The following is a 60,948-nucleotide window of genomic DNA, read 5'->3' on the forward strand; positions in this document are numbered from 1 at the left end:
GTGAAAAATTGGCTTAAAGCTCAACATTCAGAAAACTAAGATCATGGCATCTGGTCCCACCACTTTATGGGAAATAGATGGGGAAACAGTGGAAACAGTGTCAGACTTTGTTTTTGGGGCTCCAAAATCACTGCAGATGGTGACTGCAGCAGTGAAATTAAAAGGCGCTTACTCCTTGGAAGGAAAGCTATGACCAGCCTAGATAGCGTATTGAAAAGCAGAGATATTACTTTGCCAACAAAGGTCCGTCTAGTCAAGGCTATGGTTTTTCCTGTGGTCATGTATGGATGGGAGAGTTGGACTGTGAAGAAGGCTGAGCGCTGAAGAATTGATGCTTTTGAACTGTGGTGTTGGAGAAGACTCTTGAGAGTCCCTTGGACTGCAAGGAGATCCAACCAGTCCATTCTGAAGGAGATTAGCCCTGGGTGTTCTTTGGAAGGAATGATGCTAAAGCTGAAACTCCAATACTTTGGCCACCTCATGCAAAGAGTTGACTCATTGGAAAAGACTCTGATGCTGGGAGGGATTGGGGGCAGGAGGAAAAGGGGGCGACAGAGGATGAGATGGCTGGATGGCATCACCGACTCAATGGACATGAGTCTGAGTGAACTCCGGGAGTTGGTGATGGACAGGGAGGCCTGGCGTGCTGCGATTCATGGGGTCGCAAAGAGTCAGACACGACTGAGTGACTAAACTGAACTGAACTGAGAGGCTGGACAAGAAATTCAGGCGAGGCTTTATAGGGGTCCCTAATGCAGCAAGGGAGAGCTAGAACAGAGACATTTCCCTTGCTTGGTCCCCGAGGTGGGGTGAGCTGGTTCCTTATACAGGATAAGGGTGGGAGTGTGTCCAGGGATTGCCGGGGTCCAGCCCCGGCTGATCCAGGGAGTTCAGAGCAGGGACGGCGTTGGCGAGGATCAGGATACAATAGCTTCAATTAGATATTAATTAGAGATATAAAGAGTAATAGAATGAGGATAGCTCAGTAGGAAAATTCAGTGGAGAAAAGAGGCTGAGTAGCTTGGTTTATGCAAGAGACCAATAAAACTTCAAGACAAGAAGTTTGCACCACTTACGTAGGCCGCAGGCATCCTTCCGTTCTCCCAAAGGAGAGGAGACACTGAGGCTTCCCCGATCGGATCTTAGAAACCCAGGCATAATTAGTAAGCATGGCGGGTTCCATGCTCCAGATGGAGACTCAGCCAGAATTTGAGAGAGAGAGAAACATGGGGAGACCAGTCTTTTGAGGAACTGATCCCAATTCTTTATTTTCCGTGGTCTACTTTTATACACTGAGATGTTATGCAAAAGTCACGTGGGGTCAGCAGTCCTGACTTTTATCAAAGTCAGGTGCTTCATACAAATGTATACAGAGGTCTTAGGGGTGTTACATCATCTTCTGGCCAGGGGGCCTGCTGACAATTTATGACCCTCTCCTTGTGACAGCGGTCAGTCAACCAGGACACTTATTTCTCCAGGGGTGATTATTCTCAAAACAGACGCCACGCAAATAAAGTTACATTCCTATAGGGTGAGGGTATAGTGGGTTTTAGTTAAGGAAAGAATTTACTTAGCCTAAGGTCTAACGTGATTTATATCAAAGGTTAATACTTATTTCTTCTATATATTCATTAATGTGTGTGAGGGCAGGGGATGTGGAGACTTAGCAACAAACATTGGCTCAACAAATGAAAAACCCTTCACCAATACAATTTCTAATCAGCCCACTATACTTATACTAATGGTTTTCTAACTTTTCTAAGGAACCTGTTTTTAGAAGGTTTAAAGCATCTCATGCCTTTCACAGTTGGGAGGCTGTAAGCAATCACATGTGGCCGGACAAGCCTGTCAGGCAGGCTAGAGAACCTTCAGAGGAGTTTGTAGGTTAAAACACTCTTGTCACACCCAGGAGTTTTTATTAACTGGAGTTCTAAGTTAACTCCTTCTCCGAAAGAGGTGGTGGGGGACAGCCCCCAGTAAAGTCAGAGGTGTAGGTAAGAGCACAAAATAGTAAAGTAGGCAGCCTCTGGTTATGGGGGTAGATGCTCGAGGATTTTCAGGGGGACTCCTGAGGCTCAATCCCGCCTTTGCGTATGTCGAGCCTCCTTCCTCATGACCTTTGCCATGGGCGGAGTGCCTCACTCTGGCCCCCAACAAGGGATGGCTTAGGTGTTTTGCCCATTCCTTTGGGGGGGCATTGCTCCTGACACCCTGTTTTTGTCCTGGACTTTTCAGAACTGGCAGTTGGGTTTTTTGCTCTTTTTGTATCTTCTTGTCTGAAATTTGCACCAACTGCACATGCACGCAACTATTTTTAGTCCCTTTTACTTTCTTTGTATTTTGTAGCTAGTGGAGATGTAGTCTGTTCTGATGCAAGCATTGCAGCACTGCAGCAAAGGGTCCTGAGTCCCAGGCTGTCTCATGCTCAGGACTGGTGGTTGGGTAAGACGGGAAATCATTGAAGACACAGCTCATAAATACATGAACCATTTCATTCTAAATGAAAACCTGATTGCGCATTGATTTACCAGTTTTCGTGTAAGCAGAGTCTTTTCTTTGAACTTGAGCTGGCTAATTATCTCTTATCCAAGCTAACCCATTACTCATTCTCTATTCTGAAAAAACAAATAGAAGAGAAAACTTGGCTTATTTAAATAGTTTTCTTCATAGATTAATCAACATTCTTCACAGAAAATGTGAAGGCTACTACAAAGAATGAAGGAAATACAAAGGAAACCCAGGAGTCCATTGCTCATTTGCAATAATGACTAATTATTAGTAGGGCATGTGTGCATACTGTAGTGTCTGACTCTTTGCAACCCCACGATTGTAGCCCGCCAGGCTCCTCTGTCCATGGGATTATCCCAGCAGGAATACTGGCGTGGGTTGTCGTTTTCTCCTCCAGGGGACCTTTCTGCTTAGGGATCAAACCCGAGTCTCATGCGGCTTCTGCATTGGCAGGCGAATTCTTTACCACTGAGCCACCTGGGAGACCCGGTTATTAGTAGTAATAATTTGGTATTCTGCCTTCCAGATTTTTTCCTGCTGTGTTATACATATGATTTAGTGCCCAGGTTTTTCCCCACCTGACATTCTCTCCACAGTGTTCTCTCTCTCTTAGTGAACTCTTTGGAGCATCACTATTCACCTGTTTAATCAGTCTCCTAGTCTGAAAATTTTTTGCTTGTTTCTTATTTCCCTAATCCAAGGGTGGGAGGCTTCTCCTGTCCTTTTGATTGTTTTCGGAAATAACAAGCAAAAAGTAAAGGGTATTTTTTTAGGTTCTTGATTTGCTTCACTGAAATATCCCCAAATCCAATTTTCGGAGGCAGGTTTGAGAGCCTGTCAACCCTCTGTATCTAGAGAAGACACAGAAGCTCTCATCTGCCGGCCTCCCTCCTTCAGTGTGTGACGAGCCCTCTAAACATCTGCAAACCAGATTGTTTTATTGTTGTCTTAACTCCAAGGATTCCTGAGGAATCAGGGCCAGGCAGCCAGGAGCTGGAGACGGTGGACAGCGTGGTGTCTCACTTTTATAAGAGTAATCCCTAATTGAGTGCCCGTGTGGGTGCCAAATCACTTCAGTTGTATCCAACTCTTTGGGACCCCATGAGCTATAGCCTGCTAGGCTCCTCTGTCCATGGGACTCTTCAGGCAAGAATACTGGAGTGGGTTGCCATGCCCTCCTCCAGGGACTCTTCCTGACCCTGGTATCGAACCTGGGGTTCCTACGTTGCAGGACCACTGAGCCACCAGGAAAGCCCAATTGAGTGCCTACGAATCATCAATCCCATGTCAGCAATAAGGAAACCAAGGCTCCTAGAGGTCCAGGGACCGAGCAGTGAGAAGAGGCACGGAACTGTGGTCCTGCGTCTCCCTCCTGGCCAGGCTTTGAGTGGAGTGTGCTGGAGGGTGAGCAGCTTGGGCGTGGCCTCCCCCTGGCCCAGGCCTCCCATGGGCCAGGCGGAGCATCTCCCAGGCTCTTCCTTCTGCTTCCCGAACTGTGACATACACTGGGACTAGGTGAACTCATGCATGTCAGAAATGCTCCTCCATCCCAATTCAGAGTTGGAAATTCCCAGCTGCTTTAGCACTAGGAATGATGAGCCCTGGTGGCCTGCAACCGCAAGCAGTGTCTGTGGGAGTGTCGGGGCCCTGGACCAGGACACAGCCCCCTAGTGCCATGAGCTGCAAACTTCAGTTCCTCTGCAGGGTTAGAGAAGGGAGATACCAGTCCCCTCAGCGCCCTGCTACTTCTCCCCTGCCCCCCGCTAGGAGAAGGCTGCCTAGTGAGGGTAGAGAAAGTGCAGACGTTGGGTGGTCTAAGGCCAAACCTTGCTTCTCAGCTGGGTGGCTTTTGGGGAATTAGTAACCTCTCTGCCCAGGTGGCTCAGTGGGAAAGAATCCACCTGCCAATGCAAGAAACTCGGGTTCGATTGCTGGGTTGGGAAGATCTCCTGGAGAAGGAAATGGCAACCCACTCCAGGATTCTTGCCTAGAAAACTCCATGAACAGAGGAGCCTGGCTGGATCACAAAAGTCGGACACGACTTAGAGACTAAACAGCAACACCGACCTCTCTGAAGTTCGTTTTCACGCTGAAGTTGGATGGTGTCACACCCAGAGTAACACTACTATAGTGTTCTTGGAGAATTAAGGGAGATCAAGTCTGTGAATCTTCTGACAGTGGGCAATTCCAGTACCTTCATATCATACAATTTAAGATATGTGTCTCTGTACACACTGCTGTATTTAAAATGGACACCCAACAAGGATCTACCGTATAGCACATGGAACTCTGCTGGATGTCATGGGGCAGCCTGGATGGGAGGGGAGTGTGGGGGAGAACGGATACATGCGTAGAGGACTGAGTTCCTTTCCTGAAACTATCACCATGTTGTTAATCAGCTATACTCCAATACAAACTAAAAAGCTAAAAAATAATAATACATATGTCTCAAACCGGAAAGGCTGAGGGGCAGGGAAGCCATGGGGTTAGGTGGGACGACCACATGTAGTCCCTAGGGCTAAATTCACAGAATTTAAGGAAGCTTGGTCCAAATACACCAAAAACACTGCCCAGACTTTGTTTGAATTCTCCCAGTGACAGGAAGCTCGCTACTGCTAATAGCAATACAATTCAGCAAACATTCAAAAGCAGTTATGCAACTAGAACTTCAAATTCAGAGAAGCAAAAACTCTGTTCTGTGCTTGAGTGACTGACAATGTGACAATCAAGACATGTGTAAAGAGAAAGAAAATTGCAGTGTGTGTGTGTGTGTGTGTGTGTGTGTGTGTGTGTGTGTGTATGTGTGTACGTAGTGAAGTGAAAGCCGCTCAGTCGTGTCTGACTCCTTGCGATCCCACGGACTACACAGTCTGTGTAGGACTGTGTAGTCCATGGGATTCTCCAGACCAGAATACTGGTGTGGGTTGCCATTTCCTTCTCCAGGGGATCTTCCCCACCCAGGGATCAAACCTGTGTCTCTTGTGTCTCCTGCATTGCAAGCGGATTCTTTACCACTGAGCCATCTGGGAAGCCACTGTTAATGTAGAGTTGGATCCCCAAAAAAATCTCTAAATGGCAAAATTTTTCTAGCTTGAAAATTCCATGGTCCTGACACATCTGGGGTACTTGGAAGTTTACAAAGTACTTTTGCATCTAAATCCCTGAGTTCAAATCCTACCCCATCCCTGTCCACTTACTAGCTGATAAACTTGGCCAAGGCCATTTACCTAAACTTGCACAAGCCCCTCTCTGGAATCCGAGCCTGTTTCATTGTTTATTCAGATGAGGACAAGGCTGTGAGCCCCACCCTCCTTACAGAACTGAGGGAGGCACTTCTGCACTGCGTCTCAGGCCAGGCTCTGAGGCTGAATTCTGCTGAGGCTCAGTTTAGCAATGTCTGTCTAGAGCTGTTGCAAAGACTGAGCTGGTTGATATTTGTTAAGTGTTCAGAACAGAGCTGGCATACAGCAGATGGTACATGCATTGCTGCCAACATCATTGTCATCATCATTATTCATCCTTCTACAATACTTCCTGATCACCAGCCCCGGGCCCTACGTACAGGGGTTTCTCTGTAAGGTACTTAAAAATGTGGGCCAACAAAATTAAGGTTGTAGGCACTTTTCACATTGTGGCCAGTCTTCACAAACCCTTTTCAGGAGAAGTTATACCTACTGGGGCTTCCCTTACGAGTCAGTGGTAAAGAATCTGCCTGCCCATGAAACCCACTCCAGTATTCTCACCTGGGAAATCCCATGGACAGAGGAGCCTGGTGGGGGTGGGCTAGTCCATGGGGTTGCAAAAGAATCAGACAAGACTGAGCATTGTTGTTTACGACGACAGGCCCATTTTACCAAAAGGCTATATTGCCTGCCCCAGGTCATCCAGCCAGACAAAAACCAAGACACGTCCCAGGTCTGCCCGGCTCCCATGCCAGGCATGATGTGAGTACCTAAGCAAGGGACAGGGGCCTGACATTTCCCGTCCTCTCTGCTTCTCCATTCTTGGGGGATGCCAGGCCCATTCCGTTGCAGATCACCCTTTCGTTCTTTTCTAAAGAAGGTATAACACGAACAGAACCCGGAGCTCTGGAATTCTGAAGGTTGACTCCCTGGATTCCAAGGGGATCAGCCTCCTGCTGTGGAATCGGGCAGAGGGTAGCAGTCACATGGCTGGGGAAGGCTTTTTTGTTTGAAGTATAATTGATTTACAATGTTGTGCTGCTTTCTGCTGTACAGCAAAGTGATTTAGTTATACATATATATACATTCTTTTTCATATTATTTTCCATTGTGGGTTTTTTTTTGCTATAAAAATACAATTTATTAATAAGTTTTTCTTAGAAATAAACAGATCTCCTAATAGAAAGGAAATATTTTCAATTTTTATGAGCTTTATTGCCCAAACCATGTGTGGTGCCCATGAAAATCCACAGCTAAGATTTCTGTCTGGGGAAAGCACAATTGACTGCAGGTCCCACCTACTGATGGTGGTGGATTCCCCACCATCCTCATGCCAAGTCCATACTTTTCCCAGGTAGCTCTCAGCTGGTAACTGAACGTGGTAATGGTAATTTACTATGGCAGGCCCATTATGGTGAGACAGGAACTCCTCCAACAGGAGACTTAGCCTCATGACTCCCCACCATCCTAGCAGCAGGAATAGGCTCTTTCAAAACTACCCTTCTTAATCCTCTTTCTCCTTCCACAGGAGTCAGATCAGCATCAGGATCTGAAGTCTTTTCTCCTGCCTTTTCCTGCCTCTTCCCCTGTTATCTCTCTTTCATGTCTAATTCCATCTTGGCATCTCTTCTGGAAGGCATGACCTGATACAGAGTTGCTCTTAATAGCTCTGATTTTGAATTTCTGTATTTCTAAAATACAGAAAAAAAAAAAAAACCCAAACTTTATTTTGCTGAGTGTGTAGGATTTCAGTTTGACTTCACAAAAAAGACACTTTGAAAGCATTATTCAAACACATGTATATTTTTTATTTATTTATTTTTTATCTTGGAAATTTTTATTTTTTTAATTTAATTTTATTTTTAAACTTTACAAAATTGCATTAGTTTTGCCAAATATCGAAATGAATCCGCCACAGGTATACATGTGTTCCCCATCCTGAACCCTCCCTCCTCCCTCCCCATACCATCCCTCTGGGTCGTCCCAGTGCACCAGCCCCAAGCATCCAGTATCGTGCATCGAACCTGGACTGGCAACTCGTTTCATACATGATATTATACATGTTTCAATGCCATTCTCCCAAATCTTCCTACCCTCTCCCTCTCCCACAGAGTCCATAAGACTGTTCTATACATCAGTGTCTCTTTTGCTGTCTCGTATACAGGGTTATTGTTAGCATCTTTCTAAATTCCATATATATGCGTTAGTATACTGTATTGGTGTTTTTCTTTCTGGCTTACTTCACTCTGTATAATAGGCTCCAGTTTCATCCACCTCATTAGAACTGATTCAAATGTATTCTTTTTAATGGCTGAGTAATACTCCATTGTATATATGTACCACAGCTTTCTTATCCATTCATCTGCTGATGGACATCTAGGTTACTTCCATGTCCTGGCTGTTATAAACAGTGCTGCAATGAACACTGGGGTACACGTGTCTCTTTCCCTTCTGGTTTCCTCAGTGCATATGCCCAGCAGTGGGATTGCTGGATCATAAGGCAGTTCTATTTCCAATTTTTTAAGGAATCTCCATACTGTTCTCCATAGTGGCTGTACTAGTTTGCATTCCCACCAACAGTGTAAGAGGGTTCCCTTTTCTCCACACCCTCTCCAGCATTTATTGCTTGTAGACTTTTGGATCGCAGCCATTTTGACTGGTGTGAAATGGTACCTCATAGTGGTTTTGATTTGCATTTCTCTGATAAAGAGTGATGTTGAGCATCTTTTCATGTGTTTGTTAGCCATCTGTATGTCTTCTTTGGAGAAATGTCTATTTAGTTCTTTGGCCCATTTTTTGATTGGGTCATTTATTTTTCTGGAGTTGAGCTGTAGGAGTTGCTTGTATATTTTTGAGATTAGTTGTTTGTCAGTTGCTTCATTTGCTATTATTTTCTCCCATTCTAAAGGCTGCCTTTTCACCTTGCTAATAGTTTCCTTTGATGTGCAGAAGCTTTTAAGTTTAATTAGGCCCCATTTGTTTATTTTTGCTTTTATTTCCAATATTCTGGGAGGTGGGTCATAGAGGATCCTGCTGTGATGTATGTCAGAGAGTGTTTTGCCTATGTTCTCCTCTAGGAGTTTTATAGTTTCTGGTCTTACATTGAGATCTTTAATCCATTTTGAGTTTATTTTTATGTATGGTGTTAGAAAGTGCTCTAGTTTCATTCTTTTACAAGTGGTTGACCAGATTTCCCAGCACCACTTGTTAAAGAGATTGTCTTTAATCCATTGTATATTCTTGCCTCCTTTGTCAAAGATACGGTGTCCATATGTGCGTGGATTTGTCTCTGGGCTTTCTATTTTGTTCCATTGATCTATATTTCTGTCTTTGTGCCAGCACCATACTGTCTTGATAACTGTGGCTTTGTAGTAGAGCCTGAAGTCAGGTAGGTTGATTCCTCCAGTTCCATTCTTCTTTCTCAAGATAGCTTTGGCTATTCGAGGTTTTTTTGTATTTCCATACAAATTGTGAAATTATTTGTTCTAGCTCTGTGAAGAATACCGTTGGTAGCTTGATAGGGATTGCACTGAATCTATAAATTGCTTTGGGTAATATACTCATTTTCACTATATTGATTCTTCTGATCCATGAACATGGTATATTTCTCCATCTATTAGTGTCCTCTTTGATTTTTTTCACCAGTGTTTTATAGTTTTCTATATATAGGTCTTTAGTTCCTTTAGGTAGATATATTCCTAAGTATTTTATTCTTTCCATTGCAATGGTGAATGGAATTGTTTCCTTAATTTCTCTTTCTGTTTTCTCATTATTAGTGTATAGGAATGCAAGGGATTTCTGTGTGTTGATTTTATATCCTGCAACTTTACTATAATCATTGATTAGTTCTAGTAATTTTCTGGTGGAGTCCTTAGGGTTTTCTATGTAGTGGATCATGTCATCTGCAAATAGTTAGAGTTTTACTTCTTCTTTTCCAATTTGGATTCCTTTTATTTCTTTTTCTGCTCTGATTGCTGTGGCCAAAACTTCCAAAACTATGTTGAATAGTAATGGTGAAAGTGGGCACCCTTGTCTTGTTCCTGACTTTAGAGGAAATGCTTTCAATTTTTCACCATTGAGGATAATGTTTGCTGTGGGTTTGTCATATATAGCTTTTATTATGTTGAGGTATGTTCCTTCTATTCCTGCTTTCTGGAGGGTTTTTTATCATAAATGGATGTTGAATTTTGTCAAAGGCTTTCTCTGCATCTATTGAGATAATCATATGGTTTTTATTTTTCAATGTGTTAATGTGGTATATTACATTGATTGATTTGTGGATATTGAAGAATCCTTGCATCCCTGGGATAAAGCCCACTTGGTCATGGTGTATGATCTTTTTAATGTGTTGTTGGATTCTGATTGTTAGAATTTTGTTAAGGATTTTTGAATCTATGTTCATCAGTGATATTGGCCTGTAGTTTTCTTTTTTTGTGGGATCTTTGTCAGGTTTTGGTATTAGGGTGATGGTGGCCTCATAGAATGAGTTTGGAAGTTTACCTTCCTCTGCAATTTTCTGGAAGAGTTTGAGCAGAATAGGTGTTAGCTCTTCTCTAAATTTTTGGTAGAATTCAGCTGTGAAGCCGTCTGGACCTGGGCTTTTGTTTGCTGGAAGATTTTTTATTACAGTTTCAATTTCCATGCTTGTGATGGGTCTGTTAAGATTTTCTATTTCTTCCTGGTCCAGTTTTGGAAAGTTGTACTTTTCTAAGAATTTGTCCATTTCTTCCATGTTGTCCATTTTATTGGCATATAATTGTTGATAGTAGTCTCTTATGATCCTTTGTATTTCTGTGTTGTCTGTTGATCTCTCCATCTTCATTTCTAATTTTATTGATTTGATTCTTCTCCCTTTGTTTCTTGATGAGTCTGGCTAATGGTTTGTCAATTTTATTTATCCTTTCAAAGAACCAGCTTTTGGCTTTGTTGATTTTTGCTATGGTCTCTTTTGTTTCTTTTGCATTTATTTCTGCTCTAATTTTTAAGATTTCTTTCCTTCTACTAATCCTGGGGTTCTTCATTTCTTCCTTTTCTAGTTGCTTTAGGTGTAGAGTTAGGTTATTTATTTGACTTTTTTCTTGTTTCTTGAGGTATGCCTGTATTGCTATGAACTTTCCCCTTAGGACTGCTTTTACCATGTCCCACAGGTTTTGGGTTGTTGTGTTTTCATATTCATTTGTTTCTATGCAAATTTTGATTTCTTTTTTGATTTCTTCTGGGATTTGTTGGTTATTCAGCAGCGTGTTGTTCAGCCTCCATATGTTGGAATTTTTAATAGTTTTTCTCCTGTAATTGAGATCTAATCTTACTGCATTATGGTCAGAAAAGATGCTTGGAATGATTTCTATTTTTTTGAATTTACCAAGGCTAGATTTATGGTCCAGGATGTGATCTATCCTGGAGAAGGTTCCATGTACGCTTGAGAAAAAGGTGAAATTCATTGTTTTGGGATGAAATGTCCTATAGATATCAATTAGGTCTAACTGGTCTATTGTATCATTTAAAGTTTGTGTTTCCTTGTTAATTTTCTGTTTAGTTGATCTATCCATAGGTGTGAGTGGGGTATTAAAGTCTCCCACTATTATTGTGTTATTGTTAATTTCTCCTTTCATACTTGTTAGCATTTGTCTTACATATTGTGGTGCTCCCGTGTTGGGTGCATATATATTTATAATTGTTATATCTTCTTCTTGGATTGATCCTTTGATCATTATGTAGTGACCATCTTTGTCTCTTTTCACAGCCTTTGTTTTAAAATCTATTTTGTCTGATATGAGTATTGCTACTCCTGCTTTCTTTTGGTCCCTATTTGCATGGAAAATCTTTTTCCAGCCCTTCACTTTCAGTCTGTATGTGTCCCCTGTTTTGAGGTGGGTCTCTTGTAGACAACATATGTAGGGGTCTTGTTTTTGTATCCATTTAGCCAGTCTTTGTCTTTTGGTTGGGGTATTCAACCCATTTACGTTTAAGGTAATTACTAATAAGTATGATCCCATTGCCATTTACTTTATTGTTTTGGGTTCGAATTTATACATTGTTTTTGTGTTTCCTGTCCAGAGAATATCCTTTAGTATTTGTTGGAGAGCTGGTTTGGTGGTGCAGAATTCTCTCAGCTTTTGCTTGTCTGAAAAGCTTTTGATTTCTCCTTCATACTTGAATGAGATCCTTGCTGGGTACAATAATCTCATTTTAAGTATGTCTTGCCATTCCCTCCTGGCTTGAAGAGTTTCTATTGAAAGATCAGCTGTTATCCTTATGGGAATTCCCTTGTGTGTTATTTGTTGTTTTTCCCTTGCTGCTTTTAATATTTGTTCTTTGTGTTTGATCTTTGTTAATTTGATTAATATGTGTCTTGGGGTGTTTTGCCTTGGGTTTATCCTGTTTGGGACTCTCTGGGTTTCTTGGACTTGGGTGATTATTTCCTTCCCCATTTTAGGGAAGTTTTCAACTATTATCTCCTCAAGTATTTTCTCATGGTCTTTCTTTTTGTCTTCTTCTTCTGGGACCCCTATGATTCGAATGTTGTAGTGTTTAATATTGTCCTGGAGGTCTCTGAGATTGTCCTCATTTCTTTTAATTCATTTTTCTTTTTTCCTCTCTGATTCATTTATTTCTACCATTCTATCTTCTAATTCACTAATCCTATCTTCTGCCTCTGTTATTCTACTATTTGTTGCCTCCAGAGTGTTTTTCATTTCATTTATTGCATTATTCATTATATATTGACTCTTTTTTATTTCTTCTAGGTCCTTGTTAAACCTTTCTTGCATCTTCTCAATCCTGTCTCCAGGCTATTTATCTGTGATTCTATTTTGATTTCAAGATTTTGGATCAATTTCACTATCATTATTCGGAATTCTTTATCAGGTAGATTCCCTATCTCTTCCTCTTTTGTTTGGTTTGGTGGTCATTTATCCTGTTCCTTTATCTGCTGGGTATTCCTCTGTCTCTTCATCTTGTTTAAAGTGCTGATTTTGGGGTGTCCTTTCTGTATTCTGGCAGTTTGTGGAGTTCTCTTTATTGTGGCGTTTCCTCGCTGTGTGTGGGTTTGTACAGGTGGCTTGTCAAGGTTTCCTGGTTAGGAAAGCTTGTGTCGGTGTTCTGGTAGGTGGAGCTGTATTTCTTCTCTCTGGAGTGCAATGAAGTGTCCAGTAATGAGTTATGAGATGTCTATATTTTTGGGGCGACTTTGGGCAGCCTGTATCTTGAAGCTCAGGGCTGTGTTCCTTTGTTGCTGGAGAATTTGCTTGGTATGTCTTGCCCTGGAACTTGTTGGCCTTTGTGTGGTGCTTGGTTTCAGTGTAGGTATGGAGGCGTTTGATGAGCTCCTGTCAATTAATGTTCCTTGGAGTCAGGAGTTCCCTGGAGTCAGGGTTTGAACTTAAGCCTCCTGCTTCCAGTTATTGGTCTTATTTTTACAGTAGTTTCAAAACTTCTTCTTCTATACAGCACCATTGATAAAACATCTACGTTAAAGATGAACAGTTTCTCTACTGTGAGGGTCACCCAGAGAGGTTCACAGTGTTACATGGAGAAGAGAAGAGGGAGGAGGGAGTTAGAGGTGACCCGAATGAGATGAGGTGGAATCAATAGTGGAGAGAATGGGCTAGCCAGTAATCACTTCCTTATGTGCACTCCACAACTGGACCGCTCAGAGATGTTCACGGAGTTATACAGAGAAGAGAAGGAGGAGGAAGGAGACAGAGGTGGCCAGAAGGATAAAAGGGGGGAATGAAAAGGAGGGAGACAGATCCAGCCAGTAATCAGTTCCCTAAGTGTTCTCCACCGTCTGGAACACACAGAAATTCACAGAGTTGGGTAGAGTAGAGAGGGGTTAGGGAGGAGACACTGGCGACCTGGTGGAGAAAAAGGAGAGTCCAAAGGGAGAGAGAGCAGTCAAGCCAGTAATCTCGCTCCCTAGTGAAAAATGGGTACTGAAGATTGGGTTCTTAAAGGTACAGAATTGGTAACAAATACATAAAAGCAAAAATTAAAAATCTAGAGTAGAGTTTGGAATTTCAAAAATACGATGTTAAAGAAAAGAAGAAGGAAAAGAAAGAGAGAAAAAATGAACAAACAAAAACAAACAAGGTCATGAAAATTATAAAGAAAATATAGGTACAAAATTGATAACTAATACTAAAAAGCAAAAGTTAAAAATCTAGAGTAGAGTTTGGAATTTCAAAAACACAATGTTAAAAAAAGAAGAAGAAAAAGAAAGAGAGAAAAAAAAACAAAGTCGCAAAAATTTTAAAGAAAATACAGGTACAAAATTGATATCAAATACCAAAAAGCATAAATTAAAAATCTAGAGTAGAGTTTGGAATTTCAGATATACAATGTTATATAAAAGAAGAAGAGAAAGAAACAGAGAAGAAAAAGAAAGTCACAGAAATTGTAAAAAAAACTATATGTACAAAATTGATAACAAATACCAAAAAGCTAAAATTAAAAATCTAGAGTAGAGTTTGGAATTTCAAAAATACAATGTTAAAGAAAAGAAGGAAAAAAAAAGGTCAAAAAATTATAAAAAATATATATACGAAGTTTGCTGAAGAAAAAAAAATAGGGTTTTTTTTTTTTTGCAAAGTAATAGGTTATAAAAGTGAAAATTAAAGGAATAACAGAGGACTTAAAATTTTTTTTAATTAAAAAAAAAAGAAGAAAGAAAGAATGATCATAAAAATAGTAAAAATATATCTAGGACTTTCTCTGGTTTTGTTGTGAGTATTGTGTATTCAGTTCATTTTTGGCTAGTTCCTTGGTCCGACTTATATCTCAAGATCCATAGGCCCCTTCCTATGTAGTTGTTTAATCTATTGTCTGTAGCTTCCAAGGCGGTTCCCTCTGTTATAGCTTCTTCTGTTTGTTGGTCTCTTCAGTGTCTGGTTTCTGCCCTGACACAAAGGGGATGGTGGAGGACACTTTTTTTTTTTTTTTTGGCTCACTTGTTCAGTCGCGCTGTAAGGAGGGAGGGAGGGATGCTGCAAACAAGTAACACTGGCGTGTGCTCACAGTGCCTCAGCCACACTGGGTCTGCCCCCGCTCACGGCGCGTGTAGCCTCCCTGCCCACACCGCTCAGGCTCTAGGTTGCTCTGCCGGGAACCATCCGTGGCTGGCCCTGGGCTGCCTGCACCTCCCAGGTCCAAGCCACTCAGGTTCAGGCACTCGGGTAGTCCTCAGAGGCGCAGATTCGATTGGGCCTGCGTTTTGTGCCCTTCCCAGGTCCCAGCAGCTCAGGTGATGAGGTGTTTGGCGAGCGCAATTGCTGCGACTTATTGCCTCCCCACCGCTCCGTTATATAGGTGTACAACCGGCGCACCTTCTCAGGCAGATGTTGACCGTCCAGACCCCCAAGAAGTTTTAGTTAGCAAAGGAGCCTGCTTACAGTTTTATAGATAATGTCTCTCTGGGGCTGCAGTTGCCCCCTTCCGGCTCTGGCTGCCTGTCACCGGAGGGGGAAGGTCTGCAGCCGGCTATCTCTGTTCAGTCCTTTGTTCCGTGCGCGGGCCTGGTGGTGTCTTAGGTTAGTGCTGGCTTTTCGCGTGGTAGATATTCCACAGTCTGGTTTGCTAGCCCAAATTATTTCACTCAGATAGCGCTCAGGGTATTCAGGCCAGGTCCTTACTCTAAGCGATGCAGCCCATGCCGTGCCTCCCTGCCCAGCCCCCGCTTGCTAATGGCGTGTGCAGGCATCTGCGCTGCTTCTCCGCTAGGGGAGTTACCGTAGGGCTCGCAATCTGCGGGTTTTAATTGTTTATTTATTTTTTCTCCCTGTTATGTTGCTCTCTGTGCTTCCAAAGCTCAGCACAGATTTGGCAGTGAGAAGGTTTCCTGGTGTTTGGAAACTTCTCTCTTTTTAAGACTCCCTTCCCGAGACGGAACTCCATCCCTCCCTCTTTTGTCTCTTTTTTTGTCTTTTATATCTTTTCCTACCTCCTTTCGAAGACTTGGGTTGTTTTTCTGGGTGCCTGATGTCCTCTGCCGGCATTCAGAAGTTGTTTTGTCTCCACTGTGTTTTTATCACAGGATTTTGAATACAGTTCCCTATGCTATACAGTAGGACCTTGTTATTTATCCATTCTATATATACCGGTTTGCATCCGTTAATCCCAAACTCTCACGCCATCCATTCCCCAGCTCCATTCCCCCTTGGCAACCACAAGTCTATTCTATGACTGTGAGTCTGTTTCAAAGATAAATTCATTTGTGTCATGTTTCAGGTTCTACATATAAGTGATATCATCTGGTATTTTGTCTTTCTCTTTCTGACTTAGTTCATTCACTTAGTATGATAATCTCCAGGTCCATCCATGGACTGCAAATGGCATCATTTCATTCTTTTTCATGACTGAGTAATATTCCATTGTGTATATGCACCACATCTTCTTTATCCATTCGTCTGTTGATGGACATTTAGGTTGCTTCCATGTCTTGGTTATTGTGCATAATGCTACTTCATGAACATGGGGTGCATCAATTTTTTGAATTATAGTTTTTTCCAGATATGTGCCCTGGAGTGGGATTGCTGGATCACATGATAATTTTATTTTTTAGTTTTCTGAGGAAACTCCATACTGTTCTTCATAGTGGCTACACCAACTTACATTTCCACCAACAGTGTAGGAGGGTTCACTTTTCTCCACACCTTCCTCAGCATTTGTTACTTGCAGACTCCTTAATGAATGACGGCCATTCTGACTGGCATAAGGCAATACCCCTGTAGTTGACCTGACTGTGGCTTTGACTTGGGCAGGCCTGATGGGGTGGGGCAGGTACCCTGAACCTGGGAAGCTTGGAGGCTTCAGGGAGCCTGGCAGGAAGATACTTCTGCTTCACCATGCCCAGCGAAGGGCAACTTGCTAAGACTGACTCATTCTGCCCATCTCTATAAGAGTTTTTGGATGCCAGTGAGTAAGGAGATGAACCCTGAAAAAGCAGTGCACTGACGCTATTGCCTCTGCTTGCATGCTTCTCAGAACGGGGAGCTCACTGCTCCCCCACAGCAGCTCATTTCCCCTCTAGGGACGTGATTCTACAGATGTCTCCAGAACCATGTAGTACAAGCTCTCATTCTCCCAATGAGAAAATGAAGTCCCAGAGTTGTCAAGGTCACCCCTGGTACCCAGTGATGGAGGCAGGACAAGAACCTAGGCTCGATGCCCAAAGCCGTGGACCCTTCTACCTCTTTGCTATAGAGTCTCAGACAAGGGAGGGAGCCCTGATAGCTGAGAGGTCAAGGAAGGCCTCTCAGAGGAGGTGACATTCAGTGGTCCTTGAAGAAGGGCACTGGGATGTGGCTTGATGTCCACATTTTTTGCCTACCCAGCAAGCCTGTGCCTTTCCTGCTGTATCGCACACTGAGCGCAGCAAACATGAGGAATAAAAGTTTGTTGAATGAATGAATAAATGGGCAGAAAGGCCACTCCCGGGAGGTAAATGGGTGTGGGTCCCTTCACAGCCAAGGGCATCTGGCGGAGACCCTGTGCAGGAAGGGATGAAACACCACCTGCCTCACGTTTGGCGTCCACCACTCATTCTTGGGCAGGACCCAAACCTCTTCGTGCCACGAAGGGTTGTTTTTTCTCTGCGGTTGGCTCAGTCTCCACAGTATTTTCCTCCCACGTGTTTATAAACCGGGCTGGATGGGAAGACTGGTCACAACACACAAACTTGCGTGTGGCTGAAGCCCCAGGCCAGCTGTCCCCTCCTCCTGCCCCAGCAAGGCCAGGGCCACCCCTGGGGCCACCAGGACCTTCAGGGAGCTGGGGCGTCTACTGGAAAATGAGGATCTTCAGGTCACCAAGTCTGAGCGGTTCCTGAACAAAGGCTTTTCTGGAAAACACACTCCCTCTGGACCTTACATAGTTTTGGCTTTTATTCTTTTGCAAAGATTTCTATTTCCTCCCTTTATAAATTATTTACATGCTCGTGATGAAAAACCCCAGAACATACAGGAAAGTGAAAAACAGACATCTTTCTTTTTAAAAAATCTTTTTGTTGAAGTATAGTTGATTTACAATATTGTGTTAGTTTCTGGTATATAGCAAAATTATACACACACATATATATACACACACATATATACATATATATTCCTGTATGCTTGCTAAGTCACTTCAGTCATGTCCAACTCTTTTCGACCGTATGAACTGCAGCCCTCCAGGCTCCTCTGTCCATGAGATTCTCCAGGCAAGAATACTGGAATGGGTTGCCACACCCTGCTCCAGGGAATCTTCCTGACCCAGGGATCAAACCCACATCTGTTACATCTCCTGCACTGGCAGACGGGTTCCTTATCACTAGCACCACCTGGGAAGCCCTTGCAGGATCACGCTGCTGCTGCTGCTAAGTCACTTCAGTCGTGTCCAACTCTGTGCGACCCCATAGATGGCAGCCCACGAGGCTCCCCCGTCACTGGGATTCTCCAGGCAAGAACACCGGAGTGGGTTGCCATTTCCTTCTCCAATGCATGAAAGTGAAAAGTGAAAAGGAAGTCACTCAGTCATGTCCGACTCTCCGCGACCCCATGGACTACAGCCTACCAGGCTCCTCCGTCCATGGGATTTTCCAGGCAAGAGTACTGGAGTGGGGTGCCATTGCCTTCTCTGTTGTAGAATCATATGGTAGCTCTATTCTTCATGTTTTGAGGAACCTCCATACTGTCATCCATAGTGGCTACACCAACTTACATTCCCACCAACAGTGGAGAAAGGTTCTCTTTCCTCCACACCCACATTTTTATAATAGTCATTCCAACGGGTGTGAGGTGATACCTCAATGTAGCTTTGATTTGTATTCCTCTAATGATTAGTGACGGTCAGCATCTTTTCACATGCTTGTCGGCCATCTGTATGTCCTCTTTGGAGAGATGTATATTTAAGGTCCTCTGTCCATTTTTTGATTGGGTTGTAGGGGTTTTTTGGTCGTTGAGTTGTGTGAGCTGTTTGTACATATTGGAAATTCAGCCCTTGTGGGTTGAATCGTTTTGCAAATATCTTCTTCCAGAAGAACATCTTTCTAATGACGCAAAGGCAGCTGCTCTTATAGTTTCGGTGCGTGTCCCCAGCACACCTTTGCAGGGGCTGGGAGTGTGAGGCTTGGGTTTTTGAACATGTTCACAGTCAGGCCTTAGCACACAGCCCTGTCTTCTGCACAGGATGAGGGCAGTTGTGGGATGACTTAGAAAAAGCAAAACAAACAGGGGGCTTAGGTACCATGATTCCAGGACCGGGGTTCAGTGTTGTGCTCTGGCGCTAAGCGGCTGTGTGTCCTGGGAGAACGTCTGCTGTCTCCGCCCTCTGTGTCCACTTCTGTAACACGAAGGGGTCTGATGAAAGAGTGTCCAGGAGCCCTTCCCACCCTAGTATTCCAGAATCCTGTCAGGCTAACCCGGGATTCTGGAATTATCCTGGAGCAGAGGGAAGAAGGAAGAACATGCCGGGTACAGGAACCCAGCTTTCCAATAAGATGGCCCCTCGGGCTCTGTTCCCACTGGCCCCAGACCTGTGAGCACATCCCAGTGCCTGGTCACCTCTGGCCTGGACAGACCCCTGACAGGTCACCCCAGCAGGAGACGGGCCGGGCCGTGGCTCTGCCTGAACACTGGCGTTTACTCGCTATGTGACTTTTGGCATCTCACCTCTCTGAGCCTCAGTTTCCCCCTGTGTCATGAGGACCTGGTGGTAAGTTGAACATTTTCTTTTTAAGTAGAACTCCTTTCTCCAAAAAAATTGTTTGCAGAAACCTAACATAGAGCAGAGAGGAAGGAAACCCTGACACATACAGCTCCTTTAAAGTGTGTTAACCGTTGTCCTAAGCACTTTATGTTCATGACCCTGTCTCTCCTGACAGCAACCCTGCAGGGTGGGTGCTGTTAGCTCTCCATTTGACAGATGGAGACGCTGAGGTCCTGAGGGGGTTGGTTATCCACAGCTAGTAAGTGTTGGAGTTGGGATTCTGAGGTGATTGGATCTCAGTAGTGAAAGTCCAGGTCCCTGACTTTCCAACCCACTGGGGACATCCCCCGGCACCCAGCCCATGCTCTCCCGCACACACACACACACACACACTGAGGTTTGCCCTCTGCAGCTCCTCTCAAGGTCTAAACCACAAGTGACTGATGAGATTGAGACATTGAGGTTTCCTGTCCCCCCAAAACCCACATCACTGATGCTGAGCAGGGCCTGGGAGGCCCACAGGGGCCTGCTTGGCATCATCACCAACAGGTCCCAAGACCCAGGGCCCATGGGCTACCAGTTTCCAACCTGTGCTGATCTCCTAGCCATGCTCACGCGGCCAGCAGAGCCCTGGTTTGAATTGTCCACCTACAGCCACCTGCACAGACCTTCTTCCCTTGAAGAATGAAGGCACAGTGCCCCCTTCAGACCAGGGGCAGCCAGGCCTGAAAGCCCATATGACCCCTCAACTATTCACAGGGGGTGCCTTGCATCAGGAACTTTAAGGAGGGCATGAGGCCTTCCCAGGCAAGAAAAATGCCTTGGCATTTGGACTCAGGTAGACCTGGGTTTGAATCCTGGCTCTGCCTATGGCTAGCTGTGTGATCCTGAACCATCTCAGGTTATTTAGCTAAGTCTCTGCCTTCCTGTCTGGTATATGGGAATATACCATATATTTATATTCCCATATACATACCATATATGGGAATATACCATATATGGGTATATACCCATATACCATGTATGGTATATGGGTGTATGGGAATATACATCAACCACACAGTGTGGTCTTTAGGATGTAGCAGGCAGAGCACACAGTAAGTTCTTCCACTTCCCTTTGCCTCTACTCTGAAGATGTGTCTGCTGGGGAGGAAGAGAAAAGTAAGGATCACCCTGCCTTCTATCTGTCAGTGAACAATCATTTATTGAGCACCAAGTAGGAGTCAGAGGAAGGAAGACACAACACAAGCATTTCTGACAGACCTGCACTAAACAACGTGGTGGAGAAGGAGGAGGGCGAGAGGAGGGAAGAGAACGCCGCTGCTCGAAGGTGTTCAACTGAGAAAAAGAGCCAGCAAAAAAGAGACTGGAGTGCGGGGCTTGAGGCATGTGCTTGGTCGCATCTGACTCTTTGCGACCCCATGGACTAGTTAACCCCCAGGCTCCTCTGTCTATGGGGATTCTCCAGGCAAGAATAGTGGAGTGGGTAGCCATTCCCTTCTCCCGGGGATCTTCCTGACCCAGGGATTGAACCTAGGCCTCCTACATTAGCAGGTAAATTCTTTATCTGAGCCACCAGGGAAGCTTGGCAATGGGAGACAGGTACTAACAAATTTATTGCAAGGAATTGGCTTACATGATTGTAAGGCTGACCAGGCAAGCCCAGAATCCATCAGTAAGGTGATCAGGAGAGGCGACCTGAACTCTCAGGCATGGTCTGTCCACAAGTGGAACTTCTTCTGGGAAACCCTGCTTCTGCTCTTAGGACCTGTCAACTGATTAAGCCAGGCCCACCTAGATACTCAGGATAATTTCCTGTACTTAACGTCTGATAAGGGATTTCAATAACACCTTCAAAATGCCTTTACAGCAACATCTGGATCCATATTAGATTGAATAATGGGGGGGGGGGCTGTAGCCTAGACACGTCGACACATAAAACTAATCATCACAGGGCACTTTGGGAGGCTCCATGGAAGGGTTGGTAACTGAGCAGGTCTCAACTTCAAAAGGTAGAAAGTGGAGAAGGGGATTCAGGCATCGGGGGCAGCCCTGGAAAACACAGAGGGGGTGGGAAGGTAAGAAAGAGCCTTGGGAAGCAGATGTGGATCATCATGACTGGAGTCCCATGGAAATACATTAATACAAAGGGATAGAAATCGAGGAATGGTTTAATAAATAACAATAAACCAACACAATGCATTCTCTTAAAGGCATCCTTATGATGCTATAGAACAGCATGGAAAATTTTTCTTGGTCTGATGGTCTATGTAAAACCACAGGAGACGAAAGGCTGGTTGAAGGTGTATGAAAAGAGTTGTTTGGGTATAGAATTCTGGGAGATTTTAGCATTTTTAAATGCTCTACTGTGGTCATATTACCTTTTTTTAAAAGGGGAGAGGTTTGTTTTTTTAAGGGGAAAGATTGGTGTTAGGCTATCAGCTAGAATTGCTCATTCATCCATTAAAACAACAAAGCTCAATGTCTGGGAAAGAAACAGAATAAGCTAATTCTAAGCAAGTGGAAACAGATGAAGACCAGCAGGAGCCCCAGACTCTGTGAAGACAAGAGTCCGGGAGGCATGCCCTGTCATCGCTGCAGAAAGCAGGGTCAGTGTGGTGGGGAGCTCTGCTTCACCCGGCTCCCCCACTTCCCGCCACCCCACCCCACCTCCACATGTGTTTCCAAAACATTCCAGGCCCATAAAGCGTCCAAATGCCAGAAGGGTCCACATGCACGTCGGACTGAATGGATCTGATTCAGCTCTCTAGTTGTTCCTGGAACAGACGTTGAATTCCCAGAACCCCGTCCATCCCCCCACAGACAGCTCTGGCCGTTTCTCAGGGAAAAGGAGAAAAAGCCCCTTGGAAACTGGGCTCAGGCCACTTCTCCCTGGTATCAAGGCCGTTACTGTGCGTGCGGCCCCACAGCCTTCCCTGCCCCGGTACTGACAGTGGTCTGCAGTTCACCTCGGTAACTGTCTATAAACAACATCCTTCCTGAGTGATTACGTGAAACAGATTTTAGAAGAAACCATTTATTCCAGGGAGGTGTCCGGGAAAGGGCTCTGAGCTGGATTTGGGAGACCTTGCTTCTTTCTAGCTCTGGCCTCGACTCCAACCTGAGTGGTCTGAGAGATTTTACTTATTTATGGAGCAAAGGTTTTCCAAGAGACTGAGATGTGCGAAACACGGCGGTACAGGCGCGGCAGAGGGTGGGGAGATGAGCCAGGCAGGTGTTAATACCATAGGCCAGTTGCGCATGCGCACACAAGGCTGTCGCAGCGAGACCGGATGCAAAAGGCGAAAGTTGACAAGCCCACCCCTTGGACAGAGGAGAGAACTGTGTGGTCTCACGGGCTCCCCTGGATTAGGTGGGCTGGTGATGTCCCAGCGACCTGCTCATCTCTCCGTGCAGCTGTGGAACTGTGTCTGTAAAGCATCGCTGGGGCTGTGCCACGAGGGGGCTCTTGCAGTAGACGGCCCCCCCACCCGGGTGCCTCCCTGGGTGGTTCCCGTTCTGAACACATTTACCACGTGCTTTGTGCGGTTGACATGGATAGCCTTGTCTGCTCCTCACAGCCAGCATCTGACAGTTGAGAAAAGCGAGGCACCATGAGGTTAAAGAGCAACCCGATGGAGGGGGACCAAATTCCAGGTCTGCCTCCGGAGCGGGTAAGCCTGAGCCTGACCACCGGGCTGGGCCTCTTGTTTGTGACCTGGGTTTTCGGCTGGATGCCTGGGGCTGTGTTTCCCTCTTTCTGCCATTCTACACACAAGCTCTGACATCATCTCCATCACCTGTACAACTACTTTTCTTTTTCTTTTTTGGATTTCACTTTTTCTTTTCTTTTCTGGCCACACTCTGCAGCATGTGGGATCTTAGTTCCCCAACCAGGAATCAAACCCGTGCCCCCTGCGTTGGGAGCAGGGAGTCTTTACCACCCGACCATCAGGGAAATCCCACAACTATTTCTTTAATAGCGACTCACTTCTGAACTGTTAACTGTGTATCACCAACTTAAATGGAAAATGAGTATCATTTGTCACCAAAAATGCCCTGTTGAAATAAATACAATGGACTATAAGCAAGCCTGTTAAAGTCTGGTTAGATTTGGGTGTCCAGCCCAGGCCTGCTGGTTTTGTTGAAAGGGGAGTTACAAACCACCAGAGGGATGCTGAATACACACAGCCCCAACCTGACACTTTTCTCCAGGGTTCACCTGGAGTCAGTGTCGTTACTAACCACACTGAGAGGAGTGGGTCAATGATTGGGGGTTATCTACCATCCAATCCACAACCCTCACTTTGGGAACTATCTCCCGGCTTCAATACACACCCACAAAACACTGGGCACAGTTGATTACTCAGTAAGGGTTCCATAAGGCAAACCCTGGCCCTGGTGAAAGTGATGGTGTGTGTCCTGGGGCAGCCACAGCCTCACAGGCCTTCGGACGTGGATTCTTGGGGAACCAAAATAGACTCTGTCTGGCACTGAAGCAGAAATGAAGAATTTCCCTGGTGGTCCAGTGGTTAAGACTCCACATTTCCAATTCAGGGGCTTGCAGGTTCAATTCCTGATCAGGGAACTAAGACCCCACAGGCTGCGGGTGGTGCAGCCAAAAAAAAAGTGGAAATGACTCTCAGCAGCACCAAGAGCCAGTGTTTATGTGATTTGACAGAAGGAAATACTTTTAAAGTTAAGTCTTCTTGGATCAAATTCCGAGGGCGATAGAGAACAAGTGAATCAGGATGTTGGATTTTTTTTCTAAAACATCTGTTTGAAAAACAAGGGAAAATCCCTACTGTAGAGTCACACCCTGTCACCCCCACGCAGACACAAGGATCAAAGTCTGGGGGGAGCATGGGTCCATCCCTCCCACCCCCAGCTGTGTCAATGAGAAAACTGAGGTCCAGGGAGGGCTAAGGGACTCCCTCAAATAGCACCCAGAGGGTCGCACACCGACCATTGTACCACCCCCTGTGTACCCAGGTGCCCACCACAGCCAGCTCCCCACCCCCCAGGCCCTCAGATGCATCCGTGACATCTGAGTCTGTAATCCCCAGACGTATCAGTTCGGGTCCAGTAGGAGATTGAGAGGCAACAATCAAGCTGCCTAATATGCAGAGGAGTTTAAAGAGGGTCTACTTTCAGAGTGTAGACAGCATGTGGGGGTAACCTCTGCAGACGACCCTTTCCTCCCAACCCGAGGCCTGAACCACGAGAAGAGACGGCAGTTGTCAGAATCACTGGAGTTGGAAAGGCCCCAATGGGAGCTGTGCACCGGGGCTGGGCCCAGGCAGTCCCTGGAGGTCCTCAAGGGAGGAAGCTAGGAGCCAGATCCCCTCCTCCTTCCCCTCCCTCCCGCAGCCTCCTGCTGCTGCCCTGGGGCCAATCCCCACAGAAGCCGGACTGCAGCCCCTCCTGGTGTGGTCCCCGCATCCTGGGGCAGGGCCAGGGAGAAGCAGGAACGATGATGCTCCACACACGGCGCATCTGAAGCAGATGCAGGGAAATTAGAGTTGTCCCAGACTTCCCCCTGGTCCTCAAACTGCCTGTTCTCTGGACACGGGAGACAGAAAAGCCCCCCACTTTGTTTTGAACAGGGGAGCAATGTTGACAGACAGTAACAAATAATTAGGATCCCGATGGGCTGACTCTGCCAGATCTGGGACGCCTAACCAAGCAGACCCGTACCAGAGGGCATCGGTGGGGGGGCGCGGATGTGGGGGGGGTGGGTGGGGGGACATCACTCCCCCAGGGTGACAGAGCTGGGAGGCCCTGGTTACCTGGGTGGCTGTCACTGTCTCGATGGAAATGGTGACCTTGGCAAGCAGGCTGATGGCCCTCGCCTGGACAGGGAACCCCACGGGGAGGGGAGCTCAGCTCTACCCTGCCCCACCAAGTCTCCAGCGCTGAGGGTCATGTCTGGCTTCTCCGTGAGACCATGAGCCCCTGGAGGACGGACACTGTGCCTGTCCCCACATCGTGTCCCAGCACCGGGTGTGTGATGGGTACTTAATAAATATTTAAGTGAAGGCCCCCGTTTCTCTCCCTAGGGGAGAATGCAGTCCCACCATCTAACCATCTCCATCATTTCTCCTCCAGGGAGGCCCTCACTCACCTCCCCCTCTGAGTCCCAATGTTCTCGGCCTGGAGGAGACCAATGTTCCCATCCATCCATGAGGACACCGTGCCTACCACTGCCTCCTTCGGGTGAGTCAGAGGGGCTTCTTGATTTACTATTTCTGGGACAGGGGTGCGGGCACTCTGGGGAACACCTAGGAAAACATGCCCCTCCTCTCTGGGACGATAATGGAAGCCCACTGGAAACAACAGGCAACGTTAAATCCTGAGTCAAAAGTCCTCAAGGGCTGGTGTTCAAATCCCCCAGGGCCTGTCAGGGGCAGAAGGGAGAGGACTGTTCTGCTTCTGGGCTGGGTGTTGCAGGAGGGACACACCGTATGGGGGGTCTCATGTGAACCACACGGGGGTGAGGGGGGATGTGAAAAAGGAGACGGAAACTCTGAAGGCAGTGCAAGAAATCAGACAGAGGCTGAGCCAGGTCTCCATGGAGACAGGATGTCTCCAACACATGGCCGACATCTGAGGAAGGTCTGGACACTCTAAGGAGACAATGTTGGGGGAATGGGTCTTGAGTGGAAGCAGAGGAAAGGGAGGGTCAGTCCTGAGGGGGCAGTGTCAGGGAGAGTGGGCAGTGGGGCCCAGCTGGAGCTCTCAGTCCTATGGCACGTGTGGCCTGCTATGGAGATCACCAATGGTCGTCTCAGTAGAGGCCATGGAACATGGGCCCAATCACTCCCAATGAAGCCCTCCCCAGACCACCTTCTAACGACCCTGTGGCTTCTCGAAGCCAGGTGCCATCCTGTTGGGAAAGACTACCTTGCTGGAAAATTAACCAGTAACATCAGTTGGGACACTCTGATCTCTAGAGAGCCAGACCACAAGAGACAGCACTCCAAGTCTGAGGCTCTGGGGAAACCGGGCTTCTGTTCCTGCAGAAATGGGGCCAAAGGCTGGACCAAGGGGAGCACGAAGGGCAGGTCTTACCTTCAGAGGCTCCACAGAGAAGACTGCCAGTGTCCACGGGTCCGGACTTTAGGGCTTGTCTCTGTTCCGTGATGTCTGGGGCCTCACTTGGAAGACGCACAGGCTAGGGGACCAGAATCAGCCAGAGGCTTCACTGGGGCCACAGGATCCACGTCCTGGGCGGCAAGTCGGGGCCTCTTCATGGAGCCTCTCCATGTGGCTGCTTGAGCATCCTCACAACGTGGCAGCCAGCCTCTTCCTGAGCAAGAAACCCAAGAGGCCCAGGAGGAAGCTGCAAACCCACTCACGCCTTAGTCTTGGAAGTCACACACTGGCACTGCCACCCTGGGTGGAAAACGAGTCACTCAGTCTGGCCACATTCACTGGAAGAGGAATTAGACTCCACCCTTTGCAAGGAGGTTTATCAAACAATTTGTGGACATATTAAAACCACCCTCCATGAGAAGAGTATTTCGAGTTCCATCACTTGCTCCTTGAAGCACTGAGGGACAAAGCCTCACTTTCTAAGCAGCCAGTGAAGACTGTCCTTTTTTTCTCTACTTCAGCCTCATCCCTTGCCACTTGCCAACATCTCGTCCACCCGCCAGAACCTGCCAGTGGCTTCCCCACTCTGGGCTCTGCTCAGGCTACTCCTTCTGCCTGATCTGCCCTCCCTCCCTCTTGGCCCCCGTTGGCACGCTCTTCATCCTCTGAGCCCCAGCTCCAGAGTCACCTCCGACCTCCCCTGCCTCCTCCCACCTGGGTCCCTTGACCCTCCTGCCACCCCGAGGCCTCATGTGCCTCGTTCCCACACTGGGTCTGAGGTGTCAGGAGCTCCAGCAGGGCAGGGATGTGTGGTGTCCCTTTCTGGGTCCCTCTGTCAAAATGGAGCTCAACACAGAGGAGATGCTCAAGAAACATGTAAGGATAAATTGCATCGATGAGTGAGTTCATCACAGGTCCCCAGTCTGGCCCCTCCAAGCCAGTCAGCTGCTCCAGGATGTATAGGGGCTTTTCCTGGGAAATCCCAGAAGCGATCAGCAGATTCTTTTCCATAATCTATTGCTCAGCTCCTCTCCTCCAAGCCTACCCAACAATCAAACTGCCCAGGAAGAGTCCCTCCACCTCCACTTTTCCCACATCCACCCAAAAGAGCACTTGGAACACGTTCAGTTAGTCCTGCCCTCTGCATTATGCTTTTAGCTTTTTGGTATGTCTTTACACCTACTCTTTGATTTGAACCTTGCAATAGTCATGCAAGGCAAATCAACGACAGAGTAATACTCTACTCCAAAGAAAACAAAGCGGAAGCTCAGACGTAATTTACCCAAGACCACACAGCTAGGATTGGAGCCCATGTCTGTCCAAGCCCCATGCCTCTTTGCTGAAGGCAGAAAGGAACTAGCCTTAGAGAAACACTTGCAGAAAGTGAACTGCCCTCTGGTCCGAGTCTCACCCCAGAATGAAAGAGAAGCCAGCGGGTTAATGATAAAATCAGCAATGTGAGAATAAGAACTGAGACTTCCCTGGTGGTCCAGCTGTTAAGATTTTGTCTCCCAAAGCAGAGGGTATGGGTTCAATCCCTGGTTGGGGAGCTAACATCCCACATGCCTCGGGGCCAAAAACCAAAACCTAAACCCGAAGCAATGTTGTAACAAATTCAATAAAGACTTTAAAAATGGTCCACATCAAAAAAAATCTTAAAAAAAGACAAAGAACCAAGAGTGGTACTCGAGTTTGACACTGTTTATTTTAATAAGTTCACACACACACACACAAAGGTAATTATTCTTGTTTATTGAACAGAGTGCAGTGCTTGGGACTTTCTGTACTTTATCTCGGATCCTCACCACAATGCACAATGCCAAGAAGATTTTGTTATTCCTAGTTTACGAAGTAGACCATTATGGTCCAGAGAGGTTAGTTAACTTACTCAAGGTCATACAGCTAATGAATGAGTCAGGACTGAACCCAGAGGACTCTCTGACGCCAAAGCCCCCACGCTCCCTTTCCGTCAGGCAACCTCAGTTCATCATCAATGCTATGCTGATGGAAGGTAGAGAAGCTTGACAGCTACCCTCTGCCAGGAAGAGACAGGGCGTGGGCAGATGGGCTGTGGTCTCGGAGCCAGGCTGGAATCCCCCTGTCTGGCATGATACCACTTTTCTCTTCTAATTAATGGCTCACTCACAGCCAGGCCACAAGAAGCTGAAAGAGACCAGCGCCCTTAGGAGGAGTCCCTGTGATAAGGAAGGAATGTGCTGTGGGTCCTCCCACCATGGAAGCTTCCAGGAGGACCAGCATCTAAGACTCACGCTTGTTCATATGGGTGACGGATGCTGGCCAAGGAAACCTCCCAGCGGAGCCTGGAGGCCAAGAACACAAGCTCTCAGTTTAAGTGCAAGGAGCACAGGCAGCTTTCCAAGACCCCTGGGGACTCAGGTGCACCCAGACTGTCTATGAACACGGCACAGCAAGGGCCTGAGTTCCACCCCTGACTGGACGCACCCCCTCGCCCTCTGCAGTAGTTGCTACTCCTTCCTCCCGTCACCCCGAGGTGTAACTGCCTCTTTTCCACTTTCTTGCAGCGCCGAAATGTTCAACCTCACCTCCCAGGTCCTTGAACCTGCTCTCAACGGGACCCTGCCCGAGGGCAGCAGCTGCTTCCAGTCCGACTTGTGGAACTGGCTCAACACCATCCAGCCCCCCTTCCTCTGGATCCTCTTCCTGCTCGCCGCCCTGGAGAACACCTTTGTCCTCAGCGTCTTCTGCCTGCACAAGAGCAGCTGCACGGTGGCAGAGATCTACCTGGGCAACCTGGCCGTGGCAGACCTGATCCTGGCCTGCGGGCTGCCCTTCTGGGCCATCACCATTGCCAACAACTTCGACTGGCTCTTCGGGGAAGCCCTCTGCCGCGTGGTGAACACCATGCTCTACATGAACCTCTACAGCAGCATCTACTTCCTCATGCTGGTGAGCATCGACCGCTACCTGGCCCTGGTGAAGACCATGTCCATGGGCCGGATGCGCGGGGTGCGCTGGGCCAAGCTCTACAGCCTGGTGATCTGGGGCTGCGCGCTGCTTCTGAGCTCGCCCATGCTGGCCTTCCGCACCATGCAGGAGTACGACGCCGAGGGCCACAACGTCACCGCCTGCGTCATCAATTACCCATCCCACAGCTGGGAGGTCTTCACCAACATCCTCCTGAACTCTGTGGGCTTCCTGCTGCCCCTGAGCGTCATCACCTTCTGCACCGTGCAGATCATGCAGGTGCTGCGTAACAACGAGATGCAGAAGTTCAAGGAGATCCAGACGGAGAGGAAGGCCACGCTGCTGGTCCTGGCCGTCCTGCTGCTGTTCGTGGTCTGCTGGCTGCCCTTCCAGATCAGCACCTTCCTGGACACGCTGCTGCGCCTCCACGTCCTCTCGGGCTGCTGGGACGAGTACGTGATCGACATCTTCACACAGATCGCGTCCTTTGTGGCTTACAGCAACAGCTGCCTCAACCCGCTGGTGTACGTGATCGTGGGCAAGCGCTTCCGCAAGAAGTCGCAGGAGGTGTACGCGCGGCTGTGCCGGCCAGCGGGCTGCGGGTCGGCGGAGCCCAGCCAGACGGAGAACTCCATGGGCACGCTGCGGACCTCCATCTCTGTGGAGCGCAACATTCACAAACTGCAGTAGCGGGTGGGGAGCAGCCAGCGAGCAGATGGCACCTGGGGCTACCGATGCGTGTGATGACGCATGGACGGCGGCTCTCGGGACGCGCCCCCAGGAGGAAGGAAGGCATCCCAGTTGTGACCTTGGGCAGTGAGTCGGTGTCTCCAGTAAATTCCTGCCCTGCCCGAGCTGCGGTGAACAGGGCTGCGAGGTTGGAAGGGACAGCCAAGGGCCCCAGAAATACGACAGTATTATCCTTCTTACTGGCTGCCACCCCTGGGCCAGTCTGTTGCTTCCCGAGGAGCAGAGGAGCCTTGGGACAGGGACAGGAGTGGCCGAACTCCCCTCCCACGTGGCGTGTCACTCTGCCGGAGCAGGACAGCTCAGATCTCCAGAAATGCCGCCCAGCTTTGGGGCAGCCGCTGAGAGGGCCTCACACACTGGCTGACGTGTAGTCTTGGGTTTCTTGAATCCGCTCAGCTGGGACTTTGGAGGATGATTCCTCAGGTCAATGATAGTTAAACTCTGAGCGATCCACAGTGAGAGCCCAGAGACCAGGACTCTCGTTCCCCTTGCAGAAAGACAAGTGGTCTGTGCCAAAGACGAACCCAATAAGTACTTACCCAGCATTTGCTGTACACGCAGCGTGGACAGAAAAAAGAAAATAATCTGTCCTGAAGGAACTTGCAGACTCGCGATGATTCAGCAACCACCTCAAGGCCATTCTAAACGCGGTCAAGCTAGGCACTGTGGACAGGGCAGGGAGGAGGAGTCGGGCGCCCCAGCTCAGAGGATAACTGGCTGCACGTGGCCGCGTCCCTGCCTCGGTTTCCTCCCGGTAACAGGCACAGAAGTACTTTGACAAATGAAAGGTGCTATGTAAATATGAGGCATTATTATGCCCGCAGAACGGGAATAAATTTATTCTAAGGAGAAAGACAAGCTCAGCAAAAGGTCTGTAGAAGAGAATCGGTATTGAACCTAACGGTTGTGGAAAATACGCATTAGTGTCTGACACATAACTAAGTGCTCTGTATGTTAAGTTCCCTTCCACCACCTGCCCTTCCCATCAATTTGCACGCGTGCACACGCGCACACACACACACACATACACACACACACACGCACAAGCATTTTCAGGAAAGGTCACCCCTTCCATGGAGGCGGGAGAACACCCTCCCTATACCACCTCCACCGGATCATTTACCTGAAGAAGCAACTGCAGAGGAGCCTCGGCCCTGCCTCCTGCGGGCGGGACCACGTGGCGAAGGGCGTGGTGGGCAGCGATGGGCGGGGCGGAGGGCGGGTACCAGGTGTCTGGCTGGAGGAAAATGGACCAGCATCCTTGGCCCTTAATGGACAGGCGCCTGGCCCCAAGCCCCCCCTCCAGGGGGAATTCCTTTCTTCTTTTTCTACACGTTTTATAGTCTGCCTCCTGAGGCTGGCCCTCTGGGAGAACAGATGCTGACATCAAGCTCTGAGAGTCAAGACAGGGATGGGTGCTCAGGAGCTTCTGGTAATGTAGGCAGCGCCCTGGAAGCACTCACCGGATCAGTAGATGGGTGATTCGTTACCGGGCTCTTATCTTCCCCAGGGCCAGCAGGATTGGGATGGCAAAGAGCCCATACATCCTGACCAGTCCAGCTCTGGACTTTAAAAGAAAAGATTTACTCCCTATCCCAGACTTTGTTTTCTGCCATGCAAGCCCCTCTGCCCAAATAAACATATGCACTCATAGCTGGAGAAAGAAAACAGGTGAAATAAGAAATACAAACCATTTCATATTAGAATGAAGTGAAATCATGTGTGGGCATATGTTGGTAAAGAATCTGCCTGCAATGCAGGAGACTCCGATTCCATTCCCGGAGAAGGGATAGGCTACCCACTCCAGTATTCTTGGGCTTCCCTTGTGGCTCAGGTGATAAAGCATCTGCCCACAATGCGGGAGACCTGGGTTCAATCCCTGGGTTGGGAAGATCCCCTGGAGAAGGGAAAGGGTACCCACTCCAGTATTCTGGCCTGGAGAATTCCGTGGACTGTTCAGTCCATGGGGTCGCAAAGAGTCAGTCATGACTGAGCAACTTTTACTCACAAACCATATGAATAATGAGAGTGGAGTTTCACAAAAGGAAGCTAGGCTGGGCTTTGGGGTGTGAGGAACTCATTCATCAGCGGGTGTGTATGGTCTGAGGGTCTCCTGCCAGCAGAGTCCTGGGCTCCTAATGGCCATTTAGGGTCCACCCGTGGGTAGAGGAGTAATTTGTCTATGGGAGGGGAGCTGCCCTGTGGGTTGTGTTGATACTGTGATAAAGAACATCTGTCCTGTGAAAGACCCAAAGGGCTATCACATTATAAAGAGGGATTATTTCACAAATGAGGAGAAAGGGGTGAATAGTGTAAATGTGCCTTTTCTGTCCAAAATAATAAAGGGATGAGGCATTTTTGTGTAGTTCTTTCATTTGTTACAACTCCCAAAACTCTGAATCTTGTCACAGACACTGCCATAGGCAGTTAGAAGTCTTGGGTGCACGGGTTCCATTTATTTCCACTCAACCTACTTAAAGGCTCTGTGCTATAAATTAGTGGTGTCCAAACCATTGTAATTGCATATCCGTATAAGTAAAAAAATTTTGATGATTTTTACCCAATATGTACACTTATTAACAGGTATTAAAATGTACACTCTTAAACATACCCAAGTAGAAATTTAAGAAATTTTGAGTGTTTGAATATTTTCTCCCATCCCACATTGGTGACTCAATAAGTTCCCATCAGGTGCCCATGAGGCCCCATGAGGTCCTAGAATCATAAGTAAAAGTGAAAAAGTGAAAGTATTAGTCACTCAGTCATGTCTGAGTCTTTGCAACCTCATAGACTGTTTGCCCGCCAGGGTCCTCTGTCCATGAAATGCCCCAGGTGGTTCAGATGGTAAAGAATCTGCCTGCAATGCAGGAGACACGAGTTCGATCCCTTCGTCGGGAAGATCCCCTGAAGAAGGGAATGGTTATCCACTCCAGTGTTCTTGTCTGGAGAATTCCATGGACAGAGGAGTCTGGCGGGCTACAGTCCATGGGCTCTCACAAATCATAAGGATGACAGCAATTCCTTTGTGCATGTGATATGTATCTATTAGGTGTCTTCCATTTGATTTCCATTTGATGAGGTCTAGATCAAACAGTTGTCTAACCACTGCTTGCATTCTCATAGTGATGGGGAACTCGTCACCCACTCCATTTTGAGACCCCTTCATTATTCATGTATTCAGTCATTCATCAAACAAAATTTACATTCTGTGTCTACAGAAATGGCACTGCTCCATCTCTGCATCCATCCATCTCTGCTAGAAACCTGGGGTTCATGGTAAAGAAGAACAACCCTCTCTGTTATTCCTTCCACCTAGTGAGTTGGTACCTTTTTAGATTCTCCCCAAGTGTTTCCTGGATCTATCTGTTTCTTTCTATGTCTAACCATCATCTCTTATCGGTCTCCCCAATCTGACATTAACCACCACCATCCCACCATCTCCCAATTCTTGTTTTCCACTCTTCAGCCATTGACATCTTTTAAGAAGGCAAAGACAATGATAGGGAGGCCATACACGTAAAGAAGAATGTTTAGAACGTGATGACATAAATCAAAGCAAGATCCTCTATGACCCACCTCCTAGAGTAATGGAAGTGAAGACAAAAGTAAACAGGTGGGACTTGATTAAACTTAAAAGCTTTTGCACAGCAAAGGAAACTATAAGCAAGGTGAAAAGACAACCCACAGAATGGGAGAAAATAATAGCAAATGAAACAACTCGCAAATAGTTAATTTTCAAAATACACAAGCAGCTCATATAACTCAATACCAAAAGAACAAACAACCAAATCAAAAAGTGGAAAAAAGACCTAAACAGACATGTTTCCATAGAAGATATACAGATAGCTAACAAATACGTGAAAAGATGCTCAATATCGCTCATTATTAGAGAAAAGCAAATCAAAACTACGATGAGATATCACTTCACACTGTTCATAATGGCCATCATCAAAAAGTCTACAAACAATAAATGCTGGAGAAGGTGTGGGGAAAAGGGAACCTTCTTGCACTGTTGGTGAGAAAGTAAATTGATACAGCCACTATGGAAGACAGAACGGAGATCCCTTAAAAAACTAGGAATAAAACCACCAGATGACACAGCAACCTCACTCCTAGGCATATACTCTGAGGAAACCCGAAATGAAAAAGACACATGTACCCCAGTGTTCACTGCAGCACTATTTACAATAGCTAGAACACGGAAACGACTTAGACATCCATCAACAGATGAATGGATAAAGAAGTGGTGGTACATATACACAATGGAGTATTACTCAGCCATGAAAAGGAACACATTTGAGTCAGTTCTTGAACCTACAGCCTATTATACAGAGTGAAGTAAGTCAGAAAGAGAAAGATAAATATCATATACCAATGCATATATATGGAATCTAGAAAAATGGCACTGAAGAATTTATTCACAGGGCAGCAATGGAGAAACAGACATAGTGAACAGTCTTATGGACATGGGGAGAGGGGAGGAGAGGGTGAGATGTATGGAGAGAGTAACATGGAAACTTACCGTTTGTAAAATAGACAGCCAATGGGAATTTGCTGTAGGTCTCAGGGAACTCAAACAGGGGCTCTGTATCAACCTAGAGGGGTGTGATGGAGAGGGAGATGGGAGGGAGGTGCCCGAGGAAGGGGCCGTATGTCTACCTATGGCTGATTTGTGTTGAGGTAGTGTCCCAACACTCTTGGGATAAAGTTCCACTTCCAAAACGAGGCTCACAAGACCCTTCATTAGCTGGCCCCTGGCTTGCCTCTTTCCCTCTCCTCAGTCCCTGGCTCATTCCCTACCCTCAATCCATGTTGGACACAAGTGTCTTCCATTCCCCCTCTGGTGCCCACACTTCCCTCCCTGCCTGGACCCCAATGGGACCTTGAGCTTGGAGAAAGCTGCCCACAAGTGTGCAAGGGCACTCACTCATCGAGGGACTTTGTTCACAAATGGGGCGTGACTCAAGAAAGTCTGGGATCCGGGGGTCTGAGCAGGACTCTGAGCAGATAGAAACAAGGTCAGAAAGCTGCCCTCCCACCTCCCTCTGCTCCCAGCCAGGTAGCAAGACCGGCTCTCATCTCCTGACCCTTCTTGGCCCCCAGAGAGCTGATACACTGGGGAGAACTCCCGGTGGGTGTCTGGTGGACTCAGAAGCAAGCAATAGATCCAGGTCCTGAGTCTTCCCTGGCCAGAAAGGGTGAGGGCCCAGTGCCCAGAGTTTCAGACTGTCTGTCATCTGCCAGGTGCCTTGATGGAAACTAATGCTGGCGATGCCGGCTCCCAGCAGTGATGAAGCCGCTTATGATTCGGAAGTGCAGACTCCATCTGTAGACTCCAGTAACACATTCCATCACTTCCTAGTTCCTCCATCCCTAGGCTTCTGCAGAGCCTCACACAGCCCTGACCTCTCGCCAAGCCCCGGGAGGATGTAGGGGTCCAAGTTGAGCAAGCAGGTCACAGTTTAGCAATAGCCATGGCTGAAAGTTTAATGGTTTGTTTGTGGGTTTTTGGCTGAGGTTCAAGGGGCCCCACGCAAATATCTCACCCTCTACTGAGCTCTTATTTACTTTTTCTTTGCTGCTGTGGTTAACTACAGGATATCGAATATAGTTCCCTGTGTGCTACAATAGGACCTTGTGGTTTATCCATCGCTGAGCTCTTTTTAGACTTGACTTTCATGACCACTCAGATAGGCAGGTGCCTGTCCCATTGCTGGTTCAGGATGTGGAAACAGGAAATAACCTGCTCAGGCCACGTGGTTCTTCAAGAAGGTGCTCAGAAGCCAGCCTGCTCTTGGTGTGTTTGTGACTTGGCAGGTGGATGCAAATTTTGTCACAGAGGACGCTCCCGAGGTGCCTTCATGCATGAAAGGTATCCGAGCCTCAGCTTGGGCTATTTCTGCCCCAATAAACAGACTTTGTGTCTTCTGGGGCTTGTGAGTTCTTGCTTCCTGCAGAATCGCCTCCCCAGAGGCAGGTGGTTGACACCGTACAATGAGATATTTACTGAGATAAGATCTCCATGCCTTGCTCATTCCAGTGGCTTTTAGTGAATTCACAGTGTTGTGTAACCATCACTGCCCTCTAATTCCAGATTGCCTTCCTCCCTCCACACCCATTAGCAGTCACTTCCTCCCTACCACCTCTGGAAGCCACTGGTTTTCTCTCTGTCTCTAAATTTGTCAGTTCTGGACATTTCCTGGAGCTGGAATCACACACTGTGTGCCTTTTGTGCCTGGCTTCTTTTACTGAGCCTACACGGAGATATAATGTCGGATTGTAGGGGAAGAATCATGCAGGCCAGGCCTCGAGTCCCTGCCATGCCACCATGTGATCACCATGTGATCCTGACAAACCACGCAACTCATTTCCCCCACACTGGCCTTTGGCCTCGGTTTTCTCATCTGTGAAGTGGGCAGACAGTACAATAAGTATACCTATGTCATGCAGAGCTACTGACTCCAGAAAGGAGGCTTTGGAAACTGTAAAGGGAGGCCCCAACTTGGCAGAGACTGCTCTGCACTTGGAGTCAGAGCCCTTATCCATGCACCAACCCTGTGATTTCTTGCCTGTGAGGGTTTGGAGAAAATCGGTTAACTTATCTGAGCTTCTGGAGGGTTTTGCCTATAAAATGAGGATTTAGGTGTTGTGAAGGTTAGTGTCTCCTTCCTTCCCCAAATTCACATCCACTTGGAACTTTAGAATATTATCTTACTGGGGGATAAGGTCTTTGTGGAAGACCCTTCCCTGGTGGCTCAGATGGTAAAGAATCTGCCTGCAATGAGGGCAACCCAGGTTTGATCGCTGGGTCAGAAAGACCCCCTGGAGAAGGACATGGCAACCCACTCCAGTGTTCTTGCATGGAAAATTCCATGGACAGAGGTGCCTATCGGGCTGCAGTCCATGAGGTTGAAAAGAGATGGACATGACTGAGCGACTAACACTTTACACTTTCACTCTCATACTGGGTGAGGATGGGCCCTAAATCCAATGACTAGAGTCCTGATGAGGAGAGAAGAGGGTCCACAGAGACACAGAGATGGGAGAGGTTGGAAGCAGAGACTGGAGCGATGGAATGTCAGGATTGCCACCAGAAGCCGGGCAGAGGCAGAGGACAGACTCCCCCTCCAACCCTCCAGGAGGAACCAAGCCTGCCAATGCCTTGACTGTGGACTTCTGGCCTCCTGCTGTGCAAGAGAACAAATTCCTGCTCCCTTAAGCCTCCCCGCACGTGGTACCTCACTCCAGCCGCTGTAGGAGACCAGTTGCAGGTGTTTTCACAGCTCTGAGCGAGTGCTCACCATAGAGATGCTGGTCCCCCTTGACGCAAAGCCCTTCCCCAGCAATGGAGGTGAGAAGCGGACACTCTCTAGGTTTCCTGTGGGCCAGCGGTGCTAGCTTGTGATAGAAGTTTCCTAAGAACGAATGGGATGCAGCATCTTACAGAATTTCAGAGATGTCTTTACGGGGAAGATACTGAGGCCTCCCTCAAGGTACTGTAGTGTGCTGGGAGCTGGCCCAGACCCCAGAGCGAGTGTGCCATAGGCCTCCACACCCCGTCTCTGCTGACCCACCATCGGGACTGCCCCGTTTCTCTCCTCCTTCCTCAAAAGGCAGGCGATTCCAGGAGCCTCAGCCCAGGTTAAGAAGTAGCCACAGGGCCTGGCTCCCGGCTTCCCGGCAGCTCTGTGGCAAGCCCACCTTGGTGGGAGGTTGTTTATCAACAAGCCTGAAAGATGGCCCAAGATGAGCTCTGAGGCTCCTCTGAACACCTCCCTGCAATCGGAGTCACTGCACAGCCCGCTCAGTGGGCAGCCGGGCACCCCTGCTGGTTCCTCCCCCAGTCCTGGCAGAGACGGTGGACCTTACAAAGCCTTCCCATTCTCAAGCTACCACTGGCCTGTGCGACAGGCCAGTGATAAAATCAGAGACACTCCCACCAGCTCCTGGTCAAGGGCCACTGTGTCACCATCATCTCCTGTGATCCCCAAACTTGGAGAAGAGGCCCACTTCACAGATTAAGAGACTGAGGCTCCAAGGCAGGTGAGGGGGTAGATAAACTAGGAGCTTTGGATTACACATCCCTCTACTGTATATAAAATAGATAAACAAGGACCTACTGTATAGCACAGGGAACTATATTCAATATCTTATAATAATCTATAATGGAAAAGAATCTAAAAAATAATTATATATACCTGAATCATATATATATGATATGTGTGATAAAACTGAATCACTTTACTGTACACTTAAAACTAACACAATATTGTAAATTAGTTACACTTTAATTTTAAAAATGGTTTTAAAAATCCAGAAAAAATAAAGAGACTGAGCCCCCAGGAGATGGTATAGGAAATGACCCAAGTTCACCCAGTTCACCAGGGATGGAGCTGGGATTTAAACCCCTTCGAGGTGACTTGTTGGCCAGATGTGCCCACCCAGATTTCCCCACCAGACCTCAAGGACTGGGGTCTTGCTTTGGAATCAGATTCTTTCACAAAGTCTGGTCCCCTTAGAGGAGGATAAAGCAATGAGACCGCTGACATCTTGACTACTGAATGGCCTTCAGGGTAGTCAGAGCCCTCCCCCTTCAGATCCATCACGGAAGAAGAGAAACTCTCCTTTGATGCCTTACCCGCTCCCCATTAGTTGCCCAAATTCTTCCTCTTCCACTCAGTACTGACCCCCATTTTCTCCTATAGCTGCAGGGCTCCCCTTCCAACGTTTAAGCTATTTTGATGTTATTATTTACGTACTCATTGGAAAAGACCCTGATGCTGGGAAAGATTGAAGTCAAGAGGAGAAGGGGGTGACGGAGGATCAGATGGTTGGATGGCATCACTGACTCAATGGCATGAGTTTGAGCAAACTCAAGGAGAGAGTGAAGGACAAGGAAGCCTGGCAAGCTGCAGTCCATGGGGTCGCAAAGAGTCAGACACGACTGAGCCACTAACACTTTCACTTTCAACTTAAGTCCAAAACCAGCCTTTTGACTGTCTTTGTAAGAACCACATTCCTGCCTTCATCTTCCCCATCCCCATAAGTGGTACTGCCCAGTCACCTCTAAAAAAATCTCTGATGCTTCCCTCTTCCTCATTCAACGCCAGGTTCTCCTGGTTCTACCTCCAAAGAACATCACAAATCCATCCTCACCTCTGGTTCCTCTTCAGCCTTAAACCCTTCCAGCCACACAGGAGCTAGGGTGACCTTTCCAAATGTTTAAAACCCTTTGGTGGCTTCTTGTTTCTGGGGGATGTGCCATCCTGACACTCTTTAAGAAATGAAGGAGCTGCTACTCCAGCTGCTGAGATGCTGCTCAGTTAAAGCCCTTCTTCACCCAAGATCAGGCCATCTTCCAGGGAATCCTTCATCCAATGGCTGAGAGAAGGAGGGAAGCCCAGCCCTCCTGCCCCAACTCAGAGAGCTCTGAAGGGTCATCCCATCCAGGAATTTTCGCGGGTCTGTAGAGGCTTCTCTTAAGACTCCCCGTAGCTCACTTCTCCCTTTGTCCAATCCTTCTTCCTTCCCTTCACTTTTGCAGGTCCTGATCCCTTGGATCCCCTGCAACCTGCAATGCCATAGACCTGGGAAACTCTGAACTCAACAAGGCTCTGTCAAACTCTGAACTCAAGGCTCTGTCTCGGCTGGCCCTGCCACTGTTCACCTCCTCTCCAGCGGTTCAACTTTCTACGCTTGCTTCTTCAGTTCCTCACGCACATCAGGCTGTTGCAGCCTCAGGACCTTTGCTTATGCCATTCCCTCTGCCCACACTGAGCTCCTCCAACTCTACAATTGGTTTCTCTTCTTTCTCCCAGTTTTCCCCCTGCCTCCCTGACCTCCCTCAGGATGAACCCTCACACCCTCTCTGTTTTGTGGAACACTACATCCTGAGCTGTTTCTTTCTAGAACTCATCACAGTTAAAATCACAGGTGGTTTTCTCTGTCTGCTGGTCTGTCAAGGATGACCCTGAGTCTTGCAGAAAAGGTGAAAATTCTCTTTAGCATTCAGTTCGCCTGTACACAGAGTTTCGCAGCACAGAGAAGCATCCCCAGTTATGGGGACCAACATGATCTATGTTAAAGATAAACACTCACAACATCAACTCTGTCTCCATTAAAAACATCAAATGAGTACTCCTGGTTTTTAAGGAATGAACGTGAACGTGTGGTCAGTCATGTCTCACTCTTTGCAACCCTAAGGACTGTAGCCCACCAGGCTACTCTGTCCATGGAATTTTCCAGGCAAGAATACTGGAGTGGGTTGCCATTTTCTACTCCAGGGTTTTTAAGGAAAAGGAATGTATTGGTTGGGCGAAAATGTTCATTAGGGAACATCTTATGGAAAAACCTTCCTAAATTTTGGCCAACCTGATACTTCATGCCCCTATTTTTTTGCAATGCATGTGGATCAGTTAGGCATCTAGGTTGACTGGTCCTTTCCCAAAGATTACACAGAGAAAAGTCATAAAACTGGGAAACGCTACATCAGCATACACGCACTCATCTTATCCTGTGAACATCTATATAATGTGATATTGACAGTTTTCACGCACATGTGTGATCTTTAAGACAGCTCTCAAAGTAGTCAGGGCACCGTCTCAGATGAAGAAACCGAGGGTCAGAGCATGCCCAGGACAGTCTGGGTCCCCCAGTTCTCTTCGGAGAGTCTGGCAAGTGCACAGCCTCCCCCTCTGTACCCACTCTCTCAGATCTAAAACTGTTTTCTTGTATTATTTATTTGGTTTTGGTTGTGCTGGATCGTAGCGGTCATGTGTGGCTTCTCTCTAGTTGCAGTGAGCAGGGACCACTCTAGCTGCGGTGCGCAGGCCTCTCATCACAGTGGCCTCTCCTGTTGCATGGGCCCTGGGCGCACGGGCTTCAGTGGCTCAGCACATGGTCTCGGTGGTTGCAGTCCCCAGGCTCCAGAGCACAGACTCAGTAGTTGTGACGCATGGGCCCAGCTTCTCTGAGGCATGTGGGATCCTCCCGGAGCAGGGATCGAACCTGTGTACCCTGCATTGGCAAGCAGACTCCCATCTACTCTACTACCAGGGAAGTCCCTCTAAAACTGTTTAATTTCCTTCTCTGCTCAAACCAAGAGCCTTTAGGGGCCACCTGCACAGGGCCTGCCCCAGCGTAGGACCTATGAGATCTCACAGAAAGAATAAGTAAATGGGGTAGAACAGAGGTAGGGGTTAGAATTGGGTTTTCTGGCTCCAAGTTCCAAGTGAGTCTTCCACAAATACCTCTGGTGTATCTGGGCATTTATGATATGCCTGCGGGTCCTTTCTTCTACAGTGGTTTTCTCAGCTTGCCTGCCATCCACACTCCTATTCATCTCTCAAAACCCAGCTCAAATATCCCTCCGCCATGAATTTTCCCAGCTCTCCCCTGAGCAGAATTAAATCCTTTCAGTCTTGACACTCACGGAACTTTGGCACTTCATTGCCACTTTGCATTCTGCAAAGGATAGTCCCCAGGTGTCTGTCTGTCTTTGTCCTCAGCCAAGAGCTGTTTATGGAACCAGTGAGGGCTTTGTTCATCTCGGTCTCTCCAGTGCCCACAAAGGGCCTGGCACCCACACGTAGTTTGGGACATATATGTTGATATACAGGCAAGCTGTTGATATTCTTGTATATAAATATTGTGTCATCCAAGAAGTTTATTTGGGTTTTTCTGTGAGATGTTGCAGAAAACTCAAATGAATTTTCTGGCCAACACAATAAATAGGTTTATGAAGTCATTCAGCAAATATTTATTAAGCACGTGAGCCCTGTTGTAGGAGTTGTGAACATGACTTTAATCAAAAGCAATAAACCCTTTGCTGGACGCAGCTCACATTCTGGTGAGAGAAAGAGGAAGTAAAAGATAAACAGATGAATTGAACCAGGTGATGATAGCCACTGTAACAAACAGTGAAGCCAGGCAAGTGGAGGAGGGATATTTCAGGGAGGGGTTCTCTGATAAGGGTGGGTGTGTGAGGACCACAAGGACCTGAGGGAGTGAGCATACAGGTCCCAATGAGAAGGGCACTCCAGCCAGAGAGACTGGCCAGTGCAAAGGTCCTGAGGTAGGAGACGAGTGGCTTATTCAAGACAGAGTGAGGAAAGAACTTCCCTGGTGGGCCAGTGGTTAAGACTTTGCCCTCCAATGCAGGGGTTGTGGATTTGATACCTGGTTGGAGAGCTAAGATCCCATATGCTTCCTGGCCAAAAAGCCAAAACAAAAGAGAATGAATATTATATCAAATTCAATAAAGACTTGAAGAAATGGTCCACATGAAAAAAAAAATCTTAAAAAAAATACAGAGCAAGGATGCCAGGGAGCAGGCAGAGACAGTGAGAGGGGCACTCAGAAATGCAGCAGGGGGCGGGCCACCGTGGCCTTGAGGACCTCTGTCCAATCTTAGTGTTCTCCTGGGCCTGAGACAGGACACGCCATGGTCCGACTTCAGCTTTCCAACACACAGGAGCATAGCCGGCCCCCTCTGGCCAGGCCCTTCCGAGTGCTGCCCTGGGAGGCTTCCTGAATGCCAGCACATGCCAGGTCTGGGCTACGTTAGCTCCTGGGATCCTCCCAGCTTCCCTAAGAGGAGGGTCTGGTAAGCCCACTGCCCAGCTAAGAGAACCTGATCTCCTCGAGCAAGGCCAACGTGGGGACGGAGAGTTTTCTGTGGATTTTCTTAAACATTCCTGGTCCACGGCACCCCTGTCCTGGCAGAGTTTTCTCTGCAGGGTGACCGGTGCCCAGAGCCTTTGGCTTCTAAATGGCCATGAACTCAGGCCAGGGCAGCACCTGTGGCTGCCTGAATGCCCAGGACACACAGGTGGGTAGCTGTCTCCCCCATAGATTTCCGGGTCTTTGTGCTTTGGTAAACCTACATGGAGGATTTTATTTGTATCCCCCTGACATCATGACCCCTTACTCTGACCCCACCCCTCCTGCCCTCCCACCCCCGGTGCTACAGTTGGGTTCTCTTCTACCGTGACGCTTGCCACACTTGGCTGCAAGTGTCTCTTGCACGCCTGCCTTATCCGTGTGAGTGTGAACAACCCAGGGTGGACACTGAGCCGTCTTCTCTGCCTTTGGCTCCCAGCTTGCACTTGGCCCCAGGGAGCTGCTCCCTACATGTTTGCAGAACAGGAGGAAACGCGACCAGACCTGTGCTCACAGAGGAGCAAAGGTTACAGTGGGATTTGAGTGATGGATGGACTTGAAGCAGAGACAGAGGACTGGGATGTGATTTCTAGCGAATGCTCACAGGTAGGCGAGTCCAGATGTACTAGGTCCATGGGACACCCCTGTCAGCTGGAACAAGACCCAGGTTGAGGCTGGCTCCAGGCGATACAGCAGGACCAATAAGGAGCCTGTGCATTCCAAACAGTTGGGCCGGTGAAGTGACAAAATCTAAGTGCTTCTGGAATATTCATCTCGCCCAAGAATAGACTGAAAGGAGAAAAATCATAAAGCAAGGGGATTGGTTTGGGGTTCTTTGCTGCAGACTTGTTGATTGCAGGAGTGTTTAAAACTCAGATGGGAAGGAATGCTCGGGTGGGGTGAAGTGCGCTAGCTGGACGGAAACGAGAGCACTGCCTTTCATCCCGGTGGGAAGTTGTGCCGTGGTGCTTTTCCTTTCTTTATCTGCAGTGGAGACAGTCAGAGAGATGCTGGATGTTGTAAGAACTGAATGGGGACCCCCACCCCAGATGCTTAGCATATAGTTGTCATTCGTAGAGATGTGCTGGGTGAAATATACCAGTCTTTGACCTTGAAGAAGCTGCTGGATTTGACTAGAAAGGAGAAGAGACCAGTGACTCCAAGGTTTAGCTGCTGAAGAGCTGGAAAGTGACACTTGATGTCACGGTGGGAACATGACCTGTGTGTCCCCAACCTCGAACTCCAGCTCATCCTTTTCTTGAATCTGCTTTGAATGTCTTCTGAGCCCACCGTACCTGCCTGGGGTCCCTCCATGTTAGCATTAAGGACAATCCCAGGGAAGGTCATCTGACCACCCAGCTGGCCGGGCTATCCTCTGTTTGTGGACTGCAGCCCTGGGTCTTCCACCGGCCGCCTCTTTGTGCCTTAAGATGGTATCTGTTGTAATGACTTAAAAAAAAAAATTATTTATTGGTTGCATCGGGTCTCAGCTGCAGCACGCGGGTTTAGTTGCTCTGCAGCATGTAGGATCTTGGTTTCCCTACCAAGGATCAGACCTGCGTACCCTGCCTTGGAAGGCAGATTCTTAACCACTGGTGGTCACTGGACCACCAGGGAAATCCCTTATTGTAATCAATCACTTTAAATTGGTTACAATAATCGTTTTAAACCTGTTAAAATAATTTTAGGGGCTTCCCAGGTGGCATCAGTGGCATCAGTGACCCACCTGCCAATGCAGGAGACACTAGAGATATGAATTCCATCCCTGGGTCAGGAAGATCCCCTGGAGAATGGCATGGCAACCCATTCTTGCCTGGAGAATCCCACGGACAGAGGAGCCTGGCGGGCTACGGTCCATGGGGTCACAGAGTCGGACATGACTGAGCACATTAAAAGTCAGTTTTATTAATTAATGTATATTAAGTTCACAAACAGTCTAAACAAAGCCTTTCACAATCCACTGCGTGATTCTTGATCAGAATACAGACTACAGGAATTCTGAAGCATTCTTTATTCTTCTGATATAATGATCAGAGGATTGTGATTTCTATGGTTTATGAAATGGGGGCTAATTATTTTTTAGTAAACATGGATGTACATTAATTTTATGACCTTTAAGGGATGGGTTACCTATACTTATCTTGGATATCTGTGAGGATGTCTCCATGTCAGCCATGTAAACTAGTATTTATGATTTCTATCTGTTGCTTTTATGAATACCTACACCTATACCCACAAGGTCCCAGTACCCAGGGGGCTTTCACCCCGAGCAGCTCACACTAGGGCCCTGCCACACCACTGTCAGCCTCCTCCCATCTTCTCCACATTCCAGCAATCCGTGGTCCCTTCCAACACGTGGGGTTCTTGCATCCTGTACTCAGAATTCAGGCTCCCGCACCCCACAGCCCTAGAGGCAGAAGGAAATCCTGTCTTCCTGGGAAATCCACTTCCCTTTTTGCATTGCAAGCGAGTGACTGTGGGAGCATCCATTTTTTTTTTTTAGAAAACTTTTCATCACACACATGGGTGGAGTCCCCAAGACCTTGGGGCCACAGGGCCACTTACTCGGCCTTCTCTAATGCCTGTGACACACTGAGAGTCCCAGCCATGTGGCCCTGCCATACACAGGCCATTTCCCACGGTCCGTCCTTGGCATGAGATGAAGCCACATCCGGGCCTGCAAGCCCCACCTCCGGGCAAGACTGGTGTCATCATCTCTTGTGGGTACCCCTGTGCTGGAGCAGGTGGACATCTCCTGAGACCAGATGCTTCTCAGAAACAGTCCTGTCTAAACACATAGCAAAGGGAGAAAAAACTAACCACCCTCTGTGGCTAGGAGGGCTGGCAGGTGAGACCCCGATTTACGTTACTAATCAGGAAGCACTGGGATTTGGGGAACTTCCTCTGGTCAAAATCTACCCCAAAATGATGACAGGCATCCTCGGGACTTTATAGTCTCAAACCTTTCCTGACACGAAGGTCTTTCCCCAGAGATAGATTCCAGCTTCCTCCTGAAAATACACATCTGCTTCATGGAGTGTCCCTTAAAAAAAAAACAAACTACAAAACCTGCCTCCACAAGTTTAAGATGTCTGGCGATGTGGGAAAACCGCTGGCAAGTTCGCAAGTGCAGTTTGTCCCCACTGAGACGTCATTATCAGAAAAAGGAGATGCGGCAAAAAGGCCAGATTCTGAAAACAAAGGGGACGTTTTCTGCTCCAGACACTCCAGGTTCACAGTCACATCAAGAAACACAAGCAGAGCATCCGAAAGGCAGGACTGGGGTTTGGGGAGCACTAGGGCCTGAGATTTGGGGGTCACTCCCCAGAAGTGGGAATCAAGCCCTGGTGTGGAGGCATTCTCCTGCCATCAGAGAGGGAGCTTAAGAGCATTTTCATTTTTAGGAGCTAAAATAAAAAGTATTTGACATTTGGCCCAAGATTCTTGAGGTTTGACTCTGAAAGAAAGCCTGAAATTTCTGTCTGAACATGAGGTCCTGAATGGTTCAACTTGGCATCTGCAAATATACATCAAAAACGGACTTCAGAACTGCCGGGAGGATTAGGGGAAAGTGCATCTGATCTTACTCAGCTCTGCATACCACATGAGTCAAGCTTTCTGTGGCTCGCTGTTTGCTTAATGGGGTCCACAGTGATGGATTCTTGGCAACACACCCTTCATGATCAAAATTCAAAAGGAGGCATTCAAGTCAGCTCCCAAGAAATTTGCTGCAGAACCCCAGGCATTCAGGTCCCCCGTGTGAACAGAACAAGTCATCACTCAGTGTCCAACAGTGCCCGGCGAGGCTTGTGGGACTCAGTGATACCAAAATGTGTTTCCAGGGCTGGTTGACCGTTATACCATTTTTGGGCAGGATCGCAGGTCTTTCCAGATGTTGACGAAGTAGAGATGGAGATGGTAGCTGAGTAATCGCTTGCCAGCCCCTAAGTGCAAAGCAGTTTTAATTTCAAAATCCCAGTTTGCTTCCTCCATCTGAAAGACTTATTTTTTCAGCAGTCCAGCCAATGACATCATCATCAGAGCGGGGGTTATGTAATTTAAGGCCACCACACTTCCACGGTGCTTCCCAGAACAGAAAACATCTCCAAAGACGGCTCTCACCATCAGAAAGCCCAGCTGAAGTTGTGATCCCTTTCATTTTGCCTGAGTAAGTAAATGAGCATCTTTTTTTCTCTCTCTTACAAAAGTAAAATAGAAGATCCATATCTCAGAAAAACGTTTCCTTTTACAAATTAAATTGGCAGAGTTTTCAACATTCTTTGGATGTATTTTTTTAAACATAATTTTAAATCAATTTAAGAGACCTGTATCCCATACCTCCTTTGGGTTTTAGCTGCTTTTCCAGAAGAGAGGAGAGAAGACATTTGAAATAAGAGATTATTTCCAGCAGCTGTTTACCGCAAACTCACATGAAACATGTAGAGGCTGAATACAGCCATCAGAGCCCCATGTGGACTCTGACCAGTTACAGTCTACGAATTCTGATTTATAAAAATCAAATTGGTCTCCAAGGATCACTTACAAAATTTCATAACACTAATAGCTGGTTGGGTTATTTGTGGATTGAAAACAGCATCTTATATTGAACAAGGTATTTTATGTCACGTAAATATGGGAGGGAAGGGAGATAACTTCACAGGTTCAACTTTATAAGAAATGTTGTGTTGGTTACTTTGTTAAAATGGAGATAGCCAGAAACAAACATATAAGGATTTTACAATGTTACAACATATTAGACAAAATAAGCCTACTTCTCTACTAAGAGAAATTGTGTTATCTGGCCATTTGTGGTGGAACATGATCAAGGTTTTATGATTTTTTAAATTAGATGAAGCCTTCTTGAAAAATTTAAAAAGGAAAATATAATGAATATTAAATATCTGTTTACTATTCATAAAATATTTAAACTTTTATTTTTTACAAAAATTGTCCTTTGAAAATATGAGTCTATTGTTATATAGATATTCAAAGATAAGGATTACATCATGTAAAAAAAATTGAACAATTTTTTGAAGTTTTGATTCTAGTACATTTTCCCTCAACTTTAAACGTTTGAGAAAATCAAAAGGAAATGGAAGAGAAAAATGCATGAAACTGAGGAATAGTTTTGCTAAATGATATGCTATGATGTTATTTTTCAGAACTGCTTCTTGCTGAATTAATAGATGAAAATTAAAGAGAAATTCAAAATAAAAAAACAGTATCTTATGTTGTCACTGGGTTGACATCCTTTAATATCTATGTCTGTATTTCAAATGCCTTTATCGTCACCTCACTGTTGAAACTGGAATTAATTTGAAGGAGGCTATTTTGTTGAAGAAGCAGCACATGACAATGTTTTCATGTGGGGAACTCAGAAAATACCAGGTGGAAATTACAGAATAAGTCATCTCTAACATATTTGCCCAGTATCACTTGTGAGTTTTTCAATTAGGATCAAATATGACTAATAATATCAATAGCTGCTGGATTCTGACCACATACTATGTGCCAGGCAAATATCAGAGCTAAAACTCAGAGCAAACAAAAGAAGATTTCTGCTCTCTGGCCAACTTTACATAAACATGGGCAGCAGCTGGTAAAGCCCTTCTGAAAATAAGCTCGGCTTGAGCAGACTCACGCTGTGGCTGCAGCAGCCACAGACACAGCCGGGTCCCCTGGGATGGAGGGGGCTGTCTGCTGAGCCAGTCAGATTCGGGCTGAAGTAAGAGGTCTCTGCAGATGGTACAGGTGACAGCCCCTGGTTTTCTGGGCGGGGTGAAGCCTTGCCCCCTGTATTAGTATCCAACTGGGGTTGGAACAAATTAGCACAAACCCAGGGGGTGCCAGTGGTGAAGAACGCGCCTGCCAATGGCAGGAGACGTAAGAGGCGCAGCTGCGATCCCTGGGTCAAAGACTCCCTGGAGAAGGGCATGGCAACCCACTCCGGCATTCTTGCCTGGAGAATCCTATGGACAGAGGAGCCTGGTGGACTACAGTCCAGGGGATCGCAAAGAGTCGGACATGACTAAAGCAACTGAGCACATACGCACGGTGGCTTGAAACAGCACAAAGTTATCTTACCGTTCTGCAGGTCAGAACTTTAACATCAGCTGCAATGGACTCAAGTCAAGGTGTTGGCAGGGCTGGGCTCCCTCTGGAGGCTTTTTCCAGCTTCTAGAGGCCGCCTGTGTTCCTTAGCCCATGGCCCCTTCTCCATCTTCATAGCATCTTCTAATCTCTTTCTGACTCTGACCCTGTCCCCCACCTCCCTGTTTCACTTATAAATGGAACCACTTTCACCTGTGATGACATCAAGCCCACCTCCGTAATCCAGCATCTTCTCCCCATCTCAAGGTTCTTAATCCCATCTGCAAAGTCCCTTCTGCCATGTAAGGGGACATATCTGCAGGTCCCAGGGACCAGGACGTGAACATCTTTGTGGACTGTTGTTCTGCCAACCCCACATCCCTGGGGTTTGGCCCCAGCTTTGGTCTGGTGGTGCCTGGGCAGCTCCTGCTTCTTGCTACCCTGTGGTCCCTGAGGAGCACACAGGAGCCGGGCCCCATCCACTGCTCCCCAAGGCCACCCTTTCCTGCACTGTCCCACACTTCAGAGGGGACTCAGCCTCCTGTCTCACATGTTCAAGGTGACCTGGAGGAGGAAGGGGAGAGAAGCTAAGCAGAGTGATCAGGGGACTCTCTCGGTGCCCACAACAAACCCCTTCCCTCCTTCCAGCTCCTTCTTAAACCTCTTGGGGGTGAAGACTCCGAGGCTGGAGATGAATCAGAATCCCACTGCCAAGAAACCAGGCCTCCCAGAGCTCAGCTTTCCGAATTTAGTTGCTTAGTTTCTTAGTATGTGGGGTGCCAGGTAACCCCTGAACTGATCCACAGCTCTGAAAAAGCAGTAAAGGGCTCTCTTGATACTTTCTAACCTAGTGTTCCAAGAGCAGAGTAGCCCACGTGAAGGAGAGGCTGCTTACACTGGATGGACCAGGATACCTATCATCATCGTTAGTAGTACTAATATTGCTACTGTACTCATCACTGTGATTATTGTTGTTGTGCGGTTTATCACTATTCGAGCCTCATATTGGATGGTTTGCAACCTGCAAGGGGATTCTACAGGCTGGATCTCATTCCATCCTCACCATGATGCTTCATAATAATTGTTGTTACTCCCATTCTACAGATGAACAAACTGAGGCTCAGAGAAGTTACCTGGCTTGCCCCAAATCACAGTTTGGGGGCCCCAGGACCTAAGCCCAGGCTCCCTGACCCCAGGTGTGTTCTCTTTATGGTCACAGCACACTGGATGAAAGAGGCCTGGACTCTGAGCTGAGCCTGGAAGAAGAGCCATGCATAAAACAGACTGGCTCCCATCACTGGGTGAACCTGGGCAAGTCACTTCTCTTCAGCTCTGTTTGCTCATTTTGTACAATGGGCACAGACAGCCATCCTCCTCCCAGGCAAGTTGTCAGGATTGGGCTACCTAAAGCCCAGCACAGCCCACAGATCACCCATGTGGCTGCCAGTGAAGGGTCAGGTCTGGTGCCAGGGCCTCACTCTGCACCCCAGCATCTGGGGAGATGGTGGTGAGGCGATATGCGGGCTTTCTGTGGCACACAGAGCTTCCTCAGCGTGAACAGAGAAGCACACAGGAAGGAATGGCATGACACCCACTGGAGGTTTTAGGAGGCAGCTCCCACCCGTGTGTGTGGTACAAGGGGGCTGGAGGTGCGAGCCCGTGCTCACCAAGTTCCTGAGAAGTCAGGTTTCCTGGGTGTGTGGCTTTCCTGTGGCTACAATAGCAAATCACTATAAAACACTTCCAATGATCGTATTATATTGATGGAGTTATAAAGCAGTTCAATCAAAAGCTATTTTCAAAAAATATGCATATTAAATTACATTGGTTGGGTTGGTCAGAAAGTTCTTTCAGGTTACAGAAAAACTCAAACTTTTTGGCCAATGCAATATATATGTGCATGCATGCGGGCTAAGTCACTTCAGTCGTGTATGAATATGTATATATACATTCACCAGTGAATTAGTTATATTAATACAGTTATAAAGTGCTTGTGTGCATGCTCAGTAGCTTCAGTCATGTCTGATTCCGTGTGACCCTATGGAGTGTAGCCCGCCAGGCTCCTCTGTCCATGGGATTCTCCAGGCAAGAATACTGGAGTAGGTAGCCATGCCCTCCTCCAGGGATCTTCCCGAGCTGGGACTGAGCCCACATCTGCTGCATTGCAAGTGGATTCTTTACCACCTGAGGCACCAGGGAAGCCAGTTATAAAGTAGTTCTAATTAAAAACTATCTTCAGGGACTTTCCTGGTGATCCAGTGGCTAAGAATTCACGCTCTCTATGCAGGCATCCCAGGCTCAATCTCTTGCCAGGGAACTAGATCCCAGATGCCACAACTGAGACTTGGCACTGCCAAATTTAAAAAGAAAAAAAAATCTATTTTCAAAAAAATTATGTATTTAACTATGTATGTATGAATGTATATGCATATATACACACACACTAACACATTGCTTCAGTCAGTCAGTCAGTCAGTTCAGTCGCTCAGTCGTGTCCGACTCTTTTCGACCCCATGAATCGCAGCACTCCAGGCCTCCCTGTCCATCACCAACTCCTGGAGTTCACTCAGACTCACGTCCATCGAGTCGGTGATGCCATCCAGCCATTTCATCCTCTGTCGTCCCCTTCTCCTCCTGCCCCCAATCCCTCCCAGCATCAGACTCTTTTCCAATGAATCAACTCTTCGCATGAGGTGGCCAAAGTACTGGAGTTTCAGCTTCAGCATCATTCCCTCCAAAGAAATCCCAGGGCTGATCTCCTTCAGAATGGACTGGTTGGATCTCCTTGCAGTCCAAGGGACTCTCAAGAGTCTTCTCCAACACCACAGTTCAAAAGCATCAATTCTTCGGTGCTCAGCTTTCTTCACAGTCCAACTCTCACATCCATACATTACCACAGGAAAAACCATAGCCTTGACTAGGCGACCTTTGTTGGCAAAGGAATGTCTCTGCTTTTGAATATGCTATCTAGGTTGGACATAACTTTCCTTCCAAGGAGTAAGCGTCCCTTAATTTCATGGCTTCAGTCACCATCTGCAGTGATTTTGGAGCCCAAAAATATAAAGTCTGACACTGTTTCCACTGCTTCCCCATCTATTTCCCATGAAGTGATGGGACCAGATGCCATGATCTTCGTTTTCTGAATGTTGAGTTTTAAGCCAACTTTTCACTCTCCTCTTTCACTTTCATCAAGAGGCTCTTTAGTTCCTCTTCACTTTCTGCCATAAGGGTGGTGTCATCTGCATATCTGAGGTTATAAATATTATATTGATGGAGTTATAAAGTAGTTCTAGTAAATGTTTTTCCCCCAAAATATCTAAATACATACATAAATATAATAGCAAAATGAAACATTTTCTTTATGTTAAACATTACAAAATATTTTAAGCAAGATAATTAGTTTGGGTACATATCTATGTGCTGCAATCAGTTTCTTAGGCTTGTACCTGACTCTCACATGTCACTGGCATTTTCAAAAGAATGTATTTTTCTTTCAGTATGGTCTTATTATTTTGAATGGTCTCATATAATTGCCTGAATTTTTTCTTCAAATTTTATGGTTAATAAATTGAAATGAAGCACCTTCAATTGTCTCTTCTCTTAGACCAGAATACATTTAATGAAGATGGTCTCTCTTCAGGTGTTGAGGTATCTGACAAACTCTGAGCAAATTCTGCCAAGCAGAAGCTATTCTCAAGTCTGATACTTTGCATATGGAATTATGTAAATATTTCAACCCAGATATTTTCACAGGTGCCTTAATTTGAGCTCCTTCAACAGATATTTTTAGCACATATCTTCAAATAAGTTGTAGCTACTTAAAAGTTTTGAATGCTTTGTCAAATTCAGATACAGCAAATTATGGGCTTTCTCAATTTCATCTCATTTTTGTACAGAATATGAACTTCTGCAATTGAAAAGATTCTTCCCACAAATTGAGATATTCCAAAGCTCATTATAGAACTCAAAAATTAAATTTTCCATGTCATTTGACCTCTTCTCAGTTTGATCATTTTCTCCTTTCCTCCTTTGGCTATACATTTCAATTATTTCCTGCATAAAGCTTCATTTTCACTAACTACGCTCTGCTAAAGCGCTAGAAGCTGTTGTTTGGTGCTGCGTTCCTCATTGATTTAGAACAAATTCAGCAAAAATTCTCAACTCTGCTATAACAAATAGTTGAATAACATTTTAGGGCACTTAGAGTCCACGTCTTCTAAAATTGATTGATGAAGGACAGCAGAGAAAGAAAATACATGCTAAAGTTGTTTTTAATTCCTCATCAACTTCATCACAAAAGTTTGTAGTTCAGTAAGTCTGAACCACAAAACTTATGCTGTAAAACTTTGTAACTCTTGTCAACTATAATGAAATTCAGGGCCCCCCAGGTGGCGCAGAAGAATCCACCTGCTAATGCAGGAGATTCGAGAGATGCGAGTTCGATCTCTGGGTTGGAAAGATCGCCTCCTGAAGGAGGAAATGCCAACCTACTCCAGTATTCTCGCCTGGAAAATTCCATGGACAGAGGAGCCTGGCAGGTTATAATCCATGGGGTCACAAAAAGTCTGACACGACTGAGCAACTGAGCATGCACACACACTTAATGAGATTATTTATATGCGATTACACACTGGGTCTGCACTGCAGCTTGTTGGAAGTACATTTCTGCTTCACTGGTCTCTTATTTTAGCAGGAGTATTGTTCTCTCTGGGACACTGGGCCCCACCAAAATGTGTGTGATCATCAGAAAAACACAACTTTCTTTTCAATGTGAACAATTTAAACTGAATTTAGAATAGCATTCACAAAAATGTCCATTGTTTCACTTTGCCAGGGTGAACTTTCATAAGTTTTGGCTTTGATTCCATGAACTGGATTAAAAAATTGAATCGTGATTGAAATTGACTGATTTTTCTGTTTGAAGACAGTTATCAAACTGGCTCCGTTTCACTGCCTATGAATTTCTTACGGGGCTTTCTCATGAACCAGCTATCACTTCTATTGTAGTGTGGGTACAAGATAACATGACGCTAAAAATGAGCTGACGTAAAGAATACTTGTCTGCTCTAAGTGAAAAGTCATCCTTCCAGTGTGACCTATGACAGTATCTTCTGCAGTGATAAAGTGGAATTGATGTTTTCAGGCTGATCTTTGAAAAATAACAGTTTCTGAAGTAGCAGCTTTGTGTCGGGTTTCCTTCCGGTCAGAGAAATCGCTAAAGGCCCCCTTTGTGATGTAAGTGTCAATATTTTGTGCAAGTTATACATTGATCATCAATTTCCGAGAGACAGAAGTTCAGGGCTTAAATTGTCATTAAACTTTTCTTGCTTGTTGCTGCCAGAAGGGCTTATTGCTAAATTGAAAAGTATCACCAAATAACAAAATAAATATTTCGCTGTGGATTTATGCCCTGAAATCAGTGATGAAATAAGAGCATTCCTATTATTCTTTATGCTCTAGGTCAGAACTCTTTAAGCCGCAGACATCTTTAAGCCACCTCCTAACCCCTCACTTCCCATGTCCTCTGCTGACAGGTCAACTGGCAGCCTAGCAGCTGGTTCTCTTCTCTGCCTACACTCTCCCTTGGTGATTTCACCCAGTCCTGTGGCTTTAAATACCATCCATGTGATTACAGCTCCCAGTGATGGGGACTTCCCTGCTGGTCCAGTGGCTAAGACTCTGAGCTCCTAGTATTTGAGTTTGAGGGGGTTTGAGCTTGATCCCTGGTCAGGAAACTAGATCTCCCAAGCCACAGTTAAGAGTTTGCATGCCATAATTAAGATCGAAGATCGCTCATGCCACAGCTAAGACTCAGTGAATCCAAATAAATGTAATAAATTTCAAAAACAAAAACAAAAAAACCACCTCCCAAGGATGAGGATGTATCACTCTCTCAGACTTGGTCTCTTAACACCAATCTTGTGTAGCTTACTACCTTGACATCCCCACCTGACGTCCAACAGACAGCTCGCCTCACATGTCCAAAGGTCAAGTCCTGACTGTCCCCCCAAAAAACTTGCTCTGTCTCCACTCCATCATCGCCATCTCAGTTGATGGCGATTTCATATTTCCAGGTTCAGTTTAGTTCAGTCACTCAGTCATTTCTGACTCTTTGCGACCCCATGGACTGCAGCACACCAGGCCTCCCTGTCCATCACCAACTCCTGGAGTTTACCCAAATCCATGTCCATTGAGTCAGTGATGCCATCCAACTATCTCATCCTCTGTCATCCCCTTCTCCTGCCCTCAATCTTTCCCAGCATCAGGGGCTTATCAAATGAGTCAGCTCTTCGCATCAGGTGGCCAAAGTACTGGAGTTTCAGCTTCAACATCATTTCCTCCAATGAACACTCAGGACTGATCTCCTTCAGGATGGACTGGTTGGATCTCCTTGCGGTCCAAGGGACTCTTAAGAGTCTTCTCCAACACCACAGTTCAAAAGCATCAATTCTTCTATGCTCAGCTTTCTTCACAGTCCAACTCTCACATCCATACATGACTACTGGAAAAACCATAGCCTTGACTAGATAGACCTTTGTTGTCAAAGTAATGTCTCCGCTTTTTAATATGCTGTCTAGGTTGGTCATAACTTTCCTTCCAAGGGGTTAGCGTCTTTTAATTTCATGGCTGCAGTCACCATCTGCCGTGATTTTGGAGACCCTAAAAATAAAGTCAGCCACTGTTTCCACTGTTTCCCCATCTATTTGCCATTTCCAGGTTCTCAGGCCCAAAATCTAGGCATCATGCAATCCCTCCTTTCTCATGACACATACACAATTGGAAAATCATGGTGGTCCTACCCTTGGAATATTTCTCAAGCCTGGCCTCAGCTCACTGCCTCCACGGCTGCCCATCCCGGGCTAACGAGTTTATTCACTGAGCTTCCTGTCTCCTCCCACGAGGCTAGAAGCACCTTGAGGGCAGGTAGGTTGGCTGTTTGTTACTGCTTGTCCCAGTGCCTAGAACTGTGCCTGGCATGTAGTGGGTGCTCAGTACATACTTGTCCAGTGGATGAATGAGTGGAGGGACCCGTGGTTTTGACCTGATGTGAATGGTGCAGCATGTGGTTTTCAGTGTCACAGCGAGAAGGTTGGATGAGGAAAGTCGGGCTCAGAGTCACAAAGCGATTACCTAAGTCTGCAGAGCCAAAGAGACTCTCTGGAGATCAGCTCTCTTATACGGTATCTTATGTTGTATACTGTGAGTTGTGCCCAGCTCAAGATCTCTCAAACATCACTAAGGATAAGCAAGATGATAACAATAGTTAACAGGTAGCAAGTGCCTATGGAGAGCCAGAGACCATTTGAAGCACTGTGCAAATATTAGCTCATCCAAACGGAGGGAGGATTTTTAGGTGTGAAGCCCCAGAAACTCCACATCTTCTACTATTGACTCCACCCTCTCCATCCTACTGGTCCCAGTTCCAATGGACCAACATCTCCACTGGCCAGGTCTCTTCCTTGCTTCATTCTGTCTTCAGCCATCAACCACTGTCTCCTGTCTGCCACTTTCAGGGGGCTGGGTCCTGCATCTCCAGTGCCTGGCAAAGTGCTGGCACAAAGTAGGTGCTCATTAAATATTTGTTGCACTGCTAATCATAATAGTATGGTTGTAAATAAGACTCATCCTCCCCTTCCACTGAGTGCTGCCTCTAAACCAGGCGACCAGGTCAAGTGTTCCATAGATACAGTTCTAGACATAATCCCACAAGAAGGATACGATTAGCTCCAATTTTCAAAAAGGAAAATAAAACTCAGGGGGTCTAAGTAGCCCACACCACGTGGTTGTGTCAGGATTTGAACTTGGGGTTCAAAGCCTTGGTCATCTTTTCCTTTATACTCAGAGTTGGCAAGCTTTTTCTCTAAGGGAAAAGTGAAGTGTTAGTCATTAGTTGCTCAGTCTTGCCCGACTCTTTGAGACTCCATGAGCTATAGCCACCAGGCTCCTCTGTCCATGGAATTCTCCAGGTAAGAATACTGGAGTGGATAGCCATTCCCTCCTCCAGGGGATCTTCCTGACCCAGGGATCGAACCCTGATCTCCTGAATTGCAGGTGGATTCTTTACCATGTGAGTCACTAGCGAAGCTCTAAGGGAATGGATGATTAATATTTGCAAGCCAAATGGCCACTGTGGCAACCACTGAACTCTGTACACCCATGGCTGATTCATGTCAATGTACGGCAAAAACCACTACAATATTGTAAAGTAATTAGCCTCCAACTAAAATAAATTAATTAATTTACAAAAAAAAAAAACACTCTGTAACACAAAAGGTAAATGAATGGGTGTGGCCGTGTGCCTATAAAACTATTTTCCAAAACAGGAGGCAGACTGGATAGGTCACAGATTAGAGTAGGCTGCCTCCTGCGTGATGCTCCGTGTGCTGTTCCTTGCAGGTCACCGTGGATGGCGTCCTGGGCCCTCCTGGAGCTCCAGACTCCCAACCAGAGCCAGCCCCTGCCCCCGAACACCACATCCTGTGACGAAGCTTGGGAAGCCTGGGCCCTGCTGCACAGAGTGCTGCCCACCTGCGTCCTCTCCATCTGCCTCTGCGGGCTGCTGGGGAACCTCTTTGTGTTGTCCGTCTTCCTCGTGGCCCGACGGCGTCTGAACACGGCAGAAATCTACCTGGCCAACCTGGCGGCTTCTGACCTGGTGTTCGTCTTGGGCTTGCCCTTCTGGGCGGAGAACATCCGGAACAAATTCAACTGGCCTTTTGGAGCGCTCCTCTGCCGCCTGGTCAACGGCATCATCAAGGCCAACCTCTTCATCAGCGTCTTCCTGGTCGTGGCCATCAGCCAGGACCGATACTGTGTGCTGGTGCACCCCATGGCCAGCCGGAGGCAGCGGCGGCGGCGGCGGGCCCAGGGCACCTGTCTGCTCATCTGGGCCGTGGGGGCCCTCCTGAGTCTCCCCACATTCCTGCTGCGCTCTGTCAAGGCTGTGCCAGAGTTGAATGTCTCCGCCTGCGTGCTGCGGTACCCCCACGACGCCTGGCCCTTTGTAAGGATGGTGGAGTTAACCCTGCTGAGTTTTCTCCTCCCCTTGGCTGCGATCGTTTTCTTCAACTGTCACATCCTGGCAGCCCTGCGGGGGCGGCGGCAGATCAGCAGGACGAGGTGTGGAGGACCCAGGGATGGCAGGACCACCGCCCTGATCCTCACCCTCGTGTCCGCCTTCCTGCTCTGCTGGGCGCCCTACCACTTCTTTGCCTTCCTGGAATTTCTGTTCCAGGTGAGGGCTGTCAGAGGCTGCTTCTGGGAGAATTTCATCGATCTGGGCCTGCAATGTGCCAACTTCTTTGCTTTCGTCAACAGCTGCCTGAATCCAGTAATTTATGTCTTTTGGGGCCAGCTTTTCAGGACCAAAGTCTGGGAACTTTATAAACAATGCATTCCTGGGAGTCTTACTCCGGTAGCCTCGTCTCATAGGAAAGAGATCCTCCAACTTTTCTGGCGGAATTAACACAGTGGGGAGCCAGGAAGTGTGGCTTCCTTATCCATTATTACTGACATCATAAATATGGAGAAGGGGGCAACAGAGGGTGAGATGGTTAGATGACATCACCAATTCAATGGACAGGAGTTTGAGCAAACTCTGGGAGTTGGTGAGGGACAGGGAGGCCTGGTACGCTGCAGTCCATTCTGTCACAAAGAGTCAGATACGACTTAGTGACTGGACAGCAACAGTAGACTGAATGATGTCCCCACCCACCCACCCACATAACCAGGACCTCATCCCTGGAGCCTGGGAATGTTTATGTGGTAATGGGACTTTGCAGGCATGATTAAGATAAGGATCTTGAGATGAGGAGGTTACCCTGGGCTATTTGGATGAGTCTAGTATCATCACAAAGGTCCTTACAAAGGGCAGGCGGAAGTGTCCAAGTCAGAGAAGGTTGGAAGGATGCAATGAAGGGTCCACAAGCCAAGGACTGCAGGCGCCCTGTAGAGATGAAATGGCAGGGAAATGGACTCTCCCTGGAGCCTCCAGCAGGAACCAGCTGTGTTGACCTCCTGACTGCAGCCCAGAGACACTGCTTTGGAGGCCTGACCTCCAGAACCGGAAGATAATAAATCTGTGCTGTTTTTAATAAGTCACCGAGTTTATGGTTAATTTGTCACAGTGGTAGGAAACAAATTTTCAATAAACATCTCTTACTGCAATTCCAACTGTCCTTCCAAAATGTTCTAGGTTAACTACCAGGAACAGAGAGATGATATAGCTAGAGATCCTATCTGCAAGGAACTTACAGAGATCAAAATAATTACAGTATAAAAAAGTAAATGAGAAACCGCATGCAGGTGACACAGACCCGTGCCTGGGGCGTTCAGAGGGAAAGAGGATGGGCTCCTTCCAGGGTTACCAAAATAGAGGTTGCAAAGGCAATAACCGTGAGCTGAGTTTGGCAAGGGGTAGAATCTGATACGGGCGTCCCTGGGGGCTCAGCGGATGCGGGAGATGCAGGAGATGCAGGTTCGATCCCTGCGTCAGGAAGATCCCCTGGAGGAGACAGTGGCAACCCACTCCAGTATTCCTGCCTGGGGAATTCCATGGATAGAGGAGCCTGGAGGGCTACCAGTCTGTGGGGTCACAAAAGAGTCGGGCACGACTAATTGACTAAACAACAACAGGAACCTGGTACACGGAGAGAGGGAGGCAGAACCGGGACACACAGGTTGGAAGTGTGGGCTGCGGGTGAAAGAGAATTGAATGCTTCCATGCCTTTTTTGCTGAGAGGGTCCCACTGGTGACCCTGAGAGGGTCTGCCTTCCAGGAGCTCAAGGCAACAGGGATGAGAGTTAGGAAAGCGTCACAGAGCAGGAGCATCCGCTGTCAGGTGAGAACACACGGAAGGGGCGTCCAGCCTCGGGGGCGGGGAGGGAGCCATCCAGAGGGGCTTCCTGGAGGAAGAGACCTAAAATCCCCAAAAGACAAGCAAAATGGGGGAAAGGAGTGCTCTCGAGAAAAGAAACAAATCAGACCCAGAGGCAGGAGGATTCACAGGTTAAGCAGGAGGTGGAAGGAAGGAAGGATGAGGCTGCCAGGGAGGGGATTGAGGTTTGAGGAGAAGCAGATGTTGGGAGGATCTCTAATGGTCAAGGGCAGGAGGGAAGCATGGAGGTGTTTCAGGGGCTGTGAGCGCCTGGCTGGAGGTGTGCATTTTTTCTAGATGATCATTTTGTGTGTTTGTTTTTGGCCGTGCTGGTCTTCATTGCTGCTCTAGGGCTCTCTCTAGTTGCGGCAAGCAGGAGCTCCTCGCTAGTTGCAGTGTAAGGCTTCTTGTGGCAGTGGCTCCTCTTGCTGCAGAGCACGGGCTCTGGAGCGAGCGGGCTCTAGCAGCTGTGGTACATGGGCATAGTTACATCTCTGCATGTGGGATCTTCCCGGATCAGGGTTGGAGTCTGTGACCTCTGCGTTGGCAGGTGAATTCTTAACCACTGGACCACCAGGGAGCCCGCATGCATTTCTCATGTGAATGAATCACTCTGGCCAAGCTCAGTGGGCCCAGGTATGGTGGACAGTGGACTGCTCCAGGGGTGGGATTTGTCAGATGGGCAGCCATCGAGTAAGGGTGTTGGGGATTTTGTTGGTACTATGGAAAATGGCTAAATTAGGGAAGTAAATGAACCTAGGAGATGAGGGAAGCAGAGTGACACTGATATGGTTAAAGGACAGGGGTTAAAGGGAGCATCCAGAGCAAGATAGAGGCAGGAAAAATAGGAGGTTGTGGCCACAAAGTAGGAAGGTTTGCACTGAACGTTCCACAGGGGGGACCACCCCAGGATAGCACAAGGATCAAGGGTGGCCATGTGGGCTCCCCTGGTAGCTCAGTGGTAAAGAATCCACCTCCCAATGCAGGGGACACTGGTTCGATCCCTGGTCTAGGAAGATCTCACCTGCCACAGGACAACAAAGCCGGGGAGCCACACCTAGGAGCCCACGTGCCCCAGAACCCATACTCTGTGACAACAGAAGCCACTGCAGTAAGGAGCCTGCACACCACAGCTAGAGAGGAGCCCCTACTCGCTGCAA

The 60,948-nt window shown here is 47.2% G+C and overlaps 2 protein-coding genes across 2 annotated transcripts; both read left to right on the forward strand.

The window, feature by feature from the left end:
- Positions 1-25,508: 25,508 nt before the first annotated feature.
- On the forward strand, positions 25,509-32,518 carry BDKRB2 (bradykinin receptor B2). The gene is made up of 2 exons (XM_061395249.1): positions 25,509-25,586; positions 29,009-32,518. Exons 1-2 carry the CDS (start codon positions 25,513-25,515, stop codon positions 30,099-30,101), a joined length of 1,167 nt encoding a protein of 388 aa, XP_061251233.1. The 5' UTR covers positions 25,509-25,512; the 3' UTR covers positions 30,102-32,518.
- BDKRB1 (bradykinin receptor B1) lies at positions 25,516-59,008 on the forward strand. Its single transcript, XM_061395248.1, has 3 exons — positions 25,516-25,586; positions 46,836-46,989; positions 57,309-59,008. The coding sequence occupies exons 1-3, from the start codon at positions 25,553-25,555 to the stop codon at positions 58,375-58,377; spliced, it is 1,257 nt and encodes a 418-aa protein (XP_061251232.1). The 5' UTR covers positions 25,516-25,552; the 3' UTR covers positions 58,378-59,008.
- Positions 59,009-60,948: the final 1,940 nt, after the last annotated feature.

Source organism: Bos javanicus, chromosome 21, assembly GCF_032452875.1.
Source record: "Bos javanicus breed banteng chromosome 21, ARS-OSU_banteng_1.0, whole genome shotgun sequence".
NCBI classification, from domain to species: Eukaryota; Metazoa; Chordata; class Mammalia; order Artiodactyla; family Bovidae; genus Bos; species Bos javanicus.

Coding starts and splice junctions, on each gene's coding strand:
- BDKRB2 (XM_061395249.1), top strand. CDS start 25,513: ATGTTCTCGGCCTGGAGGAGACCAATGTTCCCATCCATCCATGAGGAC. Junction 25,587..29,008: donor CCTACCACTGCCTCCTTCGG/GTGAGTCAGAGG, acceptor ACTTTCTTGCAG/CGCCGAAATGTTCAACCTCA.
- BDKRB1 (XM_061395248.1), top strand. CDS start 25,553: ATGAGGACACCGTGCCTACCACTGCCTCCTTCGG. Junction 25,587..46,835: donor CCTACCACTGCCTCCTTCGG/GTGAGTCAGAGG, acceptor TTATTTTTTCAG/CAGTCCAGCCAATGACATCA. Junction 46,990..57,308: donor ATCCCTTTCATTTTGCCTGA/GTAAGTAAATGA, acceptor TGTTCCTTGCAG/GTCACCGTGGATGGCGTCCT.